Raw genomic sequence first — 72089 nt, forward strand, 5'->3', positions numbered from 1 at the left:
CGTTCGAAAATTTTTTTGATATCCATACAAACTTTCAACTCCTTTTTCACCACCTTAGGGGATGAATTTTCAAAAACGCTGAAATTAGTTTTCTTGTATTTTAATAATATATCGTTATACGAAGTTTCAAATTCCTAGCTTAAAATAAAACTTGAACCCCATACAAACTTTCATCCCCTTTTTAACCCCCTTAGGGGTTGAATTTCTCAAAATCGCTTCTTATCTCTTGTACACTTTATAAATGTAATCTAGTGTGCAAATTTCAACTTTCTATCTTTTGTAGTTTCGGCTCCGCGTAGCAAAAATCTCCAACCAAATTTTTCACCTTTTTACGTTTTTCTTGTAAAATTACTATGAAATTGAAAAAACAAATATCAGCAATGAATTCTACGTCTTTGGTTTATACGAAAATGATACCAAACTTGCCCTAGTACCCACCAGGATCAGAGTAGATTTTTTTTAAAGATGACGGATGGCGGCCGTCTTTGTACCCCACCCTCCCCCCCACTTCAGGCTAGAAATGCTTAGAATTACTCAAATATCAGATGTGATGAAGCTCATAGCTTAATAAAAATTTTTTGGGTCATGTATGGCAGCGTTACATAACTGACTCCAGTACTGTGACGACGTCACACAACAAACAATTGATCACCTTATTAAAACTTGCCCAAGGTTCCTTTACGCAAGAACGATCCACGATACCATATGCACCAAGTACAACATAGACCCACTGAATATAAACAAACTTACGGAAGAAGAAGAAGCCCTCAACTCTTTTGTAAGGTATACTAAAAACATCATAGATAATTTAAAATTATTTAATAAATAATACAAACTTAAAGGCAATCGGCCGCCCGTACTCCTAGCGAGGACCGATTGACCCTCACCAAAAAGCATTACGTCAAAAAAAAAAACAAAATATATGTAACTTGTAACTCGTAATTTAGAAGCTTGTGTGCCGTGTGGTGCCGGCATCAGAAAAGAATAGCACCACCCCATCTCGTCCCGTGGGTGTCGTATAAGGCGACTAAGGGAAAACTGGCGACAGATATGCATATGAGCAAGGCTCGCCCGTATCCTTAGCGGGGTCCTTGCTCACAAGAGCTGTGCGCGGGCCACATCAAAAAAAATACATATACATATATGTAACTTGTTTATTATTAAATAAAAAAAAGAAATGTAAGTGGGTAAGGTAAGTAAGGTAAGGTCTTAAGGCGGTTACCACCTCAAAAATACGTACCTACGGTACTAAGGCGCTTGGTGTGACTTACGCCAGTTACCGTTGAATATTGTTGACGTCTCCAGAGATCGTAGGTATATTGGTTAAACATAAATAAATAATCGCCATAAGTTAACATAAAATGAAAATCCTATTGATTACACTAAATTAACTCAGAGCTAGATAAAACGTATTACAATTATTACGCAAAAAGTGAACAAAAAATGTATTAATTAACAAAAAAAAAATTGCTGCATACCTACCAATTTTTTTCTCTTCTAAAGCATGAACATCGAAATCAGATTAACCCAATACGTCAAGAAACCTTCTCTAGGTATCTTCAAAAACTATCAGTAGTGCCCGACCGATACCGGATATTTTGCCTAAACTGAAGGTTTCGGCCGAAAAAAAACCGAAACTTACATGTGTTTAAATCGCTGAAAAAAAGGCAAGCAAGTCAATTAAGGAACAGTAAAGACCGAACGCGACCGCTTAACTGCGCGGCCGAAAGGTTCGGCATTGTTTTAGCCGAAACCGAACCTTCGACCGAAAAATTATTTTTACGCCGAAACCGAAACCTAAGCTTCGGTCCAGCACTAATTATCAGAGCTATTTATGAGAATAGACGAATCTAGAGTGAGTTGTGACGTCCTGGCCAAAAAAATGACGTCAGAAATCAGTTTCTGCGCAATGAACTTCTGCTGCGTGTCCAATTCTCTCATCTGTAGTTTAAGACTAGAGCAATAACTAGCGCAGTCATCTTCCGCTTCGCCAGGGAAGGATGGCTGCTTGCTGTCACAGGGAGGGCTGTTTTGCTCTCTTGCATACGGTCTTTGTCGTGGCCGCGGGCGAGGCTTGGGGTTCACGTTTCTCATCTTGAGTCTATACTTTACCACTGGGTCTGGCTCTTCTTCTTCTTCTGGATATTCTACAGGAAGATCGATCTGAAAGACAATTTAGAAGATTAGTAAATCGCTATATAAATGAATACCCGAAAACGGATTTAATTAAACGTGTATGTATATATGTAGGTACACTTAGAATTTTTTTAACAGCAAGGAGATCCGATATGTATTTCTCATTATGACGGCTAATATAGGTACTTTTTAAATACTATATTTATTAGAATTATTAGAGATGCCACGAATATTCGGCAACTATTCGGTATTCGGCCTATTCGGCCACTTTACCGAATATTCGGTATTCGGCCGAATGTTGCCTACTATTCGGCCGAATACTGAATATCTATTGGACCTACCAAAAAAGAAAAATCACACAAAAAATAACCAAAAACTAGGTATGTTTAAAATGTATTCTTGGAAAGTAGTTAAATACGAAGACACGTTTTTGAGCATTTGTTGATTGCAAAATATTTTATTTTTAACATGGTTCTGATTTGACTGACTCTAACTATATTAATTAATACTGTTCAAAATAAAAATATATCTTAGCAAACGTTGTGCTTAGTTGGCGAATAGTTTTCATAATTATTGTGACTCATAATATTCGCATGTCATGCCGAATATTCGGTATTCGGCTGAGCGAGGGGCTGAATATTCGGTACCGTAAAATGGGGTGGGTTGGGTGAAATTTGACTTTCAAACCTCGATAACATTTTATTTTTACATGTGAAAACTGAATGGTGTATATAATAAGTGGTTCGGACGTTTGTATTTTAGTTTGTTTTTATTTTGGGTAGTTCCATTTCATAACTTTGACGATAAAGAGGAAAACCCACCTCACCCCGTAGTGCCTCGTATTTGGGGTGAGAGGGTTTTTCATACAAAGGTGATTTTGGAAGATTGTTGGATCGATTTTTTTTTATTATGCGTATTACTATAGCCCCATTTTAAATTGGAATACATTATTTTTGTAGCAGTAGCCTTAAAATCCCTTCTCACCCCCCTCTCAAACCTTCTCTCCCCATTCATAACCCAACTCTCCCCGCGAAACCTACTCACCCCGTTTTACGATATTCGGCCAAATTCACTATTCGGGGCATCTCTAATATTTATGTAGGTAATTATCGCGTACCCACACATAAATATTTATCACTATAGGTAACTTGATAGATCACAATATTTCCGCGTATGTTTTAGAAAAAAAGATAAATAGATAAAATAGGTAAACCTATACGAGTAAAAAGTTTTATTATTAAGTTAATTTCCATTTCTGTTCTATATAAAAGACATTAGACAAGGCGCATTTCTTAAGAGATTTTCCCATAAGTAATAGACAGATATTTATATTAATATTTATAAAGAAACATAAAAACTGAAGATACTTAACGATGTTATGTTTGGATTGTTAATTTAGTTCAAATAGTATATAAGGTGACTGCTATGGCACCACCATAATAATTGGCCACTCTTAACAAATCAGAGTCGCACCAATAAGTCTGCAGCGGATTGGATAGCCCACGCAGTGTAAGTGTTAGGATGGTGTTAGGTATTTATATGTCATAATTTCTTAGAAGTTTGACGTTTAAAATGACACTTGCACTGCGTGGGCTAAAATCGCTGCAGACTTTTTACGGTCTAACTCAAGAAACAAAGGCAATAGAAGTTTCATTATTAAGAGTGGTCAATAACTATAGCGGAATTACATAAACCGACACTGCAGAGAAAAAAATAATGAGAGAAACCATAGAAAGGGACGAAGCGAAAACAATACATCACTCTCACTCACTCCTAGATAAGGCATGAACTATTTGCAAAACGATGATAGAATTTATATCACACCTTAATCCATTGCATTAAGGTTGGAAATTAAAAATGCCGAACTGTTGCCGGATGGTTATTTCGTCGTGATTCTAATTCTAACGACTGCTACTGTCCTAAATAAAACGGATTGGAAGTGTACTTACGTATTCAATAGCCTGGTCATCTGATTCATATGAATCTTTAATATCAGAGATATCTCCTTGGAAATCCAGAAAAGTCAACTTGTCAAAGTACCACAGCGTCGGTTTATATTCATAACCCGACGACGTCGAATTAACTCTAGATTCGTTTATTTTTTTAACCTCTCTTCTGTAACCGGTCCGGAATATATCAATCTTTTTCTTCACCATGTCAAGCGTAGCGTTCGGCTCGATTTCTCGATATTTTTCCAGTAAAAGGTTATAAGATGCGTTTCTTAGATCTCTGCGCATGTATGTATTACTTTGGATGTCCCATAAGCAGGTATTTTCTCTGTATAGGTCGAGGAATTCACACCATTTTTCTTGGTTTTGCATTGAATGAAACGACATTATTAACGCTTGATGGAAGTTGGACGCTGCGCTCGACGGTCGCTTGCCGGGTGACTGGCAAACATGGCGGCCGGCGCGTTGGACGACGGGGCGCCGAGCGTGGGAAGATGGTGGGAAGGGGGGTTTGAGTGTTGCAAGTGATAAATTTAAAAATCTACCAGTTAAGGCCTCTACAAACGTTTACGATCTTTTTAGGCGCGTTGTCCGTGCCGTGCTGATATTTTAGGCCTTGTAACCATTCAAGTTACTTGGGTCGAGAAAATGATCATCTCAGGAATAGGAATAGTGGGACGGATTTAATTTAAATATGTTCCTACATCAAAAATAGTATCATGTTATTTCCGCTGCACTGTTAATGATAGTAACGGCCAGTCGGAATATATTTTGTTTTCTGTCGCCAAGGCACATTGCCAAGCAATTTCTCATTGTAAATATGCACAGTAGAAAGACAAGATGTATTTATTGTTCGCCTTGTTACAAAGGAGTAAGGCGCAAAAGTGTACTAAATAAATATTATATCTTTGAATTCTTTGCCTTCAACTGTTTTATAAAGTTCCAGTGAGTAAGGTTCGACTTTATACCTATCGTTCCTATCATATAGTGCGAAAAAAAATGTATAAATTAAACCAACCACTAGCAACTAAGCACTATGGTAAAAACACGCGCAGCTATAATATATCACGCCGCGAATATTTAACAGTTTATCAATTTTTGATTGAAGACGAATGTGGTTAAGTACTTAGTAAAAACATAAACCAAAAATTAAGAAGTTGCTAGGTACAACGCATGATTGAATAAATAGGATAGGTAAATATATATTTATACTTGGCCAAGTAAATCTTGTCAGTAGAAAAAGGCGCGAATTTCAAATTTTCTATGGGACGATAACGTTTCGCGCCTACATTTTTTAAAATTTAGGTACCGCCTTTTTCTACTGACAAGATTTGCTTGACCAACTATAGTTTGTCAAAGGACAGTCTCATATCAATCATATGGCTAATTTACACGATGGCCCAACGCCGCGCCGCGCCGGCCACTCCAAGGGACGCAGCCATGCGGTAGAATGAGATAGCAATATCACTAGAGCTTAACGCATAAATGCGTCCCTTCAAGTGGCCGGCGTTGGCCGATCGTGTAGACTGTAGAGGAGTCAATAGACAGAGATAATCATACTATCTTTGTCTTACACTCGCACTAGCACCCAAAAGAAAAGGATGAGTATAGTTTGCCTGGTTCTTACTGACTGACAAATTGGTTTGACCTACTATACATACAATTTATACTGTGTCCATATGATATCATTATCATTATGTAAGTATTGACCTTAGTAATATAAATTTTATTAATCATGTAATAAGATTAAGGCTAATAATTTAAAATCAGTGCATCATTTCGCCGTTAAACGTAAGTTTGGCGAAATTAATTTATTATTCACTTTTCTGAAATAGTATTTTATGCAACAGTTTTATAAGAGGGGTCAAAAAATGTGAGTGGCGTGGGTAACAATGTGAGCCGAAGGCGAACATTGTTAATAAATACGCCATGAGCATTTTTTGACTACTTATACAACGTTGCATACAATGCTTTTTCTATGAGTAGGCAATATTAAATAAAATACAAAAAATATAAACAAAATTTTATTTATTAAATTTTGGATAGTAGGTATTACTACATGTATATAGCTCTTGTCTGCGACAAGCACCCATAATAACAAATATTACTGCAACCTGTAACAAGAAAAAGGAGAATTAAATAATATTCAGTTTCAATGCAAAAATATAAAATGTACATAAATATAACTCGTTGTACTGTGTACCCTAAAAATGTGTATCAAAAATTTTTATAACATATACCAACCTTGCTTAAAAGATAGATCTGATCCGGTGCTTCCAATTAGTCTTTTAAAATACACCAAAGACGTTTTCAGAGAATAACGAAGTTTTGTGCTCCAATCTCCACGCCATGCACTTCTCATAAGATTTGTCGTATAGGTGCTGAGATTTAGTACTTAGGCAACAAATTTTAGGTCGCTGCTTGTGCTGCAGCGGATATTTCTTCAGGTGTAGAAACAATGTACTCCTCTTTGTCCATTTTCAACACTTTTTATGAACGCAAAACAAAAAGTAACGCAAAGTACTCAAAGAACAAGAAATTACCGGGAAAGGCGGGAATCGAGAAACAAACGAGTAATGTCTATGGTTATGTTTTTTTTAAAGCCGTTACACACTACCGCACCGCACCAGGGTGGTGCTGTAGGGTATAAAAGTATTTTTTTATTATGTTGGTAGCAATGAACTCAGTACAAATTTGTTTATTTTTTAATAAAAACCGTATGCATTCAATCGTTTGTCACGTTGGTAGCAATGTACCGGTATGTGGCACCTGCTACCCTGCACTAGCTTACCGTATCGTAATGTCTCTAAAACGACACAAGTGCTTTTTTGGGCAATAGACTATAGACTTTTAAGGAGTATTAATAATGTATGCCCTTATATGTTCTTTCGTGACTATGTAAATGACAGATAAAAGTACCCGAGTAGAAAAATATATTTAAGAGCTGCTGTAAGGCGTATCCAGACTAGTCAATGTTTCGCCAATCTGATTAAATTGCCCGATCGAATCAGGACGTGCGGATGCAAACGCCAATTTGTCACGCCGAATTCAACCGCCGATAATGACCGATATTACCGATAAAATGAGTTGCAGAGCGGACGCAACAACACCAATTTGTGACGCCAGTATTTTCGTTCTGGGGCATTTTTTTTTTCAATTTAGAAAGGGCTATTATCACCATAAATCTAAAATTGGTGAATAAATTGGAAATTGACGCCAATTTCATTTCTGATCAAATCGGTCGATTTAATCATTCCATCTGGATACCGCTTTAGTACCTACATAAAGACAAAGAAGAAATAGTAGTACTACCGTACAGAAAGGACACTTCCTACAAACCCGAAGTTTGACAGCGATTCAGGGTTGAATCATGCTATCCCTTTCTAATATATAGCACTATCCCTTTCGGCTATTTAGGTGGTCAAAATTCTGACCATTATGTAATAGGTTGTAAATTGTAAAAAACTTACTGTAGGTACCTATAGTTCGTTTCTTTTAGCATTAGAAAGAACTCCACAGAAGTAAGCGTACTTACAGTTTTTATCAGGCTCTTTAATTGTTAATAATTATCGAATTATCTAATGTAGCATGGTCACTTCAAATTATTACCGCTAAAAGTGCCGGATTTGGAACCACAAGCTTACTTCTGCGAAGTTCTTTCTAATGCTAAAAAAAACGGACTATAGTCATATGAATTTACATTTGAACACTTGGCCCAATATGACGCATGACATATGAAAATGAAAATTATTTATTTAAGATAAGTAGGTAGAGTTAGACCGTAAAAAGTCTGCAGCGATTTTGATAGCCCACGCAGTGCAAGTGTCATTTTAAACGTCAAACTTCTATGAAATTATGACGTATAAATAACACTTCCACTGCGTGGGCTATCAAATCCGCTGCAGACTTTTATTGGTGCGACTATAAGTACAATAAACTTCATCATCATCATAATTTAAGAGCATGGCTCTTGTCGGTGGAGTATGCTTAAGTAAACTATATTTACAAACTTATTCACTAATTTATTGTGTAGGGAACTTATCTTAACGTAACGAGGCCACATATAAATGAAGATAGAGATACCACTTTGTGCTTAGTCGGTTAATTGGCTTATTAACAAAATGTGCCACCGAGTGGTGAGCCACTGAATAAATAATGATGAAGTAATGAATGAAACAGCATAAATCCACGTTTTAAAAGCATGTCAGCTCGTTTCCAACCAATATCATGTTGATATTACATTACACGTGTCACACGTGGTATTTTTAAACCTTAGGCCTATTATCATTTAATATTCACCAGTTAATAAGCCGCCACCACCAGCCGATAACCGATAAGTATATCGGTGAAGGAAGACACTGCGGACCGTAGCTATGCAGGAAACGACCAACTCAATATTTTTATCAATGCAGAATGCGACCAAAGCTACTGAGTTAGGGTGTAAGTTTCTTTGACAAAAATAAAAAAGTTGGTCGCTTTCTACAGAACTACGAGTGACGAATGTATCCGCGATGTTTATATAGACGGTCAAACAAATCTTGTCAGTAGAAAAAGGCACGATACAAAAATTCTCTATGAGACGACATCCCTTCGCGCCTACATTTTTCAAATTTGCCGCCTTTTTCTACTGACAAGAGCTGCTTGACCAAGTATAAATTGATTTGAAAGGGACGACACTACAGTGTTGCCACTTTTTAACTTTTCCTCTTTTTTGCCAGGCTGTAGGTATTTCGACGTCGTTTAAAGTCATATCATAATATTTTTATTTTTGAGGGTAGTATACAATCGCACATCATTGTGATGTGTATTGCTGTGTTCCTAAGTCTTGTTTTACATGATAGTTGCAGTTTTGTGTAGGAATAAAAAAATGGAAGTGTTTGCATCTGTAAACTACGATTTATATCCAAAAATGAATAATTGTGAAACTTCCCAAGATATAATTCCATATTCAACTGAAAAGGTAAGTAGGTAGTGACCTACTGTAAGTTACGAAATCACTGTTAACCTCGTAGAAACAATTATTTTCCCATGAAACTTATTTACCTATGTACTTCATGATTATTAATTACCTATTACAGTTATTCTTCTTCTTCTTCCTGGCGTTATCCCGGCATTTTTGCCACGGCTCATGGGAGCCTGGGGTCCGCTTGACAACTAATCCCATGGTTTGACGTAGGCACTAGTTTTTACGAAAGCGACTGCCATCTGACCTTCCAACCCAGAGGGGAAACTAGGCCTTATTGGGATTAGTCCGGTTTCCTCACGATGTTTTCCTTCACCGAAAAGCGACTGGCAAATATCAAATGATATTTCGTACATAAGTTCCGAAAAACTCATTGGTACGAGCCGGGGTTTGAACCCGCGACCTCCGGATTGAAAGTCGCACGCTCTTACCGCTAGGCCACCAGCGCCAAAATCTGTATTAATGAAAGTAATAACTGTAATAGGTGGTGAACCTATTACAGTTATTACTTTCATTAATACAGATTTTTATATTTTTGTTATATGTGTGAAAATCATTAAAGTTAGGTTTGTATCAATATAAGCCAGAAATATTTTCCTTAGGTACCTATAGTCCTGAGTCAGTACTTAGGAGTACTGAGTATTATATTATAATAAGCGTAATATAATTTTGACTCATTCTATTTTATAAACGTACGAGTACATAGGTAGATGACGGCTGGACGTCTAAAATAATATTAAATAAGTGTTTTTTATTGATTTTTATTTTTAGCGACCTCTTATCTAAATATAACTTAATTTCATTAATTTGCATTTAGATAAGACCGCTAGTTATATGTAAATATTATTATAACGTATAGGTACATGGTCTCGATCGATCACAATCATAACATAGCTGTTTTTATTTATTATGTAATAACAGATTTTCATCAGTATTTCTTGACGACCGGTCTGGCTTAGTGGGTAGTGACCCTGCCTGCGAAGCCGATGGTCCTGGGTTCGAATCCCAGTAAGGGCATTTATTTGTATGATGATACAGATATTTGTTCCTGAGTCATGGGTGTTTTCTATGTATTTAAGTATTTGTCTATTATATATGTCGTTGTCTGAGTACCCACAACACAAGCCTTCTTGAGCTTACTGTAGGACTTAGTCAATCTGTATAAGAATGTCCTATAATATTTCTTAATGAATTAGTGAGATAAAAAAAATTGTATCGGCACTATTTTTTAAACATCACGTTGGTAGAAAACAAGCATACATACGTCCCGCGCCCGATGAAAAGCGGTCACCGCCTCTGAACGCCTGCCCAGAGGTGTCACATGCGCGTTGTAGTGATAAAACCTGGACGTTCCTTTTTTGAAGAACCTCATACAGCAGTGGCGGATTTCCCATAAGGCACAGTAGGCCCGGGCCTAGGGCGGCGAGATATTAGGGGCGGCAAATTGTGACAAAAAATTTGCTGATGATAACAAAAAATAACTTAAAATTAGGCCAGGCAGCGAATCCTCAAAAAATGTACCTATAGAAGGAAACGCTTGAAACACAATTTTTGACTTCGTACCTAACTTTATTTGGACTATCTAGGAGGTGAACATATCAAAAGTCCCCGGCCGTAGCCCTTGAGCCGGTGAAGAGAGGGGTTTGAAGGTCACATTTTTCAGTTTTTCGCTTATATCTCGGAAACTATGCGTTCTAACGGAATGAGCATTATACCTAATGAAAGTTGTTTAAATTTGCTACCAGCTACAATTTTTACGATATCTCGAGGGCCCTCCACACTTGTGAGCGAGTCGCGGCGCAAAGCCGCGAACGCGAATGTGGCGTCGGTTTCGCAGATTGTTAACGCCTTCGCGCCTTGTTCCCCGTTTATAGGGTTCCGTACTTCAAAAGGAAAAAAAAGCGCAATCCTTATAGGATCACTCGTGAGTCTGGCTGTCCGTCTGTCGCAGCCTATTTTCTTCGACACTGCTGGACCAATTGAAATTTGGCACACATATGTAAGTTTGTGACCCAAAGATGGACGTGTAACGTAAATAAACGAATTTTAAATGTGGAGCCCATTTGGGGGGGGGGGGGGGGGTAAATGAGAAAATTTAAAAACAAAGTTTTTCAAACTATATCGTGTTACATATCAAATCAAAGAGCTCATTGTAAGAATCTCAAATATATTTTTTTATACCTAATTTTAGGATAAATAGTTTAGCAGTTATTCAAGAAAATAGGCAAACAAAAATATTTTTCTTATGTTTCTTTTTTGAATGTTTTTGTAGGTACATAAAAAGTAATTTTATTGGTAAAACTGTCACTTAAAATGAATAAGTACTTGCTTATTTTTTTCGTAAAACCTATGTTCCGACGATCATGTCACATGGACGTATAAGTAGTTTCTGAGATATAATAAGCGAAAAACCGAAAAATGTGACCTTCAAACCAAACCCCCTACCCCCGCTCAAGGGGACTTTTGATATGTTCACCTCCTAACGAGTCCAAAAATGTTACTAAGTTAAAAATGTATCTCAAGCATTTCCATCTAATACTTTTTCGCTGCCTGATCTATATAAATGTAGTTAATATGATGGGTGCTGATGCTGAGAAAGGGGCGGCTACAAGGCTTGGGGCCTAGGGCGGCAAAGACTACAAATCCGCCACTGTCATACAGTAATGGAGTCATAATATTCCGGAAAACGGGCGTCTTTCCTGTGGACAGTATGAAAGTTAACGATTTGGATACAATTTACTTGGGCTTTCATCGTACCATCGCCCACACTGTTAACTGTACATCGGTGGACCTTATGCCTTTTGTAATAAGGACCACCCATGTACAGTTAGGAGTATTGCTGTTTGTACAGCTTAGAAATAAAGGTATTGAACATAGGTACCTATACTAACCTATAGTATTTTTTATACATTTTTTTTATCTTTGACGATCTTTTTGTGAAATTCTTAGTATTAAAATAAATTTGACCTGTATAATAATCCAATATTACTATGGAATAATATTAACTTCAATAAATTGCTCTGATAATTAGCTTAAGATAATATATTATTATGTAAAACGTTCATAAGTGCTTGTTACTAGGCCTACATGAATAAAGTATTTTTGACTTGACTTGACTTTGACTATAGTGGTCGAGAAAATAAATGTAGCTTTAAAATCCATTTCTTTCATTTTACTCATTCTAAAATATGTAGTTTTTGACTCTCGAGAAAATCTTGGCAGAAACTGTTTGCCTTAATCACGAATCTTTTTTTAAGAGCCCTTCAACGTGCATAGTATAGTGCATAGTTGAAATTTAATTTCTTTTGAGAATTGTCAGCCGTTAATTCGGTTACTTCATATTAATAGGTAATTTAGGTCGAGGAAACAAGTAATTTAAAAACGATTTGAAAACCTGACTGCTTTTTTTTAATAATAAATCTATTAAATGTTAAAACTTAAGAGCCCTTCAACGTGCACACTAGCGCCACGGCTAAATAATCGTGATTATTTAAATTTAACGAAAGATATTGAAAAAAGGGAGCCGCTACGTACTGTATTGTGTATTTAAGTACCTTTTGAATACATACATCAGACTAGTTTTTATGTTGCTGGATTCATCAATCTATGCGTCCAAAGTTAAAACGGCCGTTTTTGTTTTGAGTACGACGAAACCAGCAACACAAAAAACTAGTTATGATGTATTGAAAAGGTACTCAAATACACAATACAGTACGTAGCGGCCCCCTTTTTTCAATATCTTTCGTTAAATTTAAATAACCACGATTATTTAGCTGTGGCGCTAGTGTGCACGTTGAAGGGCTCTTAAGTTTTAAAATTTAATAGATTTATTATAAAAAAAGCAGTCAGGTTTTCAAATCGTTTTTAAATTACTTGTTTCCTCGACCTAAATTACCTATTAATATGAAGTAACCGAATTAACGGCTGACAATTCTCAAAAGAAATTAAATTTCAACTATAACAATAAGGAAAATGATTCGGACTTCCAAGAAAGAAATATGGGAAATGTAATAAATCAGAAATGTATCGAAAAAAAAATCTATTTGAGTGACACGTGGAAGGCAAATCCTTTTGCACGTGTTGTTTCTGCTTGAAAATATAATGTTTACATTGCCAGGCGAATGTAGCCAGATAAACATTCAATAAATCAATAATAGGTACAGAGCAATACAAAAGGATCACTGATCAGTATGGCAAAAATGTGTCTGTACACGTACCTACATTCTACTCTTGATTTTGTATCCACGGAAGAAAGAATGAGCGCGCCGCGCTTTGTATCCCAGACACTAAAATAATAACATTGTCCAATCTACTACCCAATCTATCTCAGGGTAGTATCCCAGGTAGAGTCAGACCAAGAAAAGTCTGCAGCGGATTTGATAGCCCACGCAGTGCAAGTGTTATTTTAAACGTCAAACTTCTATGAAATTATGACAGACAGACTTTTATTGGCCCGACTCTACCTATACAGCTACTCGTACCACGACTTTGACACTGACATATTCGCTATTAGCTATAGCGTTAAAAATTAAAAATGGGATGGGACACTAGTGTGCATAAAGCCCCATACCCAAAGGTACTACATTCGTTGCTATCATTTGTTTGTCTTCCCCATACATTAGAACATAACTTGACCGAATCATTAATAGTACATCAAACGAAAACCAAAAATTGCCAATCGGGGGAGATATTTCTTGTACAAGCGTATTTTGGCATAGTTATTAGACAACATATGTACTAAAAGTACCGGAGGGTGGGGGTGAAGCTAACGGGTAGGGTTCCTTTTTATTGTCTTTCGTAAATAACTCGTAAACGGCGGCCCGTAGCAAAAAATGTTATGTTTATGTAGATACTGTATGTAAAAGAACATTTTTTGCTACGGGCCCGTTTTCCCCGTTCTTCCTTCGTTTGGTGGCCTATAAGTTTGTTACGCGTGGTGGAGCCTTGTCTACAGTAGCCACTTCACAAAAAGAGAGTCCCGCGACACAGAAAATAATATGAAAAGGCCACGCTGACTTCGCTAGTTAAGGGCTTGTGCACAAATCACGCGAGGTTCGATAGGGGGAGGAAGGTAACGGAAAAATCACGATAGATCACGTTGGGGGAGGGGGGTATAAGGAAACCTCACGTGTATTTTTCTACAGTGACCGAAACTAAGGAAAATAACCTACCACATGAGTAGATACTTTTTCTCGATTTCGGTAAACATAAATCTTCACTCTGCGCTTCAAAATGGCGAGTCTATTTAACGAAAATAGAAAAATAAACAAGATTTTCTTTCTATAATACTATTTATCTTAAAATTAGGTCGAATGAAAAAAATTCATAAAAATACACGTGAGGTTGTGTGGGGGGAGGGGGGTAGCCAAAAACCTCACCAAATATCACCAAGGGGGAGGGGGGTCAAAAAGTAGCCGAAAACACCTCACGTGATTTGTGCACAACCCCTAAATTGTGAATGAATTTTGCAAAAAGGACGTTTTGTTTCAGGATCCCTTTAGTTCCGCACGAGTGAGACTTCTGAAAAGACGCAAACCTCACGATACAGGTAAAAAAAATTCGTCAAGTGTTAAAGCCGGAATTGCGTAGCGAGGGTGGGTTCCTTTACCACAGAATAAATATAGTACTACTGTACAGAAAGGACAATTCCGACAAACCCGAAGTTTGACAGCGGTTCAGGGTCAAATCATGCTATCCCTTTCTAATGTATGACACTATCCCTTTCAGCTATTTAGGGTTGTCAAACATCAAGTGGTTATCTTATCTGTGGTCGTGCACGCAAAAGGAAGTCATGTGGTACCAACCCTATTAATAATTGCTCGGAGCAATGCTGAGCCGAATGGAGCCGAGTTCGACCAAAGTGAGGAGTGTCTCCCCACTGCCTTTACCTTTTCCGAAAATATTCCCAACAAGTAAATGTACCGGGGATTTATCCAGTAACGTCCCAGAAGAACTTGCACTGAGCTAGTTTTGATAAGATTCAAATAATAATATATCCTATGAGCGTAGTTGTAGGTGTTACCAACTAACGATGCTTGCTACGGAGGCATTACCTAGGTACAGTCGCCATGACATATATCGGAGCGGCCAAGGTGATCACAATATCTGAACACGCACTCTAACGCCTTGACAATAGAGGCGTGTTCAGATATTTGTGAGCGCCTTGGCCGCTTCGATATATCTGATGGCGACAGTACACGTAGAATCCGTTGGCACCCGTCAGGTACGGGGCCCTAAAAAACAAAATGCCGTTCTGTAACAAAATAAATTGCTTTTTATTGGAAACTAAAGTCAAGGTCCCCGATTTATTATTTATGAATTTACACCAAAAGAAAAGCGTGAAAGGAAACCAAGTTAACACACAGACAAATAAAAAACGACTTTATAAATTTATTACTGAGTTTTAAACTTTGTAAGGGAAACTTTACATAAAAACGATACTAAATAGGTAGGTATATATTATATATTACTTGTAGGTATAGGTTACTAGATTAGATACATGTGTTACATTATGTTGTATTTGTTTCGAAACATTTGTATAAATAATTCAAGGCCTTGAAGGTTTTAGCATTGATGCCACACGTATTATGGCAAGTAGATTTTACCAATTTAATGGTGACGTTACCATGGTGACATTTATAAATTATAAGTTAATCACCACACCTTATATTACAAAGTGCCCAGCCACGTCTGTGTGTTTGTATGTTCGCGATGAACTCAAAAACTACTGAACGGATTTTCATGTACTTTTCACATATCCATAGTAATTCTTGAGGTAGGTTTGGTTGTATAATTTGTTAAGTTTTTGTGTAACCCGTGCGAAGCCGGGGCGGGTCACTAGTGACTAATAATTATAAATTCAATAGACTCGATAAACTATCTAAACAGTGAAATCGTGCTAAGTGAACTATGATTTAGACGCACCAGCATCAGCTGCCTGTCTAAAACGAAATAATAATCGGGATTTGTAGGCCCGTGAATTCCAAAATGGAGAAACAAATAATAATAATAATAAGCCCGCAGGGCAGCTTGTGGCGAGCTGTTGGGAAGTAACGACCCCACGGACCCGAGTGCTCCCGAGAGTCGGTCAGGGTCTCCGTCTCCGGCGTGTCTTCGTCGGTCGGAGTGGACCCCAAGGGGACCCGCAGGACTCTCAGCTCTGGCTTGCCTTCATTGGCCGTCCAGAGAGGAGTCGTTAGAGCTATATGCTCCAGGGGTGGAAGTGAAAGATGCATAAGACGCGAGTTGGCACAGTGGCTGTTAACAGCCACTGGGTAGAAAGCGGCGCACACCTCTCGACACCCCTGAGCCGCTCACACCGATGTTGCTCCTGGTCGTCTTCGCGACGGCAGTTTCAGGGGCCCATCTAGTTAGCGGCAAGTCACCGCCTGCCTCGATAACTTGTGTAAACATTGTTATGGCAGGTGTCCGTACGTCTTTGTAATAACCCAGTTTCATAGTCCACCCAAACTTCAATCCATAGACCGGTATACTGTTCTCTTTTTCTACAATAGTCCCAATGCCTGCTGAGACCGGTTCATGGGTGTCTATTGTTGCACCTGTGAACGGGTTCCAGCAGGCGTTCTACATGACATAAAAACTCTCCAAAGGGCCTCTACGTGTTGGATCTGTGTCCCCACGCAAGCCTATAAAAAAAAAACCGGGATTTACAGGCCCGTGATTCCAAAAAAGGAGATACAAATAATAATAATAATTAGGTAAGTACTAAACTTAATTAAAATCTCCAAAGTGTCTTTCGACTTTGGTTAATTAACCCAGATATCCGTTTTTGTGCTATGAATGGAATGGATTGTTTTTTACCCGACTGCGTCAAAATGGCCCAAAATTAAATTTTCGACATAGTTACGTAATGTGCTTATTACAGCACCTGTGGCCTATTTTATAAAGCTACAAGTTACAATTTACAAGCGGAAGTCTCGTTCTATCTAACACATAGGGTGTCGTAATGGAGCACCTGTGTATATATTGTAAAGGGAAATACAAGTATCACAGTACACACCTATTCTAAGGTGCTGCAGGGGACAAACAATTTTTGAGCCCGATCCGGATTTCGAAATAGACATCTATTAGATATCTTTTAGACTACACCACGATATGATAACGATATGTTTAAGATCTAACCTCTCAAATTTGACATTTGCGCGATTCTGAAGATAGTCTTGAACGATTTCCACAGGATATGACTTAGATATCCAATTCACATCTAATAGATATCTTACTCTATCTAACGTAAAAGTGACATTGGTTGCCCGAATGGCACTGCAAAAGAGAACTAGTTGATATCTAAACTATAACGTATCTAGAATGGATCTAGTACGTGTTGTCTCTTGTGAATAGTTTGTTACCTACCGGCACAGCAAGATCTACCAAAACTACATACCTGTACTTATCTACATTTGTCGCCGCACGCACCTTAAAGTACCTATTTAGTTTTACTATTGAATTTGGATATACATAATATGTAGTTGTACATTATATAGATATGTATTTTAATACTTGTTTTTCCCTTTTCAGTAAAATTTTCAAGCAGTCGAAGTTTTTTTTATAATAAAAATATTTTAATTGTGAATATGAGATACTATGGTTTTATAGACTCTGCTGACTATTCTGTATTCATTTATTATGTAGGGGGTATTCCAGCAATTTCTTTTATATTTTATTTCCCAGTAAAATGCGCGAGGACAAGCCCGACTGGCCAAGTCAATTAGGCTTAAAAGTACTTAACTTTCAGGGGCAGATAAGAAGGGATTTTAGAAATTAGTTACTTACCTAACTCAATTCTACAATAACAAAATCCAAATACAAGAAATGTGTGTAATGAAAGAAAAAAACTATTTCTTATTTTTTATTTGACGGGTAGTAATATAACAGATGCGAAAAGGGCTATTACTAGGAAAGCAACACGGCTCTGACGATATACTATCAATTTTGTTTCGAGCCCATGCATGCAGCAGTGCTGCAGGAGAAGACATTTATGATTTGGACAACGTTTTTAAAAAGTACATTTTTTAGCAATAAAAGTCTGATGCAATTTTATTATACGAGCAAAATAAACTAGATTAAACATTACTAAGTTATTATGGTTCCCACTACTGGGTAATTTTATCTTCATGTGTAAAATTTATTAGAATAAACCAATCGTTGTGTGGAACTTAGTGATCCAAAAGACTCGAGCTTTTTAGCACTTTTTTGGGCTCGCCTCATCTCTTGACGCCTAAAACTAATTTTCATCGGGGCTAGTAATATATTTAGAAGATAGCCCATTATGAAAATGGATTATAATCCATTTTCATAATAGGTTATAACCTACTCCAAAAATGCATGTTTGGTGATTTGGGATATATGTAGATTATGTAGTATGAAATCAGGACTTTAAATAAAGTTGTTTTTCCCCTCAGCACAATAGGGATGTTTCCTGTACTTAAAATAAATTATTTCAAACCGTGCACGAAATAAAGCATCAGATAATGATCAGAAAAACATAGATATATATCAGCTATTTTTAAACACAATTTGTATTTAATAAATCGGATTGAAATATAAAAAGTAGGTGAGTTTACCGTGACGTCACTATTTTAGTTTTCATATAAATTCCATACTAGCAAATCCTTTTGACAGTTCTAAAAAAGAAGCTGATTTGACTAGTAGGAATGTAGCCTATTATAATCATAACCATGGCAACGAGCGACTCTAAATAGTTTCTACCACCTCGAAATGTTTTAAGAATTTGATACGTTTCATTCATTACATAGTACTAACCAGAGATATGAAAAATACTTTATAAAAAGTATTTAAATACAAAATACAAATAATTCCTTGATAATACTATTTCAAATGCAAAATACAAAATAGTTTTTGAATTTGTATTTAAATACAAAATACGAAATAGGTATTTTCAAAATACTTTTTAAAATACAAATACTTTGCGATAAAAGGTACTCTGAGTAGTGAATACTTAGTCTGAATTAAAAAACCGGGCAAGTGCGAGTCGGACTCGCGCACGAAGGGTTCCGTACCATAATGCAAAAAAAAAAAACAAAAAAAAGCAAAAAGAAAACGGTCACCCATCCAAGTACTGACCCCTCCCGACGTTGCTTAACTTTGGTCAAAAATCACGTTTGTTGTATGGGAGCCCCATTTAAATCTTTATTTTATTCTGTTTTTAGTATTTGTTGTTATAGCGGCAACAGAAATACATCATCTGTGAAAATTTCAACTGTCTAGCTATCACGGTTCGTGAGATACAGCCTGGTGACAGACGGACGGACGGACGGACGGACGGACAGCGAAGTCTTAGTAATAGGGTCCCGTTTTACCCTTTGGGTACGGAACCCTAAAAAGTATTAGTAGGAATTTCCGAGTTGAAAAGACTCTCTTTATTCTTTGAAATCAATCCTCTATCTAAAGTGCATTTCTAGTTGTTTGCTCATGTTAACCGGTAGGATATGGATGATGGTTTTTAACCGCCAACATTTCTAAGCATTAATTTGTAATGTTTTACAGCTAGTATAAGCCTCTCGTTAGTGTGATGAAAACGTCTCGTTTGTGTTTCACTACGGCAGAAAAGTTTGTTCTCCTCTCGTGCCTTGAAACCCTCGCAACACTCAAGATTCCACTTTTTTAACCACTCGCTACGCTTGTGATCATGTGCGACGTTACTAAACAGACAACAGTTCCATGTTAAAAGAATGAGAGAGTTGCCAGGATTGTAACATCAGAAGAGATTGTAACTCCTATCTACATTAATTACCTACCTACTATAAAGTATTTTGTATTTTGAAAATAGAAAATAGGTCCCAAAAACTATTTTAAATAAAATACAAAATAGTTTTCTTCAAAAGGTATTTAAATACAAAATAGGTCTTTTGCATTTTGTATTTGCATTTTAAATACAAGTATTTCAAATAAGTCACATCTCTGGTACTAACCATAGGCGAACTTGCATGCATGCGATTTTGTTTACATTGCGGACTGTTGGTCACGTCCAATTGAACCGACCGATCAAAAACCGCCATGTAATAAAACTCGTATGCGAGTTCTCGCATCGTCTAAATGGGCCCTTATTCTTGATCAACAGACGCGTTACTCGCCGTGAAGATTGATCCAGCTGTCCTGGAAGCCCAGGTGACTTTGACGAAAGAAGATGAAGATCCAAGTCATGAAATTCCAGCGCTGGTCGCTACAAAGGAAAAGGGTGATATAGTTTGTTCCCTAGTACAGTGAGGGCCCGATTCGGATTTTGAAATAGACATCTCGCCGTGTGCCTGCTACACTGCCACATCTCAAAAAACCGTTTTTTCGAGAAATCGCGTCTCAAAGTTTTGAGAGTATAGTTCAGGGTGTTTAATAGGATCTTACTCCTTTAGTTTTAGGTCTATGAATTTAAAATTTAGCTTTTTTTACTCGGAATGATATAACCTTCCTTATGACTACGCCACTTTTTAAAAGAAATGTATATTTTTTAAGACACAAGGCCCGAAAGACAGGTATTTAGAATTGTGGCCGTATTGCAGAAACGTTTTTTAAAGATTTTGAGATGCGGCCAAATTTAAACACAAAATTATTGGATAAAGGTTACCATGCAAATATAAATAAAAACACCAAAATAGTTAAAATCCCTTTATTTTTACCCGACTACGGCAACGCAAAAGGAGGGTTATGATTTTGACCGGTATGTATGTGGGTATGTATGTATGTATGTATGTATGTTCATTTGTTCCCTCATAACTTCTAAAGTACACATTATAATTTGACAAACGATATGTCATTCGAATTATCTTAATCGTCCGCTGGTTATAGGCTATATGAAGTCACAAAAAAATGAACAAGGCGTCCTCTAGAGGTCATAAAGTCACGAACGAAAAAAATAAAAATAAGTAATGATTACGTGATGTATATCATTTGAAAGAGCTCAGTTAGCACATTTCAAATATATAAATATTGTTAGCTTTTGCGACCGGCTTTGCTTGCATGCACCCGATGAAACATTAATTTATCGGGTAGGTAATTCGAACTACGAATCTACAAGCGCTCTGGATTCTATCCGCTTATTACCCGACTACGGCGATACAAGAAGGTATTTGCAAAATAAATTTGTTTGGCCGCTATAAACATAGTGTTTTTTTTAATGACCTGCAATATTTTATAACGTGAATAGGTATAGAAGTCCAGATCAGCCAAAATGTATGAAACAGCCGTACAAGAGACGTAGGAAGCTCGCTGTACGCGTTCCAAAGCCGGGCGCCTTCGGCGCCCTCATACTAGAGGAGTCGGGCGTAGCCTGACGTACGTGGCGCGCTGCAAGCAGTCCAAAGCCAGGCGACTTCGACTTTCTCATACTAAAAGTGTCGACATACGTGACACGCTGGACGCTTACCAAATCCGGGCAAATGCATGAAACAGCCGTACAAAAGATGTGCGGGCACGCTGTACGTGTTCCAAAGCCGGGCGCCTTCGGCGCCCTCATACTCAACGCGTCGGGTGGAGCCCGTCGTCGTACGAGGCGCACTGTATGCGTTCAAAGCCGGGCGCCTTGGGCGCTCTTATACTAAAAGCCTCGGGCGTAGCCCGACGTACGAAGCTCGCTGTACGCGTTCCAAAGCCGGGCGCCGAAGGCGCCCTCATACTAAAAGAGTCGGGCGTAGCCCGACGTACGAAGCTCGCTCTACGCGTTCCAAAGCCGTGCGCCTTTGGCGCCCTTATACTAAAAAAGTCAGGCGTAGCCCGACGTACAAGACACGCTCTACGCGTTCCAAAGCCGGGCGCCTTCGGCGCCCTCATAGTAATAGAGTCGGGCGTAGCCCGACGTAGGAGGCGCACTGTACACGTTCCAAAGCTGGGCGCCGAAAGCGCCTCCATGCCAAAGGATAGCGCAGCCCGATATATGTGGCGCTCTGCGTGTATTTCTGTACTGGGGATGCCCTCGAAAAAGTAATATAAAGTGACTTCGAATAGGTATAGTTAGTAACGAAGTCATGACCCCAAAATTAATTAAATAAAAAATAAGTTCAAAAACTAAAACCCGACTACTGCAAATCGCGCTCTAAAAGTATGAAACAAGATAGAATTCTTATCTGAAGTTATCAAACAGGAAATATTATAAATGTTATAATTTTTTTAATAAAAAAATACAACGTAATATGTATAATTTACTACATTATTTATATTTTTACAGAGATTCAGAGGATAACTGTGGTCGTATGCCACTTTACCTTAAAGTTATTTATAATCGTGGCATACGACCATGCACGGCGATCCTTTGAATATCTCTGTAAATATATCAAAAATGTAATACATTTTATTACGTTGTATTTTTTTATTAAAAAAATTATAACATTTATATATAATATTTCCTGTTTGATAACTTCAGATAAGAATTCTATCTTGTTTCATACTTTTTAGAGCGCGATTTGCAGTAGTCGGGTTTTAGTTTTTGAACTTATATCAACTTTGATAGGAACAAGATCACTGTACGCGATAATAATAATATGTGTAACTCAGCTAATTATTATTTTCTAGGACGCAACTCAAAAGCTTCATTTAAAACGTGTGCTTTATAGCCACAACTCAAAAGTGGCTGTATTGCAGGGAATTGTCTGACAATTTATGGTCAAATGCATAAGGCCACTTGTGAGAAAAAGGCTCTTAAAGACCTTTTTTGCTATGGCTCTCGAAATAAGGTCGTAAATTGAACAATTTTGAATACGAATCTGCAATAATCCAGAAAATCAAAAATTTTGAATTGTGGCAGTATAGCAGGCACACGGCGATCTATTAGATATCTTTTAGTCATCACCAAAATACGATAACGATATGTTTAAGATATAACCTGTCAAATTTGACATTTGCGCGATTCTGGAGATAGTATTGAACGTTTTTCACAGGATATGACTTAGAGATCCAATTCACATCTAATAGATATCTTACTCTAACTAACGTAAAAGTGACATTGGTTGCCCGAATTGCGCTGCAAAAGAGAACTAGTTGATATCTAAACTATAACGTATCTAGTACGTGTCGTCTCTCGTGAATAACTTGAAGTTCGAATACGGCACTCATTTTCAAAAGTAACGTACCTACGTACGTCTTTGTGTCAAAAGTCTAATTATAAGAAAACACTCGCAACGCTTGTAGGACATTTATAGGACAGCTATTTATTTGTCTTTCATAGTTTTATTTTATGTTTTAAATTAATTTGTATTTAATTTTAAAGTTCACCAACAGTTATTACATTGAAGCTTACATCTGCACAAACATTAGGGCATTTCTCAGGAGGGCCGTTTTTACGTGTCCGGGGCAGTAATTGATTGAATTTACTGTTCAATAAATCTGAATTAATTTAGGCATGATCTTCAGCTTATATTCTGTCTGGGACACTATCAAATTATTTATTTATTATTTATATAATACAAGAAAAAGAAATTCAAATGGCAAAAATGATGTTCGGTGGACGTGTCCCGCACCCAGATTTTATGAAACAAAAAATTATTACTCAAGATGGGGCATTAGATCGGAGTTATTATGGGTATTCACGCATAGGGTATTAGTTAGCTTATCATATTCTTTATATCACAATAATGTGTTTGCTCAACACATTGAATAAAACCAAATTTACGATGTGTCCCGGGCTAGTGACTGATATCGGTGTAATTTGCAAAACATGCCAGTACTCCTTCAAAATTGTAGACCAGGAACTCAGTGTCTCAAACATAGTATGCTTTAGTTGTGCCTTAACCGTTCAATAAAGTAGAGGTACAGTCACAGTACAATAAAGTGATTTTTTAAACGTTTCTCCGTCCTTCGCTGGGTTTGGTCCTATGTTTTTTTGAGATCGGTGGTGCAATTTACTCCGAAAGTTTTAGTGCAATTATTGTTTTGTAAGTGATTAAGAAGTCATCGAAAGTACGTAAATCCACCATTATTACATCTCCTCTGTATCGTTCATGCTATTTCTGTAATTGCTAAAAAGCGATTAATTTTGATATCGCTGGTGTTGATTTCCCTGGTTTCGGTGGATTTTTTGACCACCGATATCAAAAAAGTGATCACTGAATTCAAATCTTGCTTTGTAAACTAGTTTGTTGTACTAATTTATCATGTCTAAAAAGTGAAAGATACGTTGTACAAACGTAAAATCATGTTTGTAATAAACGGTGGGGTCGTCATTTCATCAGTGTTTGACATCACTACGGTAACCGGCAAGGTCACATCACTAGAGGTGGTCGTCCATCTTAGATTGGTTTTACGCGAGAGCGTCTTGGCATATTATTTTCAGATCTATACTCTCATATTTGTGATTCCCTAATAAATGTTGTTATAAAGTGGTGTCTGGTGTTTTTACTCTTACAGCTTCAGAAGTGCGATAGTGATTCCTCGCCTACTGCGATATAATTTGTCGTAAATTGGCAATACAAAATTAACCGGGCGTAGTCCTTTCTTGTTTCATTGTTGTGAACGTTATCGTTATATAAAATGAGTAAATGCACCAACACCACTCATCAGTTAGAGATTAAAATATACAAGGTCTTATCGTCTAAGACCTACAAGGATAAACTTACAAAACTAACCTAACTAAACGAACCTACTAAACTACTGCCGCCTATCTTTTCCTTGTGTTGTCTTTCAGATACCTATTGCAGTTATGTTGCAGTGTATGTGTTTACGTTGCATCATGACTGTCTAAAAAAAAATACATATGGACGGTGTAATACAGCTGACTCCAAGATGATGATGAATGATGATGATGGAGATTACAATATTCACAGCAGAAGTTTACAAGACATAGACTGACAGTATGGTGTAATGTATAACAAAATAAATCCTTGGGATTACAAAGTAAGAACCAAAGTTAACTCAGGTAAGAAGTCGTTGATCCAACACCTAAGAATGCTCCGGGGCCAAAGTGGTAAATATTCACTGCCTCTCTTATATGTTGTGTTATTTTTGTGATTCATGTGCTTTCAGATACATAACATAATGTGACATGACATATTATCACAATGCTATAATCATTTTCTAAGGTTTGTGTTCCGGTGTGAGAATTATATTCAAGTAAAAGTCATACAAAACAATTTTGGTAATATAAATTTAGCCTTGATTGATACTATGTGTATGGTGATGTTATGCTTTCACAATTAACAATAAGCGCTACTTAATACTTTCCCTTTACAGTCAAATTAAAATAGATTCCAAGTTTTCAAAAACACAAACCGATAAGGAAAGTGAATTGTTGTTTCACATATGTGTGTGTGTGTGTGTGTGTGTGCTTATTGCAACTGAAATAATGCTTTGTTAGTATGTTTTTGAGTTGTGTAATTTCCAGAAATTTGACAGCAATGATTCTTGAAGTGAATTACCATACCGTTGAAGGCATTAGAGCGCCTATCAGCTCAGACCTCTATAAAGTTGGTTATGGATGCCCGTTATATTATGTTCAAGTAATTCATTAGATGCAGAAAATATGTTGATAAGTGACAAATCTCTGATGCCATGGAAAATGAAGTATTTATTTAGAAATAAAATGATTGTTCATGTTTTACATGGGTACTAATGGTTAGTATGTGTTACATGGACTGTGGGTTGGTAAAATGCGCTTTGTGAATAAGCAAAAGGAATTATTGGCATCTATTTGTAGCTGGTTAGTATTGTCTGTGACAGGTTTAGTCACTCCATGTTTCCGGAGCCTCCTCGGGCTGAATATTTTAAATGTTCCATATCTCATATAACCTCATACATCCTTGCAATTCGTATTAAGTTGGAGACATACTGATATAGTAAAAGGCAGTATCTCAGTAAAAATGGCAAGGAAAGTAACAAGGATATTTCTGTCTGTACATATTATTTTATTAATTATGAATAAAATGTTTATCCAACCGTAGCATACAACTTATAGTATGTTGTGTTGTGATTGTTTTGTTCACAGGGATGTTGGTTTAAGTTGGCATTGCAAATATTTTTCACAAAATGTCATGTTATAAAATGTACCAAAGACATATATTTAAACAGACTTACCAAATAAAGAGAATGTTATTGCTATGACATTGTCAAGTGTTTGAGTTATTGACAATGATTATCATTTGTGTTCTTGCAGTATTTTTCAGATGCATTTCCTTATAACAAAACTTGATTGCTGGTGAAGTTTTGACCATAAGTTGTAGTCATTTACTTGCACTGATGAATTATGATTACAGGAGATTCCAATGTTTAAATCTTGTCAAAAAGATGGACATATTGTATTAGATATTAATTGCGCTGATTGGTAAAGCAGGTTGCTGCTAATGGTAAGCAAGGTGAATTCTTTCAGGAGTCAATATAGACTTTGACGGTCTACATGATATACATGTCTTTTACATACAATTGCTACTGGACTCTAAACGTACCGGTCAGTTGAATGTTAAATGGATGAATATTAAACGAAGGTAAATAGCTTGGTTAAAGCTTTCTAAGTAACTATTTTAACCCGTTCACTGCTGCTGAACATTGACCGAAGGATATCATGTCATCATGAGTTACTGTTTGAAGTTATTAATGGTTTTCGTCTGAACTTGTAGTGTGTTATGGTACTGTTTGCATTATAAAACAGTACACTTTTATTGCTTCTGGGTTTCATAAATCAGAAGTTAAAAAAAAAAAAACAATAATAATTATAATGTATCACAAATTGTGTGGGTTCACTATAAGTATCTATTTCATTGTTTTGCAAACTGCATAAATTGTGGTTTATTATGTTATGAACTCATTTACCTTAAAATGTGTGCTTGCATAGCATTTAACAAAATTATTTAGTTTTGTGCAGGTATAAGTTAACCTGGAGAATGATGTGATGAGTTACCTACACATAAAATGCACATGTACGGCTGAAGAAAATTAACCATGTGTGTCTTGGAATTGGAAGCTTTATGGTTTAAGCATATGTGCCATTGATTCGGTTGATTGATCATTATCAATACACACTTTCATGATGGTTGAAAAATACAATTTGTGAAACCTCGGTAAGGCGAATCTGGGTAACAGAGGAACCTCGATAACATGAACTTCTGTTCAGGGTCTACTGTAGTTCAACCGTGGTATAGTAAGAGTGTGGCCTTTATTTAGGGGCACGGAAGAGGCCCGCCAAGTTGCACAAAACCATTTTACAATTGGTTGCATATTAGCAACTGCTTATTATTTTATATTTTCCATGTTCACGCCAAATGCTGTTATTTCAGGTACCGTTTTCAGATTAAGAACTGACGACGAGTATATTCTCAGATTAAGAACTGAGATATAATTTTATTAGACACTCGGATTGAAAACTGAGTTATTATATTATTTATATTACTTACTCTCGAATTAGGAACCGAGTTGTGATTTTGTTTTATTCCAGATTTAGAACTGGGTGACTGTTGTCATACTAATGTGTTTTGTTAACGGGTTTGCCGACAAAACCTAGAAAATAAACACATTGTGCTTGATTAAATATTGTAGTAACCATGGTAATGCTTGCGATATGTTATTTTATGCCACCTCACTGTTAACCATTTTACTCTAAAGGCTGGTTCATAATTCTACCGGTTGCTTCAATGTCTGCTATAGAGCTTTAATTATTGTGTGCTCTTTAAGAAATGCTGTTACTTTTGTCTTGGCAAGGGATGCTATCCTTAAGAGGCTAGTTCCTGGCGCCGGTAATCGCAACAAAGGCTTGAAGGAGCGGTCTGTTGCTTGTCACTATCTGTTTTTGGTTTCTGCAGTGTAGGCCTTAAGAGGCGGTCCATTGCTGATGACATAATACTAACCTTAAGAGGCTAGTTGTTTTTGGTTTCTGCAGTGTAGGCCTTAAGAGGCGGTCCATTGCTGATGACATAATACTAACCTTAAGAGGCTAGTTGTTTTTGGTTTCTGCAGTGTAGGCCTTAAGAGGCGGTCCATTGCTGATGACATAATACTAACCTTAAGAGGCTAGTTGTTTTTGGTTTCTGCAGTGTAGGCCTTAAGAGGCGGTCCATTGCTGATGACATAATACTAACCTTAAGAGGCTAGTTGTTTTTGATTTCTGCAGTGTAGGCCTTAAGAGGCGGTCCATTGCTGATGACAATTATGTCATAGTATTAACTATCCTTAAGAGGCTAGTTATTTTTGGTTTCTGCAGTGTAGGCCTTAAGAGGCGGCCCATTGCTGATGACATAATACTATCCTTAAGAGGCTAGTTGTTTTTGGTTTCTGCAGTGTAGGCCTTAAGAGGCGGTCCATTGCTGATGACATAATACTAACCTTAAGAGGCTAGTTGTTTTTGGTTTCTGCAGTGTAGGCCTTAAGAGGCGGCCCATTGCTGATGACATAATACTATCCTTAAGAGGCTAGTTGTTTTTGGTTTCTGCAGTGTAGGCCTTAAGAGGCGGTCCATTGCTGATGACATTACTATCCTTAAGAGGCTAGTTGTTTTTGGTTTCTGCAGTGTAGGCCTTAAGAGGTGGTCCATTGCTGATGACATAATACTATCCTTAAGAGGCTAGTTGTTTTTGGTTTCTGCAGTGTAGGCCTTAAGAGGCGGTCCATTGCTTATAACATAGTACTATTCTTAAGATGCTAGTTTGTTCCTGGTATCTGCAGTGTAGGCCTTAAGAGGCGGTCCATTGTATGTGATATGAGATTATCCTTAAGTAAATAATGGTCCTTATTTCTACTACCGATAACTGTTTTATCTATATCGTACTATTTGTTGTTGACCTTGAGAGGTTGGCTTGAGACTTTGTTTACAAAAGGATATTTAAATGACCTTAAGACTGATGATCTCAAGGTTACCTTGAAAGGGTTGCTTGCACTAATACCTTCTAGAGATCGCTGGCGCAGTTCCGGATCCAGTAGACGTTGAGGTAGTGCCTGTTCAAGATGCCCAGTAGAACGAGTGCGTGCAATGGGCTCCGTGACAGCCTTATCGTGAAGGGCTGACTTCTACGGTCGTTGCCCCTACAAGGGCAGTGGTATTCTAGCCTGCATGTGGTATTCTAGCCTGCATGTGGTATTTTAACACGGTAATGTTTTCTTTTTGTCCAATAATCAAATCTGTGGTTATCTGCCATTAGTCACGATGCTAGAAAGCGGTGACATGAAGTACCTACTTGATTACGTCGCCATTAAGGGTGACTATGTAATTTATTAACAATGTTGCTAAAGAGTGCTCATGAGTTCTGTCCAATCATAACTGCATCTTTCTCATGTATTTACAGAAGTAGACCTTTTGACTGTGATGGTTATTACGGTATAATTTTATGGCTATCAAGCCGGACCTGTGATCAAAGGGTCTAACTGTGCCATTTGCGCATTAATATATCGTCGAAACCTTATCATGATTATTTTGAACAACATTGTGGTATGCTAATGCAAAGCCTATCGATGGCGCTAGGGTGAATTATAACGCCTTGGTTATATTAAGGAACTGAGGCTTTTCACATGTATGTTACAGAGTTTCGTGAATAAGAGTTTGTACTGTTTACATGTGCTGTATCGGAGGGCACCTATGCATATGCATGAGACGTGTCCCACATTAGCCTCCCACCAGTTGAGGAGCCAACTCAACGGAGGAGCCAACCAGTAATGAACTGGTGGAGGCTACCGCCACCTGGTGAAGGCCCAGCTTGCTGCGACTGCGTTGGCTGCGGCAGTCTTCAGTGGCGGCCTTGATAACGGTGACCTGACGGGACGTAGGTCGGGTCAGAAGATGGCCGAGCTAAACGGTGGGGTCGTCATTTCATCGGTGTTTGACATCACTACGGTAACCGGCAAGGTCACATCACTAGAGGTGGTCGTCCATCTTAGATTGGTTTTACGCGAGAGCGTCTTGGCATATTATTTTCAGATCTATACTCTCATATTTGTGATTCCCTAATAAATGTTGTTATAAAGTGGTGTCTGGTGTTTTTACTCTTACAGTAAGTAAATTATGTCATAGTAGGTACACAAAATCACTAGTTCACTATGAGTAGTTTTTTTAACCAGACGTATAGACCCAATGTTTCTTTCTCTGTCTTGATATTCTTTTCCAACCAATTAAGTAAATTATGTTCGTTGTCCTCTGTATCACCGGAGGCCCTACACCTCGATACCTTTAAACGTGTCAGCCATGTTAAATAAATGTAGTCAATTAGATCCCACTTCTTTTAAAATAACTTGTGTATGTAAGTACTATGCAAGGTGAACCCAAGGGACAGGATGTACAGAACAAGGGATTAAAAATAAAATAGCATTCTAATGTCGAGATCGCTTCAAAGGCACTGAGCGTACCTACTGATCGATATTTCTAAAGGATAGCCATAGACACAAATTGAACACAGCAAATGTTTTAACAATCCTCAATGTCTTATGTCTTTGTCAACAACTTTGTTACAATTTAGCTCAAGTGTTTGAGGGTGCTGGAGATCATAATTAATTGGTAATTGGATCTTCAAGCATTACTCGACTACTTCAAATATTATAGTTTTAAATTGACGGAGTTTACGCTTTTAAACTCTTTTATTAATAAAATACTTGTTTTCCGTATTGCATCACATTGCTTTATAAGTACATTAAATATTTAATGAGCATTGAACACCACTCAAGAGTGTATTGTTTATCGGGTGCAGGTAACATAAGTTTTTTTAGATGCGTGTGCGGTCGGATTGCGTGAAACAAACATCTTCTCCTTCATGGATATAATAATGCAACGAATAAATGATTATAATGTGCGAATTTGTGGTTGACAATGTCGACATGTCTGAAACTCGTTTCAGGACCACACATCACCCTATTATATGAGGCCAGTCATAAAGTGTGGGATATCTTCTAGAGATGTTGATTTACAAGCCGTAATTTGGTTATTTTAAAATCTTGAGTCTACTTATATCTATTAAATTTATATAAGCTTTCGAGATCATTAGCCTTGTTATATCGCTTATCAACAAATAGGATTGAAAAATATGATTAAAATAATTATATAATTGAGATATAAAACCTAAATGTGATTTTGGTGTAAGCATTATTGAATTCGGTGACGCAAATTGATTTCAGTGCCTGCACATGATTTCGGTGTTTTTTAAATCTCAAATATCTTGAACACTATAAGGTTCTAATGGAGGCCTCCACTACCAATATTTTTTATATTAAGGGTAGATTTTAGGAAATAAACTCGCATATTATATAAGTTAAAAAAAAATTTTGGCACCGAAGTCAGGCACCGAATGTCATCTCTGAGAATCGCCCATTAATAACATGCTGAATGTATAACTTATTATTGGTAAACACCACATGCAAGATGATGCAAGTAAATAAAAAAAGCTAAGTAAATCAATGATGACTTGATGAGTCTCCGTAAAATTATAATCACATCATGATTTTGCTAGACTATTCCCAATAGTTTGCATAGGTGGGCTATACCGGGTGTGGCCTGTAATATGAGCATACTGACTAACATTTGTTCAGCGACTTTTAAAAATATCTTGTGGTTTGATTTTTAATACACTTTAAAGTTTATTCTAATTAAAAGACGAATTGCTATTACAAGATCTGCCATGGAGAAGTTGAAGAGGATATGGCAGGACAGAAATATCACCAAAGCCACCAAAGTCCAATTAGTGCGGTCTCTCGTATTCTGGCCAATTGGCGTAGAATCGTTCGTCGTTCAACGTGACCACGACTGCTCTGTCAAGAGTAATTCGACGGAGAAGAGAAAGTTTATTCTAAGACGCAATGTATTGCGAATTTTGTTTTGTTTAAGGCGTGACAAGCAACGTCAATCACAATGATATGGGGCGTGGTGATGGCGTCCATTGAAGATAATATTTATTTTGTATGAAAAATAGGGAGTCTATATAATTCATAATTTTTAAAAGTTGTAGAACAAAAGTGTCACCGTTTGAGGAGTACAATCTATGTTTTAAATATTTGCTCATGTTACAGTCCACACCCGGTATATTTATATGCTCAATTGGGGTAAACCAAAACAAGGTACTATAGGTAAGGTATTTGAATTTGAAACCTTACAATGTAATTCAAATTTAGTTTCAATAAACCTTAACTGTTTGGCCTTGATAAATGACAATGGGGTGGGAAGGTAACGATGCCACAACAGTTCTTAAGCAAGTACGGTAATTAAACGATGTGTAGAGGTATATGTAGGTAATAATTATTATAATTACTAGTGTCCGACCGAAGGTTCGGTTTCGGCACACCCCGGACACTGGCGATCAAATGTATGAAACAAACGCGTCCCTACGCGCACAGCTAAGCTCGTGTAGGTGAACGCGTACTATGCTTGTGTGAGTGAGATAAGACGCGCGAGGGTTCTCGCCATTTTGTTGTCAAGTTCGATGACCTCAGTGACTCAAAACTCATTGCACGAATTAGGAATAAATAAGAATCGTATTATGCTGTAAGGTGGGTATCTAAGCTCGATTTATACAATAGTTTCCTATTTTGAATCAGTATACACGAAGTAACAAAATTTTTGTAAGGAAATCAGGCCACCAAAATATTACGTAAGTTGAAAACATGATTATTTGTTCATATAGATTATTGTGTTGTTTTCAGTGTGATCTGATAGGTTTTTTAAATATTTGAATATTTTACGTGGCCTCCGCTCTGCGCACCGCGTCGTCGCGTCCTTGCCAGCCGGTAACTGTGAGGTAACCGAGAGCGGGTGGGCGGCACTTTCAACGGGAGGCAGGGAGTGTCCATACTGTACGTTAGTACTCTTTATTATACTGTGGTTTCGGTTTCGGTTTCGGCCAGTTTTGGCCAAAAAATCATGTTTCGGCTGTAGTTTCGGTTTCGGCCAAAAATCGGCCGAACCTTTCGGCCGGGCCGAAACTTACGAAATGGTACTTCGGAATAAGAACAAAAGTTGGGGAATAAGTAGGACAACAATATTAATACCTACATATTATACTGATTCATGTATAGGTACAGAAATTAATTGGTTTATTATAAAACACAATACCACTAATGAGGGCGCCACTGGACGGTCGACGCATCTTTAAGAGGCTGTCAATATCTATAACGCACACACTGTCTAATTGTTTCGGAGTGAATCAGTGGTTTTACCTCAATTTACTATTAGACCGGGAGATAGTGACACATTTTACTGAGTCATTTGTACCAGTAGGCATATTGGTTTGTGTGTGGAGTCTGTGCTCAACTACTTATCCTGAAGCCTGAAGCACGGCTTTGACTTCGCATGAAAGTGTGCTTCAATGGGGCACTTCGGACTTTTAAGCCCAGGTGAAGATTGGTACCCGGCCTTGCGATATTGTCAACAAAAAATTTCGCGCTCGCGTTTTTGGTTGGTTTTTTGGTTGGCCCTGTATCTACATGTTAACTTGACTGGTGAATGTATCGAGTTAGACCAAGAAAATTCTGCAATGATTTTGATAGCATACGCAGTAATTTTCTTAAAAAACTGCTTAAGTAACATCAATTTCAAGGATATTGGGTGTTGGCAGCCCCATAATATGTGTATAAAAGGGGTTTTATGTCATTTTTTTCAACGACTTTAACAAGTCTACAAAAGTTTCGGTTTCGGTTTCGGCCGAAACTAGAGCCAAAGCCGAACATTCGGTTTCGGTTTCGGCAAAAAAACATGTTTCGGTCGGACACTAATAATTACCCCTAGTTAAGCTTGGCCCTTCGCTATTGAATAAAACGAAATCCTTATTAAATGAGTAACTGACAGTTCATAAACCTTATTACAAAAGGCATAAGGTTCACCGTGGCACCGATAGAGAGTTAAGAAAGTTGTTTATAATCTGTTGTATTAAACCAAGATGTAATTTATTCGTAAAGCAATAGAGAGGCAGATAACGTCTTCCAATATATTCCGATCTTGGCGTTAGGCGTTCTGGATTCTAAAGCTACACGCAGGCATCTTTATTACCAATTAAATAGGATATGAAGAGGCCCTAAAAACAAGATTGGGAGCTGCGGGCAGGCGTGGCTCACTCCGCGATTTCGTCGCTTTGCAACAGGTAGCTACAAGTACATAAGTCCCACGGCAATTTTGGTGGCTATAGCCATAAACCGCGCGTGGCGCTGTCTCACATCAGGCTCCTCTACACGATGGCCCAGCGCCGGCCACTCCAAGGGACGCATTTATGCGGTAGAGGGAGCAAGTGATATTGCTATCTCATTCTACCACATGGCTGAGTCCCTTGGAGTGGCCGACTCTGGCCCATCGTGTAGAGGAGCCATCATATCTGTCCTAATCGTAACAGACGCGTTTTGTTAGAGAGTGAATCTTCTGTACCTAGTATTATTGTTTATTCTGTGCTGCTGGGCTAACCGCGTTTGATGTTGTCAGATGGGCGATGCTACCCGAGTTACGAGGAAGTGCTGTCGATGCAGCAGGCGGCGCTGCTGGGGCTGACGCCGCAGCAACTCGTGCTGCTCATGGCGTTCGCTGACACCCTTCGTCGCCAGCGGCAGCGCTCACAGAAACACATGGTTAGTGTACGAGTCCATTTATGAGAGCTTTGTTTAGTGAAAGAGGCAGGCATAAATCTTAACGTAAATAAATCTTTCAACACAGTCATTACGGCCACCATTATGTATTAAACCTACGACTGCCTAAATACTGGCCTGAGAATCTTTTTTCTGGTACGTTACTACTCTTAAGACTGTCTTGTATGTTTTATTAATAAAACGAAACATATCTTAGAACCACCCGACAAATTGGTAGCCATTCTAGAATCTAGATAGATATTGGCATAGTCCCTAACGCAAAATAAAAATAAAAAGATGTTCTGCATGCCATATACGAACGTTATTTCTAGACATTATTTACCTTTTGATTAGCATTAACTGCAACAAAAACAAGACCGAAGTGATCCCATAACCGATAAGTGTACCGTGTACCGTGAACAAAGTTTTGTACGGAACACTAAAAATAGAAATTGCAATATCTCGTTTACCATCTGATTTAATACCAACTTACCAACAATTGAGCCAAGTCTCAACCGATGAGCAGTGATGATAACACCAACATTTCCCCCACTTCAGCAAGAGCCTATTTTAAATTGCAGGAATGCGCGTTTTGCAAGAACAACGGCACCCCGGCTTCTTGGTATGGGTCGCACATATTGCGCGATCGCAGACGCGTGCGCTGCCCTGTGCTGCGCGCGTTGCGCTGTCCGCGCTGTGGCGCCACCGGCGACAAGGCGCACACGCCTAAATACTGTCCCGAGAATCTTTTCTCTGGTACGTTGCTTCTACTCTTAATAGCTCCTCTACATGATGGGCCAACGCCGGTCACTCCAAGGGACGCATTTATGCGTTAGAGGGAGCAAGTGATATTGCTATCCCATTCTACCGCATGGCTGCGTCCCTTGGAGTGGCCGGCGCTGGCCCATCGTGTAGAGGAGCCATAATGCCTCCTCTACACTATCGGCGATGATCGTTGATAATATCATCGGGCAAGCATCCACATGATCGCCTCTACAATGCAACCATCCGGCGATTCCCTTGATTCCCATTTGATGCCCAAAAAACCGACTCACGGGTCGCAGGCGATGATAGACGATGACTGGCGGGGACTGCCGAATGTGCCCTCTACACTATCGTTCTCGCTGTCATCGTCTATCATCGCCGATAGTGGCGATAGTGTAGAGGAGTCATAAGACTGACTTCTATCTTTTGAAATAATGTGTCGCAGGGAATCCTTGTATGGCTCGCACGCGATTGCAAACGCATCTGCTATCCCATGCTGACGAGTGGTTTCCCGAGAATAATTTACTTCTTCTTACTTCTATTTTTAAGGACGTCTGCATATTTGTAAACAATAGGGGACGCTGGCTGTCATGTATGTATGGTAATCTATTCTAATACCAGAGACGGGTGCGGTGCTACGCACGTTGAGGCACTATTGAGGAAAGTTGCGCACAAACCCAAAAGATATGTAGCGAGCATCTTTTTTTCAGATGTGTTTACAATCTATTAAGTTACGCTTTCATTTTAACACGACAAACTCTGTATTTTCTTTGTATCCGTAGTAAATCACTGTTATTACAATTTGAATAAGCCTATAGGGACGCGTACGGTGCTACCGCAGCGTACCGTACCGTACCGTTAAACAAAAAATAGTTTTAATTAAAATTTGAGTGCTCTGCGGGTGCTACGCGCGCTACGGCGCCACTGAGGCCAAGAGAACACGCCCAGGTAACGCCCCGCTATCATTTTAGGTACTGCCCTCAAACCATGTGTGACAAGAATACGCGTTTGCAATTTATAAACAACTAGATCTGGCGCTTACACTATTATTAACGCCGCTCCAATATTAAGCCGGGGCAATGGTACCTTCTGCCGTGGAACGTCACATGTATTTACTATTTTATATCTAGTGAATCTCTAATTCATTTCCCGAATCGCGTCGACAGCGTATTTACCTATATCAATTTTGATATTAAGAGCCCTTCAACGTGCACACTAGCGCCACAGCTAAATAATCGTGATTAATTAAATTTAAGGTGGTTCGCCTAGGTTACTCAAAACCTAACTCTCGCTAGATGGCACCACTTTTGCAAAATTTCAGATTTTATTTTTTTGTGAAATGGTCTTGGTATTTGTATACTTAAAAGTATGTTTCGCGCACTCTTTAAGTAAATATTGAACTATTAAAATAAACATTGAATACTTCATTGTGCAAAAACCACCTTTTTAATTCGACGGAGTGTTGCTGTCACGCTTTTTCCTACTATTACTCACACATGCAAACAGTGTTTCCGTGATCCTTGTAGTAGACAATTTCACACAACGTAAGTATGTTGCAATAGCGTAACGGTATGTTCGTGGAAATACGTGCAAGAGGATTGGGGTTCAAGACTGGTGCGAGTAGGTAATTTCTTTTTGTTTCTCCTTTGTGTTATCTTACCTTTAAACCAGCAATTATTAGATATATAATTATTTATTTATATATTTGGATGGTATCAGAAACGGCTCTAACGATTTCGATGAAATTTGCTATAAGGGGTTTGATCTCTTAGCTAGGTCTATGAGAAAACGCGCATTTTTGAGTTTTTATGTTTTGTAAGCTTTGGTCGGTCTCCCAGATATTCAATCTCCGCTTGGCAACTAATCCCAGAATTGGCATGCGCACTAGTTTTTACGAAAGCGACTACCTGACCTTCCAACCCAGAGAGTAAACTTATTTGGATTAGTCCGGTTTCCTCACATTGTTTTCTTTCACCGAAAAATAGGTATCGGTTTATAAATAGGTAGGTATCAAATGCTATTTCGTACAAAAGTTCGAAAAATCATTGGTACGAGCCGGGGTTAGAACCCGCGACCTCCGAATTGCTTTCCGCTAGGCCAGCAGCGCTTCCCCCACATACTCAGTGTTATCAGGTTTTTAGGGTTCCGTACCCAAAGGGTAAAACGGGACCCTATTACTAAGACTTCGCTGTCCGTCCGTCCGTCCGTCCGTCCGTCTGTCACCAGGCTGTATCTCACGAACCGTGATAGCTAGACAGTTGAAATTTTCACAGATGATGTATTTCTGTTGCCGCTATAACAACAAATACTAAAAACAGAATAAAATAAAGATTTAAATGGGGCTCCCATACAACAAACGTGATTTCTGACCAAAGTTAAGCAACGTCGGGAGGGGTCAGTACTTGGATGGGTGACCGTTTTCTTTTTGCTTTTTTTTGTTTTTTTTTTGCATTATGGTACGGAACCCTTCGTGCGCAAGTCCGACTCGCACTTGCCCGGTTTTTTAAAAATCAAAAACGATTACTTATGAAAGCAGAAGAATATAAATGATCGTATTAGATTTAAAATTGTTACATATTTGCCGTAACTTATTTTTTAAAATGTGTTTTTCAATTAAAAGACACGTCAAGATTGTTTACCTTATTTCTAATGCTAAAAAAAACAAACTATAGTAATAATTGTGTTTTTCATTCATAGACAAAATCCATTATTTTTAACCACAGGAAATTTTATACACTTCTTTTTAGGGTTCCGTACCCAAAGGGTAAAACGGGACCCTATTACTAAGACTTCGCTGTCCGTCCGTCCGTCCGTCCGTCCGTCCGTCCGTCCGTCTGTCACCAGGCTGTATCTCACGAACCGTAATAGCTAGACAGTTGTAATTTTCACAGATGATGTATTTTTGTTGCCGCTATAACAACAAATACTAAAATCAGAATAAAATAAAGATTTGAATGGGGCTCCCATACAACAAACGTGATTTTTGACCAAGGTTAAGCAACGTCGGGAGTGGTCAGTACTTGGATGGGTGACCGTTTTTTTTTTGCTTTTTTTTGTTTGTTTTTTTTTGCATTATGGCACGGAACCCTTCGTGCGCGAGTCCGACTCGCACTTGCCCGGTTTTTATTGCAGTGAGGATGTCCTGATTGTAAAAATCAGAGAGATTAGGTAGAGTATAATTTCTAATTATCTTTGTAAAAATAAAAGAATACGTGTAGCCCATACTTAATAATCGATGTATGATAATAAGAAAAAATAATTAAAAATAAAAAAACAATACGAAATTTAGGTGTAACAAAAATACAAAAAGTTATGTTCCAGCATACAATGACTGGGGATCGAACCGGGAATCTTCCGTTTGCAAGCAAAAAAGCGACTGTTTGCATAACACGCCATGATAGTTCTTAGCTAAGCTGACGAACTTCTCGCTTAGGTCAATTAACTACCTGTCAAATATCAGTGTCAACAAAACTGCACTAAACATGACGGCACTCCAAATTCGAGTCGTGGTCAGCCCGGCAACGTCGGAAATGGTATGGCAACGTCGCAAATGTATCTGTACACGGCATTTGTGACACACACATACGTAAAATTGATGAAAATTTAACTATGATTTTTGCATGATTTCTGTATGAAACATTGTTTTCCTGTTAATTTCGCGCAAACGAATATTCGAAAGAAGATAAATGCGGAAATATTTGTGTACTAATAGTGTGTAGTTACTTAATGAGCTTTGATTGAATTTTGTATGAAAAGCGAACCACCTTAACGAAAGATATTGAAAAAGGGGACCGCTACGTACTGTATTGTGTATTTAAGTACCTTTTGAATACATCAAACTAGTTTTTATGTTGCTGGATTTGTCAATCTATGCGTCCAAAGTTAAAACGGCCGTTTTTGTTTTAAGTTCCTAGATCGACGAAACCAGCAACATAAAAACTAGTTTGATGTATTCAAAAGGTACGTAAATACACAATACAGTACGTAGCGGCCCCCTTTTTTCAATATCTTTCGTTAAATTTAAATAATCACGATTATTTAACTGTGGCGCTAGTGTGCACGTTGAAGGGCTCTTAATTGGGCACGCGTTCGTAGTACCTACCCTATTGATTGAAATCTAAATAAACCTTACAAAAGTTCTGACTGAACTTGAGACAAATATTTATATTAGGGTCTCAAAATTTCATTGCGTAACTGAATTATTTTCCCCTAAGTAAATCAATCATTCCTAATAAAATTTTGTGTTTGTTACAGATTCTTGGAGTTGGCCTTGAACAGGACTTGTCTTTTAAATATCAGGGACAGGGCTAGGTAGCATTTTCCCGACAATAAATTACCTTTTAAACACCTGTTCTGTTTTATCTTTAAAGTCTTTTAATTAGGTATTTCACAAGATATTCAAAACGATCCCCAGACGGTAAAGGAAGTTTACTCAATTTGAATTCGAGGATTTGCTTTCCATTAACTGATTTTCGTTAAAAGTATTCTCTTAAATATTATGAAACAAATTTAAACGTACACGTAATATCTTCATTGCTTCGTATGCACATTAAACAAACGAAAAAATATAATATCAAAATGTAATGGAACTCCAGGCAGGATGTAAGGTACTTATATAGTTTTATGGGTCTTTGATCTTTCCAAAGGTCAATCACTGCTAACCCATAAAAAGAAACAACATCAAAATAGATCGCCGACGAAACTTATAGGCACAACGTCCTTTTCGCTCCCTATTTTCCGGTCTCTTTGTATGGACAAATTAACCCTACGAGTTCACTCCCACGGTCAAGTCAATGTAATCATTCAAGGAATCAATAGGCCCATGTACTTACCCCATTCAAAAAAAGGGAGGAACGTGGGTCTTGATACAATAATCCGTAAATTGGACCAATTTAGTGACTGGAAATATCCTCATTGGAATTAGAACTGTGGCATGCGTAGCGGTTCGGCCACTGCTACAAGCGGTAGCGGAGAAGGCTGTTTTTACACTGAGGCGGAGATGAGAGGCGATGTGTTGGAATCAACTTGTAACAAACGTCCCCCATCACTGCCGTTGTGGTGCCATGGTGGACAAATTTGGACATCATGGACTTTCCTGCGGCAGAAGCGCCGGACGCACACCCAGACACGCCAGCATCAACGACGTCATCCGAAGGGCCTTTGTCAGCGTCAAAGTCCCGGCCATAGGCTCGAGGCCCGTCGGTTTGGCTAGGGACGATGGCAAGAGGCCCGACGGTATGACGTTGGTGCCTTGGAAGATGGGACGGCCTCTAGTCTGGGATGCCACATGTGTTGACACCCTCGCGCCGTCCCACCTTCCGGGCACCAGCAGAGATGCTGGTCATGCCGCGTCCATGGCAGAAGACCTCAAACGCCGCAAATATGCCACCCTTGGCAGTAGTTATATTTTTGAGGCGTTTGGGGTCGAAACGCTGGGGCCGTGGGGGCCAAGCGCGCGCCGTATATACAGGGCCTTAGCGGAGCGCCTTATAGATGCCGCAGGAGACCAGAGGGCTGGCCAGTATTTTGCTCAACGCATAAGTATTGCCATACAACGTGGCAATGCGGCCAGCCTTCAGGGCACACTGCCCATCGGCAGTGACTTGGGGGACGTTTTTTATTTATAGGCTTTTTATTTTAAGTTTATTTAGTTTAGAGATAGTTTGTATTATTATTTGTAAGCTAATTTAATGTTTTATATTTACTTAATAGTGATAAATAAATTGGAATCAACTTGGGTTTGCTCCCGGGAAATACCGGAAACGAAAGTACCGGGAATTCCCGGGATTTAGAGCCAAGCAAAGAACCGGGATTACAAAATTAAAATACCGGTATTTTCGGGATTTTCGGGACTAACATGTCCGGTACAATATTTGACTGTAGTCTGTTACTTAGCATGAAATATCATGTTTTTTAAAGAAATATATTTTATTAATCGAAGGCTCATGCTAATACTTTTACGGCTGACCACAATATTAAAATCAAAACATAAATAGTCAATGGGTTTGATGGGTTTGTTTGGGCAGGGCCTGGGGCCTATATAGGACGGCAAAGACTGCAAGTCCGCCACTGCGTAACGTTGGGTGTAGTCAATCCGGAGGTAAGGTTGTATTGGTGGCATTAAGTTAGAATTTAAATCGAAGGATTATAAGAAAAATAATGTCCTATAATATTTATTTATTATTATTTATTTAATGGTTGCGTACGAATGTGGCGCGCCCTTACTGCCATGCGCGGCATGCGCCACGAAAGTTATACTTACATACTTATATTTGACAGTTGACGCGGAAACCTTCTAGGTAGATAATTGATATTACAAAATGAAGGCCACACAGTTAACCCAATCCTACAATTCAATACGATTCCAAACAAAAGGAAATACAATACAATGAAGTAGGTATATGTATAACTCTGTCGCGATTAATAAGGAAATATCCCTTTTCATACGCAAGCATGTAATTTAATTATTTGCAAGGGTTGCCCGGGCTGCCACGAAATTAGACTTATCTTTTAAGCCCACGTAATGGAAAAATACCTTTGTCACATCAGACGGTCTACCGCGAAAGACTAAAATCGAAATTTAGTTATCTGCTTCTACATCACTCTTGCATATTCGAAACTAGCTGTGCCCGCGGCTCCGCCCGCGTGGAATTCGGTCTGTTCTATTTCTCTCCCTCTCCTCTGGAGGCGGAACTTGAAGTAAAGTTGACAGATGGATATGCTAGAGGACTGTAGTCCAGATAAAATATTTTACAATTAGGTATATACCACTAAATAAAACTACACTCCAAAAACAATAGCTTTTTTAGCCCTTATTCAAATTTTACACGTGATTTAAACGACAGAGTAGTAGGTGTATATCGGACGATACAGTAAGGTATACGCGCGCGAGCAAAAGCGAAGCGGCTTGCCTGGCTAAAGCGCCACTCACCGTGGTCTTCTTCAGACTCCTGAGGAAAACCACGTGCCCCTTGTAACCTCAATACAATGCGTTGCGAGACTTTCGCGAAGCATTCGATTTTTTTGGGGAAGGCATGGTAATGCGTATAAAATTGACTCCGCAAACGACCAGTGCCGGATTAAGATATTTTGATGTCCTAAGCATTTCTAGACCATGGTGCCCCTTCTCCCTAGGGTCGTCAAGATTATATTGAATTTTTTTTTTGGTCAATTGAGTGACGTTCATTGCCACATTATAGCTGGATATGGAAATCAGTCACATCATTTTATCACGAAAATTGACAGTCCTGAAGCAGTAACGTTGCAACAGAGTAATGCTGCTGCAGTCGCCACCTGAATATCACCTTTATCATATCTTACAATGTCATTGAAAACGCGAGCGAAGCGAGCGCGAAAATTTTTCGATATAAAAACGCAATTTAATAGACAGTTGGTCATTTTGACTTTTAGTATGGAAATCAGTCACATCATTTTTGCACAAAAATTGACAGTGCTGCAACAGTAACGTTGCAACACAGTAATGCTGCTGCAGTTGCCACCCGAATATCACCTTTATCACATCTTAGAATGTTATTGAAAACGCGAGCGAAGCAAGCGCGAATATTTTTTCGATATAAAAACGCAATTTGATAGACAGTTGTACATTTTTACTTTTAGTATATAAATCAGACACATCATTTTATCACGAAAATTGACAGTGCTGCAGCAGTAACGTTGCAACAGAGTACTATTTTCGATATAAAAAACGCAATTTGATAGACAGTTGTACATTTTTACTTTTAGTCCCAACCAGGCGCGAATCCAAGATTTCATACAGAGAAGGGATGTGACAGTTTTCTATCATAGTTTCGCATAGGGCTTGATATTTAAGGGTCTCAGCGAGGTTGTTTTCATACAGAAAAGATGCAAGAAAGCAGAGCTTGGAATTGACCAAGTGAATTGTATTGGCGAAATGTGAGCAAGGCAGGAGGCCCAGCTGCGAAAGAGGAAAGCTTGGATTTGGATCCACGCCCAAGTGTAATTAAGGCAGAAGATCATTTTTGCCGTAAGGGAGAACGCCTTGCATAAGACCTCACGCCGAACTGCAAAAAAGTGTCTTGAAATCGAATCTATGCATGTAATCACGACTCTTCTACTGCTCGCTCTTTGGCTTCACTCAAAAGCGCTACTTGATAGGATGCTTTTAGTTTTCGGCTTTCACGGGGCCCCTGAGACCTAACTGCCAAAGTGTTATCACTTTGACAGTTAGGTCTCAGGATCGCGGCTAAGTAGCAACTCGCCTTGGCCGACAAATCTGCCGTGCAAGAGAGCAAAATTCGCTATAAAATCGGTAACCTATGTCGAAAAAATCGTCTGACCGCAAGCCCGAAAGCAAGATTTTTTCCATTACTTTAAGGGCGTCCGCGTAAGGTCAAATCGAATGCCTACGTTGGAAATGTTCATACGTACCCTCACTCTCTTACTTTTTGTATGGAAATCAGTCACACCATTTTATGAGGAAAATTGACAGTGCCGCAGCAGTAACATTGCAACAGAGTAATGCTGCTGCAGTTGCCAACCGAATATCACCTTTATCATGTGAATGGTTTAGAAAACGCGAGCGAAGCGAGCGCGAAAATTTTTCGATATAAAAACGCAATTTGATAGACAGTTGTACTTTTTTACTTTTAGTATGGAAATCAGTCACATCATTTTATCACGAAAATTGACAGTGCTGCAGCAGTAACGTTACAACAGAGTAATGCTGCTGCAGTTGCCACCCGAATATCATCTTTATCATATCATAGAATGGTTTTGGAAACGCGAGCGAAGCGAGCGCGAAAATTTTTCGATATAAAAACGCAATTTAATAGACAGTTGGTCATTTTGACTTTTAGTATGGAAATCAGTCACATCATTTTTGCACAAAAATTGACAGTGCTGCAACAGTAACGTTGCAACACAGTAATGCTGCTGCAGTTGCCACCCGAATATCACCTTTATCACATCTTAGAATGTTATTGAAAACGCGAGCGAAGCAAGCGCGAATATTTTTTCGATATAAAAACGCAATTTGATAGACAGTTGTACATTTTTACTTTTAGTATATAAATCAGACACATCATTTTATCACGAAAATTGACAGTGCTGCAGCAGTAACGTTACAACAGAGTAATGCTGCTGCAGTTGCCACCCGAATATCATCTTTATCATATCATAGAATGGTTTTGAAAACGCGAGCGAAGCGAGCGCGAAAATTTTTCGATATAAAAACGCAATTTGATAGACAGTTGTACTTTTTTACTTTTAGTATGGAAATCAGTCACATCATTTTATCACGAAAATTTACAGTTCTGCAGCAGTAACGTTGCAACAGAGTAATGTTGATGCAGTTGCCACCCGAATATCATCTTTATCATACCGCAGAATGTTATTGAAAACGCGAGCGAAGCGAGCCCGAAAATTTTTCGATATAAGAAACGCCATTTGATACACAGTTGTACATTTTTAGGGTTCCGTACCCAAAGGGTAAAACGGGACCCTATTACCAACTATTACTAAGACTGTTGTCCGTCCGTCCGTCTGTCAACAGGCTGTATCTCACGAACCGTGATAGCTAAACAGTTGAAATTTTCACAGATGATGTATTTCTGTTGCCGCTATAACAACAAATACTAAAAACTGAATAAAATAAAGATTTAAGTGGGGCTCCCATACAACAAACGTGATTTTAGACCGTAGTTAAGCAACGTCGGGCGGGGTCAAGTACTTGGATGGGTGACCGTTTTATTTTTGCCTGTTTTTGCATTATGGTACGGAACCCTTCGTACGCGAGTCCGACTCGCACTCGCCCGGTTTTTTTACTTTTAGACCCAACCAGGCGCAAAAATGTTTGCCCCTCCTTCCTAAGTAGCGCCATAAGATTCAGGGACAAACTTAAATCAAGCGAGTATTGTGGCTACCCCCCCTTATATGGGTTGAATTTTTATAGCCTATAACCTGGCCGGAGATTTTCCCGACAGATTAGTAAAGTTTTCATCAAAATCCGTTCAGCCGTTTTCACGTGATGCGCGTTCAAATAAACAGACAAACAGATAAACAGATAAACAGACAAACAGACAAAAAATCTAAAAACTGTTGGAACGTGTTCTGTTATCGATTCTAGTATTCCCAGCCAACTTTTTTTCAAATATCTTCCATGTACAGACTTTCGACCGTCTACAGCTTTATTATATGTATAGAAGATAGATAGATAGGCAGATAACGAGATTTCGATTATCGTGTTTCCCATTTCCCAGTAGGCCATCAGAAATGAAGAAGATACCTACATTCTGAATGTCATACGACGTCGCTAATTGTGATTGACTGACGTTTGCGTAGTTGATTTTATTATAATATTTCTTTTCAGATATTGAGTTATGAAAATGATTCTTTGTAACATTTATTTAATAATGTATTTGAGTGAGCCAACATTTTTTTGTTACATTCTGTCCCAAGGCAAAGAGTGACTAGATACAGTTGAATCGCCCATTTAACATGTAGGTACAAATTCTTTTATTTTACAACTTGATAGCCTTAAATGTAGAGATTACATAGTGTTATTTACGAAAAGTTTCCAAAACCTTGGTAAACTTTCACAAGTAATAAAGAAAATTTCCATTTTCAAAATTATAAATTCCATTTCTTATTAAGTACCTACACAAAATATGACAATTTTCAGAAATTATTCGATGTAGTTTCGTAATTTTGGAAACTTTCTGACGGCACATAAGAGATACTCGTATTAAGGATGACTCAGGCTAGACCGGGCCGGTGCCGGACCGGAGCTTCCGCCGGCTCTTCGTTTTCTATGGAAAGCACCACGAGATCAGCCGTCAAAGAATATTACATGCCGGACTAGGGTTACCTTTAGGGGGCGGTAATACTCGGCCTTAAAAATGCAATTGTATTAAATATTTTGGTAAGTTAGTAGTTAGTTAATAGCTTTTTTATTGGAACATAATCATAAATACTTTATTTCAAATAAACTATCTATGTATAACATATTGAATATAAAATAACTTATTAAAATAAACTAAAACTACAAAGAAATTAAAATTAATACTAAAATAAAAGAAACTTACCTATAAAATAAAAACCTAATTATAAAAAGAATACCCCCTCTAGCAGGTCCGCCTGTGGCATGGTACCCATTACGCTGGCGGCGTTTCCTCGCTGAACCGCCAGGGCGATTCGTTGCGAGAAATACGCGCCAGCTCTGGGATCCCCTGTGGCGTCAATCAGCCGTCCCGACAGGGCCCTCACAAAGGCCTGCATGTCGGCTGACCAAGGGCCCAGTGTCTCTACCGCGAGCGCCGCAAACTCGTAGTCCTTAAGTAAGGACGAATATTTGCGGCGCTTGAGAACCTGGGCCTGGTCAGCCGCGCCGCCGGCCTGGGTGCGGGTCGCCTGGATATGGGACTGTGCGAAGGTATCTACGCACGTTGCGTCCCACACCAGGGCCCTACCTAGTTTCCACGGCACCAATGTGGCCCCGTCGGGGCGCTTGCCATCGTCCCTCGCCATGCCCGCGGGTTCGAGAATCGCAGGCACAGAGGCGGTGGCAAGCGACCGACGGACCAAATCATTGATGGTACCGTGGCGAAATAGGCGGCCGGCGCTTTTGGGGCATGAAAGGCCATGTCGGCCCAGCTGATCGACGTTTTTGCCACAGGCGCAAGTGTGAGGGACACATATTTTGGACCCAAGCCTTAAGCATATAGCTATTCTCAAGCTACTTGGGTCCAAAACGGTGCCTATTTGACGGGAAGGGAGTGCTCGTAGCCAATGGCCCGACTCGGGGGCTGATACGGCTAGAATTCGGGCACGTTCGAAGTCGTCCGGACTATCCTGAAGAAGTGTGGTATGAGCTGCTTTTAAGGGAGGGGAGTCCCAAGCCCGCTGAATGTGACGGGCGACTGGGATATCCTCACCCGGACACGACTCACACCAGGCCTCCCTGGCCTCACTTAGGTTCGCTATCTCATCGTCAGGTATCTGAGGAAGGTTTAAAATAATACCGACGAGAGACAGCGAGCCGTATACTGAGGACAGGAACGCGGGTAGAGCCAAACTGGCCGAGGTGCGAACGCCCAGTCCACCCAGCCTTATCGGTAGTAGTTAGTTAAGTTTAGTACATTTATCTTATATCACACATCACAGAGGCAGAGGGTACTTCTTATTATACGTAAGTTAATTAATTGTATGTATTGTTATCTTTGCAAATGCGAATATTACACATGATTTCGTAATAATTATGAAGCTATTGATAAGTTGAGTGGATCTCATTTATGAATTTTTTTGATTAATTTAATTAAATAAAAAGGTACTTTATAAAAAAGTCTATCAATTCAAAAAAATCCAGAGATTTTCGTATTCCGTCCCCATTGCTGACAAAAGGCCAAAATTCCTGACATTTCAGGAAAATTCCTGTCATCTGGTAACCCTATGCCGGACGCCTCCGCCCGGGCACAGCCCGGTCTAGCATGAGTCATCCTTTACTTGTATTTTCGGCAGTTAACACGTGTAACGATTATAATTTAATTGAAACATCTGCGCAATGAAGCTACCTAATGGAGTCACAGTCTCCATTACAATTTGATTATTACCTTTATTAATGTATAACTTAAACACAGAGGCAAACAGGGCCATGGTAAGTCGGTTTTCAAAGATTCTAATTTGTTAATGGATTGGAATGGATCCCATAGGTACAGATGAAGCATTTTCGTTTCGTTGATTTATAAGATACTAGCTTCTGCCTGCGACTTTGTCTGCGTAAAATGATGATGATGATTGGTAAAAAGTACCCTAAGTCCTTCTTCGAGCTTTAAATTATTTTTTCTCCAATATGCTCGGAAATGTTCACCTTACTGTAGCAAAAATACTACGGGAAGTTCTTCGTTAATGTCAAACTCTAATTAAAAAACATCAAACTATCGCTGTCCTGTTCTAGCGGACGGGAAGTAAAAAAACACTACAGTAATAACTTATTACTGTAGTGTTTTTTACTTTTTAATAATAAAAAACGCAAACGGCCAATTATTATTGCCGCGAGCCGCTTCTACACGACCCGATCAGCTATCATTTCACGTGTATGATCGTGCGAATACTGCTTAATAAAATCAAAGATTATTTATATATTTTTTTTAAATCTCATCCGTGTTCATAAAGCTTATATAGTTTGTCAAAGGACTTTCTCATTTCAAACATAGACAAAGAGAATCATACTATCTTTGTCTTACACTAGTACTAGCACCCAAAAGAAAAGGATGGGTATAGTTTTCCTGGTTCTTACTGACTGAAAAGTTGGTTTGACCAACTATATTGCACAATTATATGCAATGCACAATTGAATGAACGAATGCTGAATGGCAGAATAAGTTTGTAACTTTAACTTTTAAAAATGAATTAAAGAGGGAAATTGTTTTTGACATTTTGGATGTGAAGGTTTGATTTGAGTGATGCTTGATGGTTAAATAATTATTATTTTAGCTTATTTCCTCGCATGTTTGGAGAAAAGCACTATATATGCCTCGGCAGGAATAGCAATTCGTGGATTCGTCTTCTTTGTCGGACTCCGCTTCGCGTCGTCCGACAAAATCGAAACTCATCCACGAATTGCCCTTTCCCGGCCTCTGCAATAATGTACTATTCCTACTCGTCGACTATAATTCTTGAATTAAGATTTCTTATACCAAACTTCAATTGGGTATTTTTAATGTATATGCTCCCAACTCAACTATAATATTCATTACGATACAGTTTAGTCAACTAAAATGAAATTGACCAATCACAGCTCTCCGCGATCAACAGGACGAAACAAAACCAAAGCTCAAATTAATTATTTATTTTAGGTTGTATAGTAGAAACAATTGGTTCATAAGTCAGAAACGCACATGTGACACCCTTAAAATAGCAACATCCATAGACTACGAAAACCACTTAGTGTTGCTTGTTAGTCTCCATAGGCTACGGTGGCCAAAATCGAGAAAACAACTGTCTAAAAATTTAACTTGCGCGGAGCAAGTACCAGGGCCTCATGAGTTACGAGAAGGTGTCGTTGACCAACACGCCGGGCGCGGCGGCGGGGGCGCGTACCAGTATGAAGGTATCGCGGCTGCTTGCGTATCTTAGCTGTGTATACTTTTGATTTGGTTTGTTTGTATGATTCTACTAGTTTAAAGTATTATTTATGTTGGCTCGTAGAATAGTTATTTGTTTTACAAGGGGGCAAAGTTGTTGTTTAACCGCTCGTGCTAATATTGATACCCGAGCAAGCGAAAGATCCCAAAATTGAACCACGAGCGTAGCGAGTGGTTCGAAAAATGGAATCTTGAGCGTTGCGAGAGTTTCAAAGCACGAGGGTTAAACAAAATTTGCCCCCGAGTGAAACACAAAATTTTTCACCACACCAACCCGAAGCAAATATTAAATGTAAAATATCAAACAAAATCAAACCAAATCAAATCCAAATGAATGTTATTAAATATTTATCATCCAAAATCATCATTTAAAAGTCAATTCTACCAGCAAATATAAGAAAACAACTCAAAATTTGCATTTGATTACTTTGCCTCACATGTGGATAAAATGCAACTTTGCTATTCATTTTCGAAGTGCAAAGTAAGCCTTTCCGAGCTGGTGTGGTGAAAAAAGTATTGTATACAATAGTGATATAATCAAGCTTTTCAATCTCGTACCTGACTTAGGCAACTCAGCAAGCTTCGTTGCCTAAACACGGTACTCGACTGAAAAGCTCTCTATTATATCACGATTGTATAAAATACTATTATTGTTTAGTTTGTAGTTTTTGTCTCAATAAAGTCTCTTAATGCATAAATTATCTCCATACGAAATTTCATCTACATCAGTTCAGCGGTTTAATCCAGCAACGTTCATAATGATTGTCACCTTGACAAAGTACGAAATGGTACTGAAATTAAATTATTTGATTGTAGTTAGGTACAGTGGCGTACAAAAATGCATGGATAGATGTCGACCGTAATGCCTTAATATTACGGTTGGAACATGTCCATGCACTTTGGAACGCCAGTGTACTATAAAAAAACCCTCTCGAACTTTGAACGAGATACACAGGCGAATGATGTTAAAATCAGATTAAATTGACATCAATTCGCAAGTTTTAATCTACCTCTTGATAAAAGGGTATGGGTACGGGACGGGTTACGGCAACAATTTTATTTTACTTTATTCCTTCAAATACCTACTACATACTTAATTGATACGTTCCATTTTCTCTCGTAAAAATACCAGAGGTTACCTTTGAAAGAAAAACCTTTGTTACCCTGGCATGACTAAAGCCTAGATTTCGCGGATCATCATTAAATAAAACCTTTTCAATGAGATGTTTCAGGCTTGAATGAACAAAGAAACGAGTTGAACTGGGTAGGTGTACTGGCTGACTTCAAAGTCGTAATATAAGAATACTTGCTTTCAGATATTTGTCAATGGGAAAACATTGAAATTATAGATTAATGTGTGTGTTGCTGAGCGTAAAACACGAGTGTCGCACGTACACATCGATCGTGTTTCGGCTTCACTTTTGGCCGGTTAGTCGTATGGGGACTATCTGTCTATGCGTAATAAGCTTATGATTGAAATATTGTTTTAATTTAAGAACTAAATAAAATAAATTTAAATACATAGTTTAATTTAATTTCAATTTTTATTTAACCAATAAACTGTCGTCACATCAAACTCACAGTTAATGCCAAAATGGCCAAAATATCCGAACTCAGTTTAAATATTCCTTTGCCGCCCGAGGTGATAATACCTATTATGATATGAAGATAAATCTTAATTCAGGTACAGAACAGATAATGTGGAGTAGCTAAGTCATAAGTAAATCTATCCTTCGTATGGGGTAATTCCTGTGGCACAGAGATTCTGTTAATTTACGGATACCTACGGGAAATCTCAATTGCGGACCAGACATTATCAGTAAAAATGATATAGGGATAGGAATGTAATGGAATAATATGGAAATTGTAATGAAACGAAGAGACAAAAATATTTTATGTCATTCTTAATTAAAAGCCACATGGTTCACTATTGTGCCTCAGCTGGTGTTTTATAACAATCGTGTTTATCAGACAGCCGCAGAAGCTGCTAAGCGGGCGAAGTGTTCAAAATTACCTTGACGCGCTCTTATTCTCTTACTAATAAAGTCGCATCAAGATCATTTTGAACACCTCGCGCGCGTAGCATCTATTGCTGCTGACATGTACTTTACCTGTTTGTTGTAACAAACTCCGGCGTATGTACTTATGCTCTAAGCCCGGTGTAGTTATTTAATTGCTCCAAAGTCCAAACTAATACCTACTGACTGTGGACCGGTTCGAGCCTGCGAGCATGCCATTTCGGCGCGCAAATTGCAAAATATAATGTAATCGATTAGGCCTGCGAAAAATGAAGCGAAAGCTTGGTTCTGGCCTTTGGGTCAAAAAGTTGAGAGACCCCTGGCTTAGACTAAACTACATTGCGGTCTCAGGTCTTAGCCAAACCCAGACAAAATCATGCCATTTGACTATCTATGTCCCGGAATCAGGACAATTTCCACTTCGATAGCTAAAATTCGGGAGCAAACGAAAAAGCTGGGCTTTCAAACAAAGCATTTAATGACAACTAGTGTAAAAAACAAAAGGTAAAACAAAATACCATAAAACATAGACAAAATATATAAAAAGTAAATAACATATAAAACCTCGAATTAGTCCTCGACAATCTATATATTTATTTAATCCCGGAAGTGGCCAACTTGAATGATCAGATCAAATGATTACAAAGTTTTGAATAATTAATTGAGTTAAAGTCGACAAAGGCAATAATAAGGGATCCAATAGTAGATTGTTAATAACCGAGGGATGAATGGCACTCATTTCTACCGAGGTAGTTAAGTCCGAGTCCAATAGTCCGAGGTTGAAATGATGCCTTTCACCCGAGTTAAACACTCTATTTATTATTTCGAATACGAGAAAAGTAAAATGCATGTGTTTTTTTAAACACATGACTAAGTAACTATATATACATTTTTATTTATAGTATTTTTAGGGTACTTTCAATTAACAATTTAGGCAAAAGTATCATTATTTATGGAATGGGGAGTGAAATATCAGAATGGAAATTGTATAACAAATCCATTTATACCCAAATTTCAATTGCTTACCTATTGCAAAAAAAATGTACTTGGAACCTAAAATGCTCTATTGCATCAGAAACGTATCATTTTCTGCATACCTTTTAGAACAACAATGACCCTCTTTCAGAGCATAGATATAAACTATGGATGAGCGCATGCATATGAATTGCCCGTTGCGATCTTCATGTCAGCAAAAAAGCGCCATCTGTTACACACTGCGTACAACTACGTGAGCTCGACTCTCGCGATAACTTTGTACGGGCGTACAAGGCTTGTTAAGTTTATTCGCGGTTTATATCAGAAGAGCGTCGATTAAGTTTATGGTTAATCAAAATTATTTGTTGTATTTGTTGGCGTTGTTTGATATCCGTGTCGTCGACACTGACGCTCCTTCTTACCTCTCAAGACCCGTGACATCTGTACTAAAATCAGCTGAAGACGAAAAACAGAGAAAATATTCCACGGCCTGTGAAATGCGACATGCAACTTTCACACCACTTGTAACATCTGTTGACAGCGTCTATGCACCCCAAATGTCCTCCGTTATAAAACATATGGCAGAAACCATATCTCAACGTTGGAACCGATCTCTAAGTACTGTACTGGGCTGGCTGAGATGCAGGATCAGTAACGCCGTTATACGTGCCACCACCATGTGCATCCGAGGCACACGCCACCGGTTTAAGTCCCCCGCCTGGTGGCTTGGGTTCGACGACGGTGCCGCCCTTCCACACATCGACTGAAACCCCTTTTCTACCCTACCTACATATGTCTTAACCTAACCCTTTGCCTATGTATTACTTATGATTCTCGTAATAAATGCTTTAGTTAACATATTTATTGTATTAAAATGGGCGAACTTATCCTTATAAGTTTCCGTTCTTCTACGTTATTTCGTGATGTCATTATCGTCTCAGGTGGCAATGCAATATTTTAAACATTCGCGCAGTGCGGTGTGCCGCCCTGTGTAAGCCGGCTCTGTCAAGGTCGACAAGTTGGCCGAGCTACTAGCTACAGCAGTACAGTTCGATAAGTACCTCCCGAGCTTTCGCGAGTAAAATGCGGCGAACAACTATTTCTGTTAGTTTCTTGCTTGCAAAACAGGTAGAGTAAAAAAGAAGGAAACAGCAATACAAACTAACTATTTTGGCTCAGTGATCCAAAGAGAATCTTGGCCTCCGAAACGAGAGCGTGCCACCTGTCCACAAATATGATGCAAAAATATAAGTAGGTAATGGAAAGTATTAAATACAGCGATGTGAATTAATCGGTGTTTGAAAATGCGCGCTTTGTTTCTAGCGCTCACCTGTTAATTTTTTTTGAGTTTTACCTACAGTTAATTAAAAACTTTAACCTGACAAGAATTAATATACTAGGTACCTAAGTCAACGAATAAAACAATAACAAATACTTGATCTTGTTATTTCGAATGTTTTTAATAATTATGTAAAAAACGGGAACAAACTCTGTAAGACAGATAATAGGTACCTTAATTTCGGTAATTATATCCGGTAGGTAATCAACTAATCATATTTAAGTAAATTTACCTATACAAATCACGCAGTATGCATTTCTACTTCATAATAACTTCCAAAGAGAAATGACGTCCTTACAAGGTTAATGCATTAGCGCTATGACGTACGAGCGAACATTAGTTGCTCGTGAGAATGAAATAAAATTATCGTTTAAAATTGGTTTTAAGCAATAAATAAACCTAATTGGAAATTACTTACCGATGATATGAGATCCCATTTTTTTTCTTATACTTCCTATAATGGTTTTAGCACCCTTTTACAACGCAATAAGGCATTTTTGTGTTATGCTGCGTGACAACTTTCTACTGCGCAATTCGCCACACGACTGAGCGCCGGGGTGTGATAAATGCAAATATCACACCCATGTAGCGGCCCCCTTTTTAGTGCTCGTTAGCCGCGTCCTTACGAAGTAATATATATGTCCATGTTTCAGAGCATGAGAAATGAAAAACATTTAGCAAATGTGTTTTCCTAAATCCAAATACAGTTTTCAATGGTTGCTAACAAATTCTAACCATGCCTCATCGGTTGTCCCCCGTTTAGAGTATAGGATTACTACCATGATTGACCGCCAATTAACATTTTAATGGCCCATTAAATGGCTATTCAATTATTACAATGACATTTTATAGATTCAATTATCAAATGGAATGGTGGTCTGAACGTGATGCCTCAATATATATTCAAATGAGATATCGATATCTTATATATTTAACGGGCGGAAAACGTCCGTCTGGGCGTCGCAGATACCGCTGGAGTGACGAAGCCCAAAAAGACCTGTCCGCCCTCGGAATACCCAACTGGCGTGAAGTGGCGCAGAATAGGGCAGAATGGCGCTCTCTTGTGTCAGAGGCCAAGATCCTCTTTGGGTCACTGAGCCAGTGATGTATGTATGTATATATTTAAATAATGTTATTTATTTATTTACTATCAACAGAAAAAACAATACAAACATTATGAACTTCTACACAATACTTACCTATACAAATCCCCCTAATAAATTATAAATAAGAAATTTGGCCCAGATAAATTATGGGCAGGTATTTGACAGATCACCAGATTTATAGTAATCCACTTCGTCACATTATTCTAGTAGCATTTCGTTTCTGTAAGGGTCGCAGTTCTAATCTAATCTTACCCACTTTTCTAGTTACCCTCACCCAGATTACCTTATTTTCTAAGTAACTCAGCCAACTCAGGCTTTTATCACTAGATGATGGGAGCCTTTGTAATTTAATAAGAACTTTGTTAAAAAAAGAACTCAAATAGACGCAATAACCCCTTGGTTGCCCTTAAGTATTTACCTTATTTATTTCTAAAGGGATATCGTCTCATAGAAAATTTTAAATTTCGCGCCTTTTTCAACTGACAAGATTTGCTTGACCATCTATATAGCTAATAATTAGAAATAAAAATAAAATTAAACCGTTTTAACTGAAAAAAAAAACAGTAAGTAGAGACTGTGCGGAAAGAGAAGAGTCGCGGAATGTATAGGCCCAATGCATTGCACGAGTTTTCTCTCCGAACAGACTCTATTAGATTATGCTGATTATGCACCCCCAATACAAAATACGATAGATAATAGCGTCCCACGGCCGATTCTCACGTCATGTGCATTCATTATACCGCGTTGCAATACAAGATCAGATTCAGACAAATGGCATCGCATAAAAATCGTTTGGCATTAGACCGTTAGAGCAGTTTCAGATTATTTAGAACAAAGAGAAACGAACTACCTCGACTATAGGGGTCATTATATCTATCCTTTCATTGGACATTTTTGCTGTCTTGCTGCTAAAAGCATTTTCACATTGTCCGTTCCGATATCGAATGTCGGATAATCCTTGGAGAAAAGCAGCTGTTAGTGAGTCCTATGACATTTCGTTTTAAAAGTCCACTATATACTATATTATTATGATTACATCAAATAAATAACTATAAAGGCACACGGAACGATTGATCCATGATTAGGTACTTACCTACTTTGTTTACAATGGCGGCAAAGCAATTAGGTACCTAGGTATTTATCTCACGACAAAACCGTCGTCTTTCCGCCATACACAAAGAAATTTTATTATATAGCTTATGGAAATGAATTATTATTAAGGCTATACAAAAGTGTATTTGTGCTCTTAATATCACATTTAATTTAATATTTGACAGATAACTTCAAGGGATAATAAAAAAGAAAGTTGTGTTCCCCGAAACGTAATTTAGAACACAATAGAACGCAATTCAATTTTTAAGTAATTAACTGAATCCAGTCACCATGAAGTAATCATTACTTAGGGCACACTGAAAATTACTGGACTGGCCAACTTAGAAAAAAACCGGGCAAGTGCGAGTCGGACTCGCGCACGAAGGGTTCCGTACCATATGCAAAAAAAAAAAAAAACGGTCACCCATCCAAGTACTGACACTGACCACTCCCGACGTTGCTTAACTTTGGTCAAAAATCACGTTTGTTGAATGGGAGCCCCATTTAAATCTTTATTTTATTCTGTTTTAGTATTTGTTGTTATAGCCGCAACAGAAATACATCATCTGTGAAAATTTCAACTGTCTAGCTATCACGGTTCGTGAGATACAGCCTGGTGACAGACGGACGGACGGACGGACAGCGAAGTCTTAGTAATAGGGTCCCGTTTTACCCTTTGGGTACGGAACCCTAAAAATAACTCGTCTTACGTATCAGAATCCAGACACTTTCAGTATGGCCCACTTAACAAGTTGAAGATATTTTTTGTACCTTGATTAGCTTCACTTGCTGTTTTATGTGTTTAAAATTAGAATTCTTGCAAGCAAGGTCACAAGGATTGAAAGAAAAATATCTAATTGCATAGAATAGCTAGTTATTACGGCAATTCATTTTTTCTTGGTACCAATACGAGTTATTGCCTATTACGTAACTCCGTTTTATAAAGACCCGTATCTGCGTGTTAAAAAGATGTTTCCATTTCTCCCGCTCTAAAAAGTGAGTTATTATTATTATTTATTTGTGAAGTGTGCATAAAGTGATACGTTTCTGCTCTAGGGCGTTTTATTTTCCAAGTAGATTTTTTTTTTCATTTTTCTACGATTAGCAACAACAATTTCCATTCTGACATTTAAGTCGCTAATAATTACGATAACCTAACGATAATCTGCCTAAATTGTTACCTAGGTAATTGAAAGGAGGTAGTTAGGTACCATCAAGAAAAGTTAATACTTAGTCGTGTTTTATTTGTTATTGATGATTCAACATATCAAATACATATCTGACTAAAATGATAATCAATAAAGTGGAATAATTAGTAATTAAGATGCAACGGATAGTTGTTTGGCCGGATACCGGATACCGGATATTCGGCCTGACCATCAGCAGAATATCCGGTATCCGGCCGCCGGATATTCGGCACGCGGAACTATACCTACATTTCGGTTTTTCAGGTGCGCATTCTGCAGGTTTGACCTGTTTCCTAGTGAACGTTCGCGCGAAGTCATTTCTAGGTTCGAAATGACTGCGCGTGCAAGTCAGTGCAATTAAATTGTTTTAAAATAATAAACAAGTACGATTATGACCGTCTGTTTCTTAAATCCTATTTGTGTACTCCGAAATCAAGCAATGTTACTATCCGGTATCCGGCCGGATGGCCGGATAGTAGGTCACTATCCGGTATCCGGCCGGATAGTAACCGGATATCCGGTGCATCTCTAGATTACTGTCTTGGCTTGGTCTTGGTGGATTGCGTTTATCCAGAGGCCGTGAGTTCAAGTCTCACCCAAGACAGTAATTTTTCCACTTTAAATTTATGCTAAGCTTAATACATATAGCATCGTACGCAAACGTTTCTGCTTGTTAAAAATTAAAATAATAATCCTTCCCGTTAGTCGATTAAAAAATCGTCTATTCCATATTTTTGGTATAAATAAAAAAGCGGCCAAGTGCGAATCGGACTCGGCCGTGAAGGGTTCCGCAGCAGCAAGTAACATAATAAAATTGCGGTTTACGATTTATGACGTATTAAAAAAAATACTTACTAGATCTCGTTCAAACCAATTTTCGCTGGAAGTTTGCATGGTAATGTACATCATATATATTTATTAGTTTTATCATTCTCTTGAAGCGCTGGTGGCCTAGCGGTAAGAGCGTGCGACTTTCAATCCGGAGGTCGCGGGTTCAAAGCCCGGCTCGTACCAATGAGTTTTTCGGAACTTATGTACGAAATATCATTTATCAGATATTTACCAGTTGCTTTTCGGTCAAGGAAAACATCGTGAGGAAACCGGACTAATCCCAAGAAGGCCTAGTTTCCCCTCAAGGTTGAAAGGTCAGATGGCAGTCGCTTTCGTAAAAACTAGTGCCTACGTCAAATCATGGGATTAGTTGTCAAGCAGACCCCAGGCTCCCATGAGCCATGGCAAAATGCCGGGATAACGCGAGAAAGAAGAAAAAGAAATTTTATCATTCTCTTATTTTAGAAGTTACAGGGGGGGGGGACACATTTTACCACTTTGGAAGTGTCTCTCCCGCAAACTATTCAGTTTAGAAAAAAAAAAATTAGAAACCTCAATATCGGAAAAAAGTGGCTGTGACATACACGGACAGACAGACAGACGGACGGACAGACGTGACGAATCTATAAGGGTTCCGTTTTTTGCCATTTGGGTACGGAACCCTAAAAAGTGGGCCAATTATAAAACCGTTTCTAAAAATTCGGAGCGCTCAAGGTCTCCCAGGTACCAGAAAATTATCCCGAATACCTAAATGCTCAAGTTATGAACAACCCGCAAATTGCTTTAGGCTATTTTATTAACATCCATCAACTTAATTTGCCTACGGCTTTTACCCTTGAAAAGGGTTTATTATATTGATTCTCACTAATTCCATCTACAGAGTCGTAAATCGTAATAAATAAATAAATAAATAATAAATAAATATTATAGAACATTCTTACACAGATTGACTAAGTCCCACAGTAAGCTCAAGAAGGCTTGTGTTGTGGGTACTCAGACAACGATATATATAATAGACAAATACTTAAATACATAGAAAACACCCATGACTCAGGAACAAATATCTGTATCATCATACAAATAAATGCCCTTACTGGGATTCGAACCCAGGACCATCGGCTTCGCAGGCAGGGTCACTACCCACTAGGCCAGACCGGTCGTCGTAATCTATCTACATACTCGTAATCATATCCTGTATGGAAAGGTATTGTACAGCGAATAGTTTTTTAAACTCAATGTAACAATGAAGAATTACTGAATATGTAAAGATCTAATAGTAGTTTGTGTTACAAGGGATCAAAATGATATATTTCCGCCAACATTGAATTGTGAGCGTAATGAGGGATTCAAGTGTTAACGCCCAAGACGAAATATTTTTGATGGTTCTCTTATTTATCGCCGAAAATTGTATGGCCGATTATCACTTCCCAACTCACGTTTGGCGGAATTTTATTGCGCCGAATTTTCATTTCCCAATTTATCAAATGGTTTTTTTTTATTTGCCAACCGTACAGTTACCAACTAAACGTTTGGTCTGTGTTTTATAATGCCAATTTTTAAAATGCCAACTTTCATGTCGTAGAATGTTTTAGTTGGCATAATATACACTTAGTTGTTTATTGTCTACAAATTGTTTCATTTGGTCAGACTGTGCCAAAGGGGGGACGTTTTGTAGGAATAACTTTTCTCTAAAATCTAAAAATTTTAGGTTGTTGAAAAAAAAAATAACCTCGAAGACTAAGGCGGGAGCAAAGCTCCCGCCTTAGTCTTCTAACCTAACCATATCCAAGTCGGCTCTGCCCAGGAAGGTCTTGCTCGCTCGCTTCGCTCGCTCGCTGCCACTGGCTTCAAATATTAAAATATACATTATAAAAAGTCGAACAACGGCCATTTTTGATTTTTTGGTATGTATCTTTTTCTTATTTGTAACTTGCCTAATGTATGAAAAGCGAACTGTAGCTTCAACGAAACGTTATTCGTCCAAGAGTTGTTCGACCAAGTGAAAGATTTGAGAAATGATAAGTCTCCCAAAAGTTTAGAGGCGTTATAATAATCTGCTTTACAATAATTCTACCAATTGAAACGTTGTCATACAAAAATTTGCTAATCGTTAGTTGTCAAAGTGAAACGTCGGCGAAATGTTGGTTGGCAAATGAAATTCCGCCAAAAATAGTTCTGCGAAAAGGCAGAACACCATTTTTGATACCGTGTGACACATACTGCTTTTCACATCAACTATTAGGAAAAAAAAATCTTCGTAATATATAGGTAAGTAACAGGCTTTGTAGTAAATTTAAAATAAATCTTACAAATATAGATAAAAATATACGAATCTGACAGATTTAGTAACCAAAAGGGAGACTATAAAACACAGATTCAGTTTATGTCCATTTATTTCAATTTTAACCGTTCAATTCAGCAAACTTTTGGGCCTCTATTCTTACGACCCGATTCGGGAAATGAATTAGAGACTCACTGGATATTTAATAGTAAAGATATTTGACGTTCCGCCGCTGCAAAAGGTACCTTATGGCGGCTGGCGCCGCACAGTGTTTCGTCTAGAACAAGCTAGGTGGACAAAATTATTTTTTCATGTTTTTGGGTAGTATTATGGTTAATATTATTCAATTAAATATAATTTATTAAATTTTCTAAAATACCATGACAAAAAGTAAAAAAATTAAAATAAAATATATATTTAAATTAATTATATATTTTTTACAAATAATTGATTAACCCAATAATAAACAAAATTTTACAGTTCATTAGATACATTATTTTTTAAATTATTTACTTAAAAATATATTAAAAAAAATAAAAATATATATAAAAAATTAATTAAAACTTAACTTATTATTAATAATAAATTATTTTAAATCTGTTAATGATCAATAACCTAATAATCTGTTCTAACTCATGTATTATATCAGAATAATAATTGTTTTCCTTGTTTTGCGTAAGTTTTTTGAAGTTCTTCTGAAGGATATAACACGCATGTACCTATTGCATTGGGCAAATAATGATATGATGGATATTTATGATGATCAGCATTCATTGACCACTTTTTAGTCTGCTTGTAAGTTTGTATATTTCGATTTTGACTCAATATAATATGCTAATGCCTCATTAACACTTAGCTGCCTAGAATTCATTGAAGTTCCTACTGTTGTCGTAAGAACAAGACTACGTTGGCTTTTGTGGATTTTCTCTAATATTTTTTAACATTTTTGCCGTGTTCTATTTCCTGCCGATGACTAATCAATCGGGATTTAAGCAGCAGTTAAAACACTACGTAATTGTACCAGATCTTTAATTCAGCGTTTTTTCGTTTTGAAAGAGGAAGTTTTGAAGTTTAATTTGGGTCTTCCTGCAGGATTAACATTTTCAGACGACGTTGATGTACTTGATCTAGTTATGCACACTCGTAATTCTATATTTTGGCCATCCAGACCCCTTTTAAACTTTTCCACAAATTGCTTCTTTAATCTTAACGCACTATTCCACTTGGTATTCAGTTTTGATGAATAACTGGTTTAAATATTTTTCAACCGTCTCTGACTCTTTCGTGAAATTTCGTAACTCATGTTTTATCAATATAAACTGATAAAGGTGGGAATTTCCGTCTTTTTTCCCGTTATTTGTCCATTCTTCAAAAACCCCTTCCTTGAAATAGAGAAAACGTGTTCTGCAAAAAAAAAGAAAAAAAAATGTTGTGAAAATTTGTGAAAAATGAAATATACACCATCATAAAGAAGGATAATGGTAGTACATTATATGTAAAATCTAGACTGTTGTCAAGTGTTGTCAAGTGTTTGCCAGTCTATCAAAGTTCGAAAACTAAGAAAAAATTCAACATTTTTAAAGTACATTTTTAATGCTATATATATTGCACTATTACGAGAGATATGAATATGCTTAAATGAAAAATATAAAGTGCTTACCTTCAGCTATAAGATCTATTACTACAACTTTCCACAATATAATGTTTTACTTGAAAGAGATGTTGTTGAACGCATCACAGAATTGCAACTGATTTAATTGTGCGATTGCACTTTCCTCGTTAGCTGACTTCGGCGCCCTATAACTCATAAAATTAGAAAGTTAGGCATGATCTATTCATGGGTTTGGGGGTTTAAGAATGTTATTTATCTAATCTAATTACCCATTAGTGGAAATTTGATAATGAATTTTGTCCACCTAGCTTGTTCCAGACGGAACACTGTGCGCCGCTATTCGGGTAATGAATTAGAGATTCACTATATATGAAATAGTGAAGATATATTACATTTACTACATATATGTATATCGTATCTGGTTAATCTCTAATTCATTTCCCGAATCGCGCCGTTATTCTAAAGCCAATATTAACAGGCCCGAACTTATATGTATGAGTATGTCATGTATAATCTGTAGACAATAAACGCTGCATGCATAATAACATAGGTATCTATCTTGTTTTTGTATTGCCTATTTGGCTTGGAGTCCCGTCGGTCACGTTGCAGCTCACGCTTTGAGGACGGGTGCACCTGTGTTGTCAGGTAGCCGTTTTTCCATATTTCTAGCACTTTATGAAACACACGAACCCGCCGACTAAAAGCCGCTCCCATACAGTCGAAGTTACACTCTTATTTTAATAAAACATGATCAAGAGCCCATCAACGTGCTCACTAAGCGCCACTGGTAAATTTGAATTACCACTGATTATTTATATTTAACGATAGATATCTAAAAAAGAAGGCCGCTACGTACTGTAAGTATTTAAGTACCTTTTGAATACATTATAATAGTTTTTACGTTGCTGGATTCGACAATCTATGCGTCCAAAGTTAAAACGGCTTGTTTTGTTTTGAGTACATAGAACGGCGATCCATCAGTAAAATACAAATAGGAATACTATAGTCTTTTTATCTGTTTTACTTACTAGTCTCAATTACGCAACCAATTTCACGAATCAGTGCTGCTTATACCTCAAAGATCAAAAAGAATAGTACGAATACCTACGTCAATCATATTTCAATTTCCGTTAACCTTTAACCTCGCTCAATCCTTTAGACAAAACTACACGAGAATTGCCGAGTAACAGAATATTGGAGTTTGGAGTGAGCAGGTATTTTGTTTATAGAACGACTTTATTCGTACCTGTACTAAATTAGCTATAAGTTTTGTTATCCCGCATTTTCTGTTCCTAAACCTGGTAACACTGGCCTGTACCATCATTGACACAGTTAATTAACCATTCGTGAACCTTACCGCAAGGAGATAAGAACTACCATTAGTCAGTACATGCTGCTGTGCATGTTGCTGTTAGTACAACATGTAAACAGATGCACTTCTCACACATTGACAGGCAATGATAGCGTCGCATCAGAGTAGGTAAGTATAGATACATCCACCAAGTGCAGGCGACTCTCTGGCGAACCAGTGAAGCTTGATACCCAATAACGTACATTTGTAATTGATCTCCAGGTCAAAATTATAATAGTTCTCTTGCCAATACTCGGTAGCGGAATATGAGTTTAGTTCGAAAGAACGCACACAGGTGTAGACGCCCCAGTTAGGCCGTTTTTACACTGCAAAAGCAGTCGGTTTACATCTAGAGTGCCGACAAATACCGGTAACTCGGTTCAAAAAAGACATAAGTCGTTTTGAGTGAAGACACAGTTATGGCGTTTTAGTTTGCAACAGGGGCAGCGCATTGCAAGTGTATTCTCGATGCTAGACTTGATGAAACTATGGTCTGTTTACATGTACAGTGGAAACTGGATAAGTGGAACCTGGGTTAGTGGAAAACCTCTTTAAGTGGACCGAAGTTCTCGGTTCCAGTCCCTTGGCAACGAATTACCTCTACAAATGGAATTTTGGGACCTCTATAAGCGGAATCCATTTTTTCGAAAATTTCTTATTTTTACCTCTGTAACTGGAAGCAGCCATCTTCGAAACCTCTATGAGTGGAATAGCTCTGTATTTTTAATAAACCGTCACACGGAGGGTAGTTTGTTTCGTTAACATTATGGTTCGTGTTTTAACTACGTATTTTGTATGAGTACATACTGGTTGCTCTTGCATAAATAAATATTATGAGTGATTTTGTTTTTGAAATGGACTGTGGATTATTTACAATATTGCTTTTTTTAAAGTCAGGATTACATACCTATTTTTTGTTAATACATATATGTATATCTACATACATATTTAATAAAAAATGATTATTTAAGTCTAGATCTTTTATTTGACCATACTATACGTGACCTCTATAAGCGACATTACTAGTATCCAGAACCTCTATTAGCGAGAGCCTCTGTAAGAGAGAAAACGTTTTATTTAAACCTGGTTAAGTGGAAAACTGGATAAATGGAAAACCTGGATAAGCGGAACTAAACAGCCGGTCCCTTGCGATTCCACTTATCCAGTTTCCACTGTATTATGCTCAAACCGGTCAATAAGCCTGTAACATACATCTCACCTGGTTTGACCCGAACCAGGAAGAACCTTGACCTAAACCGCTTGAGCCTACATTAGGAACAAACAATCATGTAGGGCCCCAAAAATTGACTCTCCAGTCAAAGTGACACAACCAATTTTTTTAAATACATTTTGCGTTAATAGTTATTTGTTTTACAAGGGGGCAAAGTTGTTGTTTAACCGCTCGTGCTAATATTGATACTTGAGCAAGCGAAAGATTCCAAAATTTAAATATTCCAGAATACCGTGATGTGATTAAAGTTGGTTCGAAAAATTGAATCTTGAGCGTTGCGAGGGTTAAACAAAATTTGCCCCCGAGTGAAACACAAAATTTTTCACCACACCAACCCGAAGCAAATATTAAATGTAAAATATCAAACAAAGTCAAACCAAATAAAATCCAAATGAATGTTATTAAATATGTATCATCCAAAATCATCATTTAAAAGTCAATTCTACCAGCAAACATAAGAAAACAACTCAAAATTTGCATTTGATTACTTTGCCCCACATGTGAATAAAATGCAACTTTGCTATCAGTTTTTGAAGAGCAAAGTAAGCCTTTCCGAGCTGGTGTGGTGAAAATTTGAATTGTGTTTCATTTCAGAAAACTGTCTTGAAAATGATCAAAAATACTAAATCCTTACACTTATTTAAATTTTTGTTTTCCCATGCTACCGATCCGATGGGATCCAATACAATAGTTTCTTGTGATTGATCTTCTAGCTGTCACATCTGCGTGACTATTGGTATTACGATTGTTTTATGCCTGTGTCATTTATATTTATGGCAGGGCTCGGAACCGGTATTTTTATAAAACCCCCAAATAGACCAATATTTTGAATTATTTTATGCTCTTTACGTAAGACTGGATCATGTATTTAGGTAACGAATTTGTGTTATCAGATTGTCCAATTAAAAAAGAAATAATAAACCAAAGAACGAAAAAGAACGTAATAATACCGGTATTTTTGTATGGAGCAAAAACCGGTTTCCGAGCCCTGATTTATGGTAAGTATAAGTAGCTTTTTATAGTAAAGTACCTACCTGTGGTGGCGATGAAGTCAGTGTCATGGTCAATTGGTCATTGGTCATCATAAAATAGCATCTTAGGTAATATATATAGCCTTAGGTCTATATATTTTTAATTACACAAACAGGTCTACCGCCTTAACCTTAGGGCCTTAGGCTTAGGTATAGTACATACAGCCAGCAGCAGAAGTACGTAGGTTGGTCCGAAAGTTGTTAGCTGCTCCGGCTCTACCCTTGCGATTTGAATATTATTAATAATATTGTGAGGGATCTTACAGTAAATATTTAGGTGGTGTGTGGTGTATGTACATCTCTAAGTAATCGTACCCGACGTTAATCTTTTTATTTCAAAGAAACTATCTATGTATAACATATTGAATATAAAATATTAACTTATTAAAATAAACTAAAACTACAAACAAATTAAAAATAATACTAAAATAAAAGAAACTTACCTAATTATAGAAAGAATACCCCCCCTACGTTAGTCTGAATTGGTAGTTGCAGTTAGTTGTATTTTATGATGTATTATTATTATTTTTGCTCGTATTTTTTGTTGAAGTTTTGAAGTTTTTGTAGGACAGGATATTTTTTTCATCATCCCATGCAACTGAAGTCGCGGGCAGAAGCTTAAAATACTATACTCCGACTGCACATAGTATTAACTTATGGTTGTGTTAGAGACGAGCTTACGGTCGATATTTTAGTTGCATCTAGCTCATCCGAACAATGGAGTGAAAGATGAAGTATGTTTGGAAGTAGCTGTGATTAATTTCCTAATTGTGTACTTGCAAGACGAATCATTAGTACAAGCTAGGACATTTGAATACGAGAAAACAAACCTTATCTTGTTTTTATTAGTACTTATTATACCTTACTTACGCATGCCCCATTAACTCTATGGGCACAACTCACGACGCCATTAACACGCAAGCACGCCTTCCTGGTGTTGGAGAGATGCAGCGCTATACGCGTATATCGATGTCCTGCTCGTACACCAAAGCCGCGTGAGAAACTGTCCGCATCCAATATGAAGTGAAGACCGCCTTAAGGATCTTGACATTAAAACACGCGAAGACAAAAAATCTTGATTGACATATGATGGCAAAAAGCATAGTTAGGCCGATATTTATTTTGTTGTCTATTTTCATTCGTTAGGTACCGTAAAATCAGGTAACTGTAGTTTTATACAACTATGGTCCAATTTTTAACATTGAATATCAACGAGCCTTTTTGTTTTGTACCTTTATTTTGTTGCTTAGATTAGATACTGTACTAATGCTTTTTCTATATTAAATACTCATTATATAGATTTGAAAAAATATTTACACACATTTTACTGAAATTTGAACTTTGACCATAGTAGTAAGTTGTGGGTTGTGGACTAAAGTTACCTGATTTTACCACGGGATTTTACAGTACATATTTTGGCTGGTTTGAAGAACTTCTTTATTCTGAGCGAAATACTTAAATACGAAATTCCAAAATGGGACCATAAATGGCCCAAAAATCGACCCAGCCAGCTGCCATTGCTGCCAACTCACCGGGATAGTTTTGAAGTAAGCAGCGCAAGGCCACGGCAGTCAAATCAAATTATATAATCAATAAAGGTATGTTTAGGTACTTTAGCCATGAAGACAAGTCGTTACTTAGTTAATCACGTAGTACTTAGTTGTTTGCCTGTCTGGAAACTTGAAGAAAGAGAACTAATTCCTACAGAATTAACATAGGTAGGTAAATAAATACTAGCCATTCAGATATGTATATCACTGAAAGTTTATCAAGATACTGCGTTCAACGGTTTATGGAAATATTCCATTTTCAACGACAGCTGCAATACTGTCAATTTCACTATGGCAATTGACAATGACAGCGACGCGTTCAGTACCGGTAGTGCAGCTGCGGTTAGAAATGGAATGTTACCATTAGGCTGTGCAAAGCTCAGCAATCCATCTTTTCATTAGTAACCGGCCTTCTGCAGAAAGTGTCTTGAAAAAGATCGATCTAATTAACAAGCCCATAAGAAAACATACGAGTGTCGGCAAACTATCAATTTCTTTCCTATGTCGTACTTACACACTCGTAAGCACATTTCCTGCAAACTGGCAAAGAAGTTCGAGTAAAGTATAAGTAAGTCTATTTTTGACATTCCCTACAGCCCCAGACAGATTGATGGATTTGCGGTGGGTCGTTCGATTTCGATTCATTCTACTTAGTTTATGTTTTTGACAACGACATTTATGAAATCCGTCGGAAGCTTTTATTGTAGATATGCTTCTAAATACAGATTTGTGGTAGATGAGACATTTTCCTGTGGGATTAAAGGAAATCTCCGTATACATTTCGAGATGCTGCACTTAAATAAATTAGAGCAGAGACTTAAGAGGCTGAGCGGAAACATATAACGGAATGACTTAGACAACTTCCTAATTAGTTACTTAATGACTAATTAAGGTGTCTAAGTCCGGTTCGGTTGGCCGGAAAAAGCACAACAACGGGAGTTGTGGAGATCAAGGGGAGAGGCTTTTGCCCAGGACCCCTATTCGACAAGCGACGTTTGACGTATCGTGTTGATCTCCCGTTGATGTGGGAAAAATCATAAGTTCTCGAATACGTACAATGTCAAAATTTGACATTAACAATCCACAGTTAGGGTGACAAGCAAACCAAACCGAACCACCCTTAGTTTAGAGTTGAGGTTTGGTTGTACAAAATGATATTATCCACCGTTGATGGAATCAACACTCAGTATGCAATAAAATCAACTGTTGATTGGACGTGGATGCGAAATCTGTCAGTTGCATATGTCGAATTTGGCCCCAGTAGTACATATTAAGATAGATAGGTAGGGTCTGTGCGGAAAGAGAAGAGTCGTGAAATGTATGGGCTCCCCTACATTTCACGACTCTTCTCTTTCCGCACAGACTCTACCTCTCATATTCTCTGATATTATCTTTTATGGATGCTAGGTAATATAACGATTTGTGGCTGTAACAAAATCTCTCTTGCTTGCTGAAAGAGAATATCGACTGTTTTCCGGTGGCGGACTAGCCCTAAGGCCAAGTAGGGCTGGGCCTAGGGTGGCCAGATATTAGGGGCGGCAAATTGTGACAAAAACAGCGCCGATGATAACAAGAAATAACTCAAAATGTAGTCAATGTAGTCAGTGCGTGGGGCCTAGGGCGGCAAAGACTGCAAATCCGCTACTGCTGTTTTCATCTGTCATGTGATTAGAAGGTATCTGTTTAGGTACTTGAAATGGCAACATATATGTGGAGGAAGAATGTGTTTGGTTCGGTATCGGTTGTGAGGTGCAATAGTGCGCGTATAACGGCAATTAAAGTGCGATCGGCGGGACGTTCCCTTTTGATGTTCACTGTTTACATGCCTACAGACTGCGCAGAGCAGCAGACTGTGCCAGAATTTACAGAGTGCATGCGGGGGAGATTGCGGCAGTCGTGGAGGAATCCAAGGTGGACGCCGTGCTAGTAGTAGGCGATTTCAACGCGCATCCCGGTAAAAGGTTTGGAAACGAGCTCAAGGATTTCTGCGATGAGCAGGCTTGGCGTAGTGCGGACATTGAAGTGCTGGGACTGGACTCGAACTCGTATACGTACGTAAGTGATGCACATGGCACTACAAGCTGGCTAGATCATTGCATTGTGTCTGAAGCAGCTAATAGTGGAATGATAGTAGACGTTAAAATACAATACGATGTTTTCTGGTCGGATCATTTCCCAATTAAGCTAGTGTGTGATTTTAATGTGTTAAGAGCTAAAGTAGTAAATGCAGTAAGGGAACCGAATAGGGTTACATGGGGTGAGAGGAGTCCATCTCAGATATCTATGTATCAAGAACAATGCAATGGATCTTTGAGATTCATTGACTTTCCTCATGAACTGAGACTATGTTGTGATCGGCGTTGTGCTGACATAGAACACAGGCGTGTTATTGACAATTTGTATGCTAGATTAATATCTGCTCTGAAACATGCAGCGACTGTGAGCTATGAAAGCACAAGGGTCGGCGGGCGTAGGCAAATAGTTGGCTGGAATAAGCACGTGAAGCCACTTCACGCGGAGGCTCGACTGGGTTTTCAGTGCTGGGTTCTGTGTGGTAAACCTCGATCAGGACCTTGTTTTGACGCTATGATTGAATCTAAGAAAAAGTTTAAACAAAAGTTAAAATGGTGTCAAGACAACGTAGAGCACATTAAAGCGGACACCTTGGCTAAGCTCCATTCAGATAAAAAATTTGGTAGCTTCTGGAAACAGACAAATAATGGGGATGGGTCCCAAGTCGAGTCTTCCTGTGAATGTGATGGGTGAAAATGATCCAGTTAAAATAGCAGAGCTTTTTAAGGTCCATTTTAAAGTTGATTCTCCACTCGGCCCATCAAAGGATCCACCCGAAACGTGGCAACTTGGCTCCGAATCGCCCATAAGGTTCTCAGCTGGTGAGGTGAAAGCCATTGTGAAGGGCATGACTCGGGGGAAGTCACCTGGGCATGATTCCCTTAGTATCGAACATCTCCAGTATGCAGGGGTCCATCTGCCCAGAGTCCTTGCCATGCTCTTCACTGTGTGCATTAGCCATAGTTATTTACCCGATGAAATGATTAAAACAATTGTTGTTCCTATACCTAAGAATCACACGGGCGATTCGTCGGAAATAAATAACTATAGGCCCATCTCACTGGCTACCATAGTAGGTAAGGTATTAGACAGTATGCTTGACAAGAGATTAGAAAAGATTATTCCGCTTGACGACGCCCAATTTGGGTTTAGGCCAGGCCTATCCACGGAAGCAGCGGTTCTGTGTCTAAAGCATACAGTTCGTTACTATACGGAACGTAAGACACCAGTTTACGCATGTTTCTTGGACCTCTCTAAGGCATTTGACCTGGTGTCTTACGATCTCCTATGGAAAAAGTTACGTGAAGCTGCGGTGCCTGGAGAGCTGGTTGAACTGTTGAAATACAGGCACCAGTAACCATAGTAACAGGATACGATGGGCAGGCTCGCTGTCGAACCCCTATAAGCTGCAGTGCGGAGTGAGACAAGGAGGGCTGACCTCGCCAAGGCTATTTTGTCTTTACGTAAATCAGCTGATTGAGGAGCTCAGTGGCACCCGAGCCGGGTGCATAGTCGGAGGCCAAAGCTTTAATAACATCAGCTATGCGGATGACATGGTGTTGCTGAGCCCCTCGGTTTGCGCACTTAAGACTTTGTTAAAGATTTGTGAGAGCTATGCGGGGATCCCCGGCCTCAGGTATAATGCTGATAAGACTGAGCTACTAATTTTTAAAGCTGGCAATAAAACCTATAACATAGTACCACCCATCGAATTAGGAGGCGTGCAGTTAAAATTGGTAACTCAGTTTAAAGTACCTGGGCCATTGGGTCACCGCCTCACAAAACGACGACCTGGACCTGGAGAGGGAGCGCAGGGCACTATCAGTGAGAAGTAACATGTTGATCCGCAGGTTTGCAAAATGCACAACAAGTGTTAAGCTAACCTTGTTCAGAGCTTACTGTCAATCGTTTTATACTTGCAGCCTGTGGGTCAACTACACAAAGAAAGCTTTTAGCGCCCTGCGTGTCCTCTATAATAACTCGTTCAGGATGCTGATGGGGCTGCCACGCTACTGCAGTGCATCGGGGATGTTCGCGGAAGCACGCACGGACGACTTCCATTCAATAATGCGTAAGCGAGTCGCATCCCTAATGCGACGCGTGCGCGGCAGCGCCAACAGCCTCCTAAGGACGATCGCGGAGGCTAATGACAGCCCCATAATTGGCCACTGGGCAAAGTCGCGTGCGTCGTTTGCTAATTACGATAAGTGACTATTAATATGATGAGACCTGATTTATTTTTAATTTTGAATTTTGTATTTTAATTTTTGAATTTTATTTTAAGTTATTGTATCACTCATTATTATTATTTAATGTTAGTATGTTAACTTGTGTGTGTCAAATTTCGTCCGAATTTTATAATGTAAATATTATGTAAGCGCGATATGAGCGAAAGCTTGAAATAAATTATTTTTTTTTTATAGGTATTTTATCAGCATTGACTTGGTGGCCACCATCTGAAATACTTTTCTGTAAGGCTCTCGTGATTGTTCGAAAACTGATGGGAAAATTGCATAATGAATAGAACCAGACGTTACTTTGCAGAAATCCTAGTAGTTACGTACTACTTTGCTAATTTACCAAATAACAAGTAGGTACCTATTGAATTATTAAATTTATTTTATAATTAGGTATTAGTTGAAGTTACAGATCGGTGTTAATCATTAAAATACCTAGATTAAATTTAAATTTGAAAGTATTTTCTTTGAGGATAAAAAAGTGATTTAATTGGGAGCAAAGGTTGTTCACCACTCGTGCCTTGAAAGCCTTCCAATTACTAATTTGGAATTTCCCATTTTTTTTAACCTACGCTCTTTATATCTTTCGCTTGCTAAGGTTGGGTCCAATAGCACGAGGCGAGTTGTAGGTAAACAACAAAGTTAGTTTTTGGTGCAAAAGTTGATTTTGACACAGGTCCCGAACAAGTGCAAGATTGTCTAACTTATATATTCCTTAATCTCATGAGATAAGAATATAAGACGAATGTAAATTGAGAAAGGTATGTTGAGATGGTTT

The 72089-nt window shown here is 38.2% G+C and overlaps 2 protein-coding genes across 2 annotated transcripts; one reads left to right on the forward strand and one right to left on the reverse strand.

The window, feature by feature from the left end:
- Positions 1-1430: 1430 nt before the first annotated feature.
- LOC134669806 (uncharacterized) lies at positions 1431-4515 on the reverse strand. The gene is made up of 2 exons (XM_063527428.1): positions 4086-4515; positions 1431-2163 (listed from the first exon to the last, which is right to left on the reverse strand). The coding sequence occupies exons 1-2, from the start codon at positions 4470-4472 to the stop codon at positions 1816-1818; spliced, it is 735 nt and encodes a 244-aa protein (XP_063383498.1). The 5' UTR covers positions 4473-4515; the 3' UTR covers positions 1431-1815.
- A 4378-nt stretch (positions 4516-8893) lies between these two features.
- LOC134670272 (uncharacterized) lies at positions 8894-39621 on the forward strand. The gene is made up of 6 exons (XM_063528019.1): positions 8894-9045; positions 14539-14596; positions 20147-20263; positions 34373-34515; positions 35094-35268; positions 39532-39621. Exons 1-6 carry the CDS (start codon positions 8920-8922, stop codon positions 39549-39551), a joined length of 639 nt encoding a protein of 212 aa, XP_063384089.1. The 5' UTR covers positions 8894-8919; the 3' UTR covers positions 39552-39621.
- Positions 39622-72089: the final 32468 nt, after the last annotated feature.

This window comes from Cydia fagiglandana, chromosome 13 (assembly GCF_963556715.1).
Source record: "Cydia fagiglandana chromosome 13, ilCydFagi1.1, whole genome shotgun sequence".
Classification (NCBI taxonomy): domain Eukaryota; kingdom Metazoa; phylum Arthropoda; class Insecta; order Lepidoptera; family Tortricidae; genus Cydia; species Cydia fagiglandana.

Excerpts from the sequence above, each read along its gene's own strand:
- LOC134670272 (XM_063528019.1), top strand. The coding sequence starts at position 8,920 with ATGATAGTTGCAGTTTTGTGTAGGAATAAAAAAATGGAAGTGTTTGCA. Across the intron at positions 14,597-20,146 it reads ACGCAAACCTCACGATACAG|ACGCGTTACTCGCCGTGAAG; the intron begins GTAAAAAAAATT and ends CTTGATCAACAG. Across the intron at positions 20,264-34,372 it reads GGTCGCTACAAAGGAAAAGG|ATGGGCGATGCTACCCGAGT; the intron begins GTGATATAGTTT and ends TGATGTTGTCAG.
- LOC134669806 (XM_063527428.1), bottom strand. The coding sequence starts at position 4,472 with ATGTCGTTTCATTCAATGCAAAACCAAGAAAAATGGTGTGAATTCCTC. Across the intron at positions 2,164-4,085 it reads ATGACCAGGCTATTGAATAC|ATCGATCTTCCTGTAGAATA; the intron begins GTAAGTACACTT and ends ATTGTCTTTCAG.